This window comes from Papio anubis, unplaced genomic scaffold (genome assembly GCF_008728515.1).
Source record: "Papio anubis isolate 15944 unplaced genomic scaffold, Panubis1.0 scaffold264, whole genome shotgun sequence".
Lineage (NCBI taxonomy): Eukaryota > Metazoa > Chordata > Mammalia > Primates > Cercopithecidae > Papio > Papio anubis.
This window is the reverse complement of record NW_022162718.1, coordinates 21,818-92,863: the sequence shown is the minus strand read 5'-3', so window position 1 is coordinate 92,863 and position 71,046 is coordinate 21,818. Positions and strand designations below refer to the sequence as shown.

Sequence of the window (71,046 nt, the reverse complement as noted above, 5' to 3'; positions counted from 1 at the left end):
CGCATGAGGTCAGGAGTTCGAGACCCGCCTGCTGCTTGGGCCCGGCACCCAGGATGTGCTTGGCAAATGCTTCTGGAATGGATGGATGACACCCCGTCTCTATTAAAAATACAAGAATGAGGCATGGTGGCACGCACCTGCAATCCCAGCTACTCGGGAGGCTGAGGCAGAAGAAATGCTTGAACACGGGAGGCGGAGGTTGCAACGAGCCGAGATCGCGCCACTGCACTCCAGCCTGGGTGACAGAGCAAGACTCCGTCTCCATACACACACACACACACACAAGCCACCTCTACTTCTATATGAACCCACCACTTCTCTGAACCCCAGGGGGCTTTGTGGACGCAGATTCCATGACAGCACCCGCTGGTCAGGCAGCAGTGATCTCTGAAGCCACGCAGGGAATTTTATCAGACGCTGGCAGATAAGGGGTCCTCGTGGCCGAGTGCCTGGCAGGCGGATCGGGACTCACTCCTCTCTACTCAGTCCTTGGAGGGGGAGGGCGGTGAGAGACACAAGCTCTACTCCCACTACCCAGCAGCTGTTCTCTCCCTCACTTCCAATTCCCGGCTGTGAGGCTCACCTCACCCTCCTTTCCCAGGGAGGCCATGTCCCCGGGTTCCGGGGCAGGTGGCCCCAAAGGCCTCCCAGGTCATGCCCTAGTCAGGCATGGCGACTGTGTTGTTCCCTCCCAGATACGAGGGGCAAAGGAGCTAGCGTCCAGGGCTAAGTCCCACATGCAGTACTCTGCATTTGAAAATAGCCTCTACTTTTAGTAATCTTATTCATCCATCTATCTATCTCTTTCCATCTTAATCTTATCCTCATTCTATCCACTCATTCCATCCATCGAATATCATTCCATCCATTCATTCATCCATCCATCCATCCATCCTTCCATCCATCCATCATCCCATTCATCATCCATCCATTCATTCATCCATTCATCCATCCATCCATCATCTATCCATCCATCCATCCATCCATCCATCATCCATCCATCCATCATCCATCCATCATCCATCCATCCATTCATCCATCCATTCATCATCTATCCATCCATCTATCCATTCACCATCCGATTCATCCATTCATCCATCCATCCATCCATCTATCCATCCAATTCCATCATCTATCATTCATTCGATTTTATCTATCTATCGCATTATCATTCATTCCATTATCGACATTCCATCGACATCTTATTTCCATTCATCGATCGATTATCTATCTATCGATCGACGACGACATTCATCTATCTATTCTATCGACATCTATCGATATCCATTTGTCGAATTTGTTGAGTATATATCTATTTTATCGGCATTCTATTCCACGTAATGGTTTATATATCTTATCGACCATCTATCGATCGCATTATCGATCGATCGCATTATCTATCGATCATCGACATTTATCGATCGGTCGCATTATCGGTTTATCGACGATCGACGCATTATTTTATTCTATCTATCTATCGGTCGACGACCATTATCTATCTATCGACGACGCATTATTTATCTATCCATCCATTCATCATTCATCCATCCATCCATTCATCCATCCATCCATCCATTCATCCATCCATTCCATCCATCATCCATCCATCCATCCATCCATCCATCATCCATCCATCCCATTCCATCCATCATCCATCCATCATCCATCCATCATTCATCCATCCATCCATCCATCCATCATCCATCCAATTCATCCATCCATCCATCATCTATCCATCCACTCCATTCATCCATCCATCCATCCATCATCCATCCATCCATCCATCCATTCATCCATCCATTCATCCATCCATCCATTATCCATTCATTCCAGAATTTGCCGAGCACATCCATCTATCCATGCATCTATCCACCCACCCATTCATTATCCATCCATCCATCATCCATCCATTCCAGTATTGTCTAATTGCTAACGCATTCATCTTATTCCTTCTATCTTATCTATCATTCATCTATTCCAGCATTTGGCATAATCGAGAATTCAATCTATCCATTCATTCATATATCCACCTACCTACCCACTACCTATTCATTATCCAACCACCCATCCATCCATTCCAGAATCATTTGCCAAGCAAGCACATCCATCTATCCATCCATCCACCCACCCATTATCCATCCATCATCCATCCATTCCAGAAGCATTTGCCGATCAAGCAATCCATCCATCCACCCATCCATTCATTATCCATCCATCCATCCATCAGTGATCCACCATCCATTCACCATAATCCATCCATCCACCCACTCCACCCATTATTCATCTATACTATCCATTCAGAAGCATTTACAAGTAAGCACATCCATTCATCCATCCATCCACCCACCCACCCCTGATCCATCTATCCATCATCCATCCACTCATTCCAGAAGCATTTGCCAGCAATCCATCCACCCACCCACCCATTCATTATCCATCCATCCACCCACCCATTATCCATCCGTCCATCCATCCACTATCCATCCATTCATCCATCCATCATCCATCCATCCATTCCAGAAGCATTTGCCGATCAAGCAATCCATCCATCCACCCACCCATTCATTCCAGAATCATTTGCCAAGCAAGCACATTCATCTATCCATCCACCCACCCACCCTTTCGTATCCATCCATCCATCCATCATCCATCTATCCATCTATCCATCCATCATCTATCCATCCATCGATCCACCCATCTATTATCCATCCGTCCATTATCCTCATTATCTCCAGCTTATCGGGTCAGTGAGTACACTCCATTCATCCAATGTATCTATCCACCCACCCGTTCATTATCCATCCATTCCAGCATTTGCCGATGGAGCACTTCATCTGTCCATTCACCCACCGACCCATTCATTATCCATCCATCCATCCATCCATTCCAGAATCATTTGCCAAGCAAGCACATCCATCTATCCATCCATCCACCCACCCATTCCACATTCCATCTATCCGTCCATCATCAATCCATCCATCATCTATCCATCCATCCATCCACCCATCTATTATCCATCCGTCCATTATCCCTCATTCCAGAAGCATTTGCCGAGTGAGCACATCTATCTATCCACGTATCTATCCACCCACCCGTTCATTATCCATCCATCCATCCATCCATTATCCATCCATTCCAGCATTTGCCGATGGAGCAATTCATCTGTCCACTCACCCACCCATTCATTATCCATCCATCCTGATCCATTCCAGAAAATCATTTGCCAAGGAAGCACATCCATCTATCCATCCATCCACCCACCCATTCATTATCCATCTATCCGTCCATCATCAATCCATCCATCATCTATCCATCCATCCATCCACCCATCTGCATATCCATCCGTCCACATCCCCATTCCAGAAGCATTTTACGAAAGGAGGACCCATTCTTATCCAATGATTCATTCCACCTTACCCTGCTTCACATTCATCCATCCATCTATCCAGTCACTTATGCATCATCTTCCATTCTCCATTCCATCCATCTATCCATCATCCATCCATTCCAGCATTTATTTATCGAAAGCAATTCCATCCTACCCACTCACCCAACATCTCATCATCCATCCATCCATCCATCCATCCCAGAATCATTTGCCAAGCAAGCACATCCATCTATCCATCCATCCACCCACCCATTCACTATCCATCCATTTATTCATCCATCATTTATCCATCCATCCATCCATTCCAGCATTTGCCGATCGAGCAATCCATCCACCCACCCACCTATTCATTATCCATCCATCCATTCATTCCAGAATCATCTGCCAAGCAAGCACATCCATCTGTCCATCCATCCACTCTACTTCCACGTAATTTATTATTCATTCCATCTATTATTTTATTCCATTCATCATTGATCTATCATTATCTATCATCTATCATCTTCCATACGACACGACCTTATTCCATTCGCTATTCATTCATCTATCTCTGTTTACATTCATTTCCATATCTATCTATCTATTTCCATATCTATTATTCTATCTATCACTTCTATCTTATCATCTATCTATTCATCTTATTATCTATTCATTATCTGCTTCATATCTTATGTATCTATCTATTCATCTTACTATCTATCTATCTAATGGCTATCTTATCATCTATCTATTATCTATCTATCTTATTATTCTATCGGTCATCTATCATCTATCTAATGCATTATCATTCATCTTATCATCCATCCATCATCCATCATGTTCATTATCCATCCATCATCCATCCATCCATTATCCATCATGTATCCGTCCATCCATCACCCATCTATCCATTCATTATCCATCCTCCATCCATCCATTATCCATCCATCCACCTTATCATCCATCCACCCATCATCCATCCATCATCCATCATGTTCATTATCCATCCATCATCCATCCATCCATTATCCATCATGTATCCTCCATCCATCACCCATCTATCCATTCATTATCCATCTCCATCCATCCATTCATCTATCAATTTGATCCATCATCCATTCATTATCCATCCATCCATCACCCATCCATCACCCATCCATCATCCATCCATCCATCCATTATCCATCCACCCACTATCCATCCATCCACATCCACCATCCATCCATTATCCACCCATCCACCCATCATCCATCCACCCATCATCCATCCATCATCCATCCATCCATCCATTATCCATCATCTGGTTCATTATCCATCCATCATCCATCCATCCATTATCCATCATGTATCCGTCCATCCATCACCCATCTATCCATTCATTATCCATCCTCCATCCATCTACCCATCCATCCATCCATCCATTATCCACCCATCCATCCATTCCAGAAGCACTTGCCAAGCACATCCTGGGTGCCAGGCCCAAACAGGCAGGCATCCTCCTGGCTCGGAGAGGAGCCTGAGCAGAGCCCACAGACAGCACCACCCTGCTGGCGGGTCACCAAGCCACCAAGCCAGTGCAGGCTGAGGGCCGAGCACACAGAGCGCCATCTCAGTGTCTGGACATGGTTAGCCGTCCCCACCCGCATGGAAAGAACCTTCTTCTCTCCCTTAAGACAGGCTTTGCAGACTTGGAAAGGGAACGCCGTGTTCCAGGGCCCAGGGCCTGGAACCCCGGCCAGAGCAGATGTGAACCAGCCTCATCTGGAAATAGCAGCTCCGGTCCCGGCTCGCTGGCACTGAAAACCAGCACCAGGGCCCCGTCCTGCGTGACCTCGCTGAGGCTGGGAAACGAACACAGGCCTGTTGGGCGCAGCGCCCCAGCAAACTCCCCACCCCTGCCCAGCACCCACAGTGCTCCCGGCCTCCTGCAGGGAGCCTGGCTTGGTCCTGGGTCCTCAGAGGACACTGTCCACCACCGGTGCCCTAGCAGAACCTCAGGAATGTGCTTGGTCTCCACGCCCTCCCCACAGCAAGGGCCCAAGGTTAGACCTACCCATGCTTCAGTGACTTCTGAGCCACCCGTCCCGCCGCCCAGCTGCCGCTCCAGCCTCCAGAGCCGGCCCCAACCTCCAGCCCCAGCCTCAGCCGCTCTCCCTAGAGGTCAGAAAAAGCCTCAGGCAGGGCTCACAGCTGCACCCAGGAGTCACCCAGGGTGAGTCCGCTCTCCAGGGCAAGCGGGTCCCTCCTGTCCACCCACAGCCAGGGACTGTACCTCCTCACTACACAAGGGAGATAAAGGAAAAACAAGAGCGAGAAAGCACAGGGAGAGAAAAGGAAGGAAGGGAGAAGGAAACGGAAAGAAGAGGAAGGAAAAGAAGGGAGGAAAGGAAGGAAGGAGAGAGAGCGGGAGGAGAGGAAAAAAGAGGGAAAGAAAGGGAGCGATGGGGAAAGGCAGGAAATGAAGCGAGAGAGGGAAAGAAAAAAAAAGGAAGGAAAGACGGGAGGGACGGACAAGAGAAAGGGAGGAAAAGGGCAAAGGAGGAGGCGGGGAGACAGGAAAGAAGGAAACGGGGAGGGAGGAGAGAAGAAAAAGGAAAAAGAGGGAGGGAGGAGAGAAGAAAGAGGCAGGGAGGGAGGAAAGAAAAACAGGCAGGAGATAAAAAAGAAAGGGAGGCTGGGTGCGGTGGCTCACGACTGTAATCCAGCACTTTGGGAGGCCGAGGTGGGCGGATCATCTGAGGTCAGGAGTTCGAGACCAGCCTGGGCAACATGGAGAAACCTTGTCTCTCCTAAAAATAAAAATAAAATAGCCGGGGGTGGTGGCACCAGCCTGTAATCCCAGCTAGTTAGGAGGTGGAGGCAGAAGAATCTCTTGAACCTGGGAGGCGGGGGTTGCAGTGAGCTGAGATCACACCACTGCATGCCAGCCTGGGTGACAGAGCGAGGCTCCATCTCAAAAAAAAAAAAAAAAAAAAAGGAGAACAGGGAGAAAGGGAGAAAGAGACGGGAAAAAAAGAGCGAGACAGGAAAGAATAACAGAAAGGAAAAAGAAAAAGAGAGGGACAAAGGGAGAGAGGAAAGAAAAGAACGGAAAAGACACGACCAGGCACAGTGGCTCACCACGCACAATGGCTCACAGCTGTCATCCTAGCACTTTAGGAAGCCGATGTGGGCGGATCCCCTGAGGTCGGGAGTTCGAGACCAGCCTGGCCAACGTGGTGAAACTCCATCTCTACTAACATATAAATTAGCCAGGCGGGTGGCACGCGGCCTGCAATTCCAGCCACCGGGAGGCTGAGGCAGGATCCCTGGAACTGGAGGGAGGCTTGACCCAGCCTGACAACAAGATGGAAACTGAAGTCCAAAATAAATAAATAGGAGGAAATGAAACGAAAGAGGGGAGAAAGGAAGAGGGGACAGGAAAGAAAGAGGAAGGTGGAAAGGAAGGAAAGAAGGAAAGGAAGGAAGGAAAGGAAGGAAGGGAAAGGAAGGAAAGGATGGAAAGGAAGGAAAGAGGAAAAATAATAATGATGATAAAAAATGATGGAAGGGAATGAAAGATGAAGAGGATGAATGGAAGAGAAAAGCTGAGCATGGGAATGAAAGAAATGAATAATGGAATAAAGAAAATGAAAATAATGGGAATGAAAGAAAAAGGATAGCTGGGATGAATGGAAAGAATAGAAGGGAAAGAGAAAGGAATAGGATGAAAGAGGAGGAAGGAATGGAAGATGAAGGAAGGAAAGAGGAAAGGAAGGAAGGAAGGAAGGAGGAAGGAAGGAAGGAAGAGGAAGGAAGAAGGAAAGAAGAGGGGAAGGAAGAAAGGAAGGAGGGAGACAGACATGGAAGGAAACAGGCATGGAAAGGAAGGGAGAGGCGGAGTGGAAAAGGAGGAGGGAAAGAAACTGGAAAGGTGGTGGATGGAAGGGGCCGGGGTGGAGGAAGGAGGAAGGAGGGTGGATAAGGAAGGAATGGATGGATGGACAGGAAATGGGGACTTTGAAAGGGTGGCCATGGGGAATGGAAATGGAAGGAATATGGGGTCAGAGGTCGGAGGCCCAGGGACCTCCCCCACACCCAGCCTGAAGCTGAGGGCACCAAGGGTCAGGAGGTCGGAGGCCCAGGGACCCTCCCCACACCCAGCCCGAAGCAGAGAGCACCGCTGGGTCAGAGGTCGGAGGCCCAGGGACCACCCCACACCCAGCCCGGAGCGAGGGCACCAAGGGTCAGAGGTCGAGGCCCAGGGACCCCCTGGCCACACCCAGCCCGGAAGCTGAGGGCACCCCGGGTCAGGAGGTCGGAGCTCCAGGGACTCCCCACACTCCAGCCCGAAAGGCTGAGGGCGGGCGCTGGGTCAGGAGGTCGGAGGCCCAGGGACTCCTGGGCACCTCCAGCCCGGAGCCGAGGGTACCAAGGGGTCAGAGAGGTCGGAGGCCCAGGGACTCCTCCCCCCACACCCAGCCCGAGCTGAGGGCACCGCTGGCCAGAGGTCGGAGGCCCAGGACCACCCCTACACCCAGCCCGAGCGAGAGCACCAAGGGGTCAGAGGTCGGAGGCCCAGGGACTCCTCCCCCACACTCCCAGCCCGAGCTGAGGGCACCGCTGGGTCAGAGGTCGGAGGCCCAGGGACCCCTACCCCAGCCCGGAAGCTGCCGGGAGGGCACCGCCAAGGGTCAGAGGTCGGAGGGGCTCAGGACCCCCACACTCCAGCCCGAGCCGAGGGCACCAAGGGGTCAGAGGTCGGAGGCCCAGGGACCTCCCCTCACACTCCAGCCCGGAAGGAGGGCACCAAGGGCCGGGGAGGTCGGAGGGCCCAGGGACTCCCCTGGCCACCTCCAGCCCGAGCGCCGGGAGGGCGGGCGCTGGTCAGAGGTCGGAGGCCTCCAGGGACCTCCCCCCCCACACTCCAGCCTGAGCGCTGAGGGGTTCGGGCTGGGTCAGAGGTCGGAGGCCCAGGGACTCCTCCCCACACCCAGCCCGAGCCGGGAGGGCACCGCTGGGTCAGAGGTCGGAGGCCCAGGACCACCTCTACACTCCAGCCCGGGGAGCAGAGAGAGCATCATGTCAGAGGCCTGAGGTCTGTACCTCCCCCACACTCCAGCATTCTGAGCGCCGAGGCACCGCTGGGCCAGAGGTCGGAGGCCCAGGACCCCCACACTCCAGCCCGGAAGCGCCGAGGGCACCGCGGGTCAGAGGTCGGAGGCCCAGGGACTCCCCACACCTGTAGCCCGGGAAAGGCCGGGAGGGCAAGCCCTGCGGGTCAGGAGGGTCGGAGGCCCAGGGACTCCCCACACCCAGCCTGAGCGCGGTGGCACCCTGGGTCAGAGATCGTGGAGGCCCAGGGACCCCACACCCAGCCTGAGCTGAGGCAATCTCGGGTCAGAGGTCGAGGCCCAGGGACTTCATTGACTCCAGCCTGAGCGCCGGAGGGCACCCCGGGTCAGAGGTCGGAGGCCCAGGGACCCCCACACCCAGCCCGAGCGCCGAGGGCACCATGGGTCAGAGGTCGAGGCCCAGGGACTCCTCCCCCCACACTCCAGCCCGGAGCGCGGGAGGGCACCAAGTGGGGTCAGAGGTCGGAGGCCCAGGGACCCCCCACACCCAGCCCGAGCGGGAGAGCTGGCAAGGGCCGAGGTCGAGGGCCCAGGGACCCCCACACCCAGCCTGAGCGCGGAGGGCACCGCGGGGTCAGGAGGTCGAGGCCCAGGGACCCCCCCAACACCTGCCGGAGCGCGGAGGGCGGCGCGGGGTCAGGAGGCTGGAGGCCCAGGACCCCCAAGCACCCAGCCCGAGCGCAGCAGAGGGCACCGCGGGGCCGAGGTCAAGGAGGCTCCAGGACCTCCCCTACCCAGGATGGGCGCGAGGGCGGCGCGGGGTCCCCGGGTACACCTGGCAGGGGAGGGTCTCCCGAAGTGGGACCCGGGAGAGTGTGACGGGGTCGGAGCCCTGGAGGTCAAGGGTCAAGGGTCGTAAAATCGGGGCACCACGCGTTGCGCAATCCCGGGCCGAGCAGCCGCGGGCCTCCGGGAGAAAGCGGGCGGCGCCTCGAGCGACCTGGTACCAGGCGGGCCTGACCTGCAGCCGCCCGCCAGCCCGCCTTCCGGGTACTGGCAGCGGCGTGACTTCACAAGGTCAAGGCTGCCGCGGAACACTCCCCGCGCTGCCCTACGGCGCAGGGCGGAGCCTGGACTCCCGGCATACCTCGGGTGCGGGCGGGCGTCTCCGGGGAGCGCAGGCCAATGGGCGCGGTGCTGGAGAGCGGGCGGCGGCGGGTTCCCGGCAGCCCTCGGGGGCGCGGCACGCAGGCGGGGGCGGGTCGTGGCCGGGCGGCACAGCCAATGGGCGCGGCGCGAGGGGGCGTGGGGGCGGAGAGTGGGCGTGGCGTCGGCGCCTTGGCGGCTGCGCGGTGGCCGCTCTGTCCTTTCGGTCTCGGCGGCGGCAGGGCTGAGCCAGCGACGCCCTCCATTCACTCTCCGCGCCCGCTCTCCGGCTGTCCGCCCGTTCCGCTGCCCGCCCCGCCACCATGACGGAACAGGCCATCTCCTTCGCCAAGGACTTTTTGGCCGGAGGCATCGCCGCCGCCATCTCCAAGACGGCCGTGGCTCCGATCGAGCGGGTCAAGCTGCTGCTGCAGGTGGGGACGCGGGCGCGGCCGCTCCGGGGATGGGGGGACGGGAACCGAGTGGCCGGGCCGGGAGGGGACGCGGGCAGCGGAACCCTGCAGGCGGGCGCCGGAAGTGGAAGGCCGCGATGGCTTTGTCCATGCGCCGCCGGCTTCCGGGGCAAGCGTCACGTGACCGCTGCGGCAGGGCGTGGCGACGTCCACGCGTGCGCACTGGGCCCGGCCGGCGGCGGGGGATGCGGCACGTGCCTGAGGGCGCATGCGCGATGGAGCAGGGCCCAGGGATGCACCTTGCGGCGGGCGGGCGGGCCTTGACCTTGACCTCAATCCTGCGGGTCCTCCGGGCTGGGACCAACCTTTCCGGCGGTTGCCTGGCCGGTGTCTGCTCTTGCCCCGTCCACCGTGAAGGGCAATTCTAAGGCCCACGGGGCAGCGAGCCTGCCCGCAGGTGTCCTGGAATAACCAGGATATAGTTACTGGTGGTTCTCACCCCCCTCTTCATAGCTCATTTGTGTAATTCTGATCCAGAGCGATGCATTTTTTTGTCTTTGGGGAGAGGGTTATCGAAAGCAGCGTGATGCCTAGGAACACTGCTGCCAGGACGTCGTTGTTCACGTTGTACTCCCAGTGTCCAGCTCGGTGATGGGAATGAATGGGTTTGGCTGCAAGGACAGGTCACGCCCGCGATCCCAGCGCTTCTGAGAGGCCGGGGGAGGATCGCTTGACGCCAGGAGTTTGAGAGCAGCGGGGGGGGGCAGCAGAGCAAGACCCCACCTCAAAAAGAAATTATTTTAACTGAAGGAAGCAGGGCGTCCCAGTGCGTTGAGAGGCCCGGGGCGGATCGCTTGAGCTCAGGAGTGTGAGACCAGCCCTCTAAGATAATTATTTTAAACTTAGCAGGGTGGCGTGTTCCAGGAGTTTGAGACCAGCCAGGGCAACATAGCAAGACCCCATCTCTAAGAAAAATGTTTAAACTTACAGGGCTGGGTATCCCAGCACTTTGAGAGGCCCAGGGAGGATCACCTGAGCTCAGGAGTTCGAGACCAGCCAGGGCAACGTAGCAAGACCCCCACATCTTTAAAAATATTTCAGGCTGGAGTGCAGTGGCGCGATCTCAGCTCACTGCAAGCTCCGCCTCCCGGGTTCATGTCATTCTCCTGCTTCAGCTTCCCGAGTAGCTGGGACTACAGGCGCCTGCCACCTCGCCTGGCTAATGGTTTGTATTTTTAGTAGAGACGGGGATTTTACTGTGTTAGCGGTCTCAATCTCCTGACCTCGTGATCCACCCACCTCAGCCTCCCAAAATGCTGGGATTACAGGCATGAGCCACGGTGCCCGGCTTAATATTTTTTTTAGAACTTAGCAGGGTGGGGTGTCCCAGCGGCTCGAGAGGCCCAGGGAGGATCACCTGAGCTCAGGAGTTTGAGAGCAGTTTGGTCACCGTAGTAAGACTCCATCTCTCAAAGTAATTTTTAAAGTTAGTGGGGCTTGATGGTTGTGCACCTGTAGACCCGGATACTCGGGAGACTGAGGCGGGAGAATGGCCTAATCCACGAGTTGGAGGCTGCAGTGAGGTGAGATCGCACCACTACACTCCAACCTGGGTAACAGCATGAGACCGTATCCTTTTTTAAAAAAAGAAAGATGAGGACAACTTACCAGTAATGCCCACAAGCTAGTTTCCTAAACAGGATGATGCACTCTGGCCGGGTACAGTGGCTCATGCCACCTTTGGGAGGCCGAGGTGGGCGGATCACCTGCGGTCAGGAGTTCGAGAGCAACCCGGCCAACACGGTGAAACCCCGTCTCTACTAAAAATAAACAAAATGAGGCCGGGCGCGGTGGCTCAAGCTTGTAATCCCAGCACTTTGGGAGGCCAAGATGGGCGGATCACGAGGTCAGGAGATCGAGACCATCTTGGCTAACACGGTGAAACCCTGTCTCTACTAAAAAATACAAAAAAAAACCTAGCCAGGTGTGGTGGTGGGCACCTGTAGTCCCAGCTACTCGGGAGGCTGAGGCAGGAGAATGGCGTGAACCCGGCAGGTGGAGCTTGCAGTGAGCTGAGATCCGGCCACTGCACCCTAGCCTGGGTGACAGAGCGAGACTCCGTCTCAAAAAAAAAAAATAAACAAAATGAGGCAGGCATGGTGGCGGGCACCTGTAATCCGAGCAACTTGGGAGGCTGAGGCAGGAGAATCGCTTGAACGTGGGAGGCAGAGGTTGCAGTGAGCCGAGATCACCCCATTGCACTCCAGCTTGGGCAACAAGACTGATTTGCATCCAAAAACAAAAAAAAATCACTCTGTAGCTGGGATGTTTTGGGTGGTTGGCCCCGGGTCTGGTCTGAACACCCTCTGCGTCCCCCAGGTCCAGCACGCCAGCAAGCAGATCGCCGCCGACAAGCAGTACAAGGGCATCGTGGACTGCATCGTCCGTATCCCCAAGGAGCAGGGCGTGCTGTCGTTCTGGAGGGGCAACCTGGCCAACGTCATCCGCTACTTCCCCACTCAAGCCCTCAACTTCGCCTTCAAGGATAAGTACAAGCAGATCTTCCTGGGGGGCGTGGACAAGCACACGCAGTTCTGGAGGTACTTTGCGGGCAACCTGGCCTCCGGCGGCGCGGCCGGCGCCACCTCCCTCTGCTTCGTGTACCCCCTGGATTTCGCCAGAACCCGGCTGGCCGCGGACGTGGGAAAGTCAGGCACAGAGCGCGAGTTCCGGGGCCTGGGAGACTGCCTGGTGAAGATCACCAAGTCCGACGGCATCCGGGGCCTGTACCAGGGCTTCAGTGTCTCCGTGCAGGGCATCATCATCTACCGGGCCGCCTACTTCGGCGTGTACGATACGGCCAAGGGTACGTGTGGCGGCCGTCGCAAAGTCCCAGAGACGGGATCGATGCGCAGACATTCCCTCGGGGTCCTGTGGGCTGAAGGTCCGAGATACGGTGTGGGCAGGGCTGGTTCCTCCTGAGGCCTCTCTCCTGGGCTTGGAGACGCCGTCTTCTCCCTGTGTCCTCACAGGCTCGTCCCTCTGTGTGTGTCTGTGCCCTCATCTCCTCTTCTTATGGGATGTCTTAGTCCATCTCAGGCTGCTATCACAGAATACCATAGACTGGGTGGCTTATAAACAACAGACATTGATTCTCCCACAGTCCTGGAAGCTGGAGGTCTGAGATCCAGGTGTGGGCAGGGCTGGTTCCTCCTGAGGCCTCTCTTTTTGGCTCGTAGACGCCGTCTTCTCCCTGTGTCCTCACAGGATCGTCCCTCTGTGTGTGTCTGTGTCCTCATCTCCTTTTAGAAGGACACTAGGCTCATAGGATGGGGGCCCACCCTGCTGACCCCCTTTACTGTTACTCACCTCTTCAGAGACCTCACATGCAAGTACAGTTGCATTCTGAGGCCCTGATGCGGGGGGTGGGACGTCAGCATGTGGATTTTGAGGACCCAGTGTAACTCCCGTCGTAACTGTGACCCTTTACAAGGTCAGGGCCCTCGCTTTTCCCCCAACAGGCCTAACCCCGGCCTCTGGAACTGTGTTGCTGGGCTCCGGTAGGTGGCCGGCGGCCTCTTCCCCTCCTGGCCCTGCCCCGACCTTTTGTGCTGTAAACGTCAGCTGGCACCGAGCAGCCACGTGGAGGGGGCACGGGTGGTCTTGGAAGCGCTCGGCACCACCTCGGGTGGCCGTGAGCACACAGCGGAGGCTGAGCCTGGTCTCCGGTGGCCGTGCAGGCGCTGGAAGGTGACGTGCCGTTCCCCCGCAGGCATGCTGCCCGACCCCAAGAACACGCACATCGTGGTGAGCTGGATGATCGCGCAGACCGTGACGGCCGTGGCCGGCGTGGTCTCCTACCCCTTCGACACGGTCCGGCGGCGGATGATGATGCAGTCTGGGCGCAAAGGAGGTAGCCGCGCGGGCTCGGGAGGCGGGAGACCCTTGCTAGTGGGAAGGGGAACCAGGAGCTCCTTGGCCTGGGCCGGTGGGAGGCCAGGAACCGTCAGAGGAGGCACTTCCCCCCCAGCGTGGGAGGCAGCAGTGTGTCAAAGTAACCGGCTGTGTGGAAGGATTTTCCTGAATGATGTGGGCTTCTGATCTTGGGGTTTCGTGGTGCAGGCAGCAATTGCTACATCCCCACCTCCTAGAACCTCCGCCCGCATCCACACCCTCGATCCTGCCCTCTCTGCGTGGACGCCAGGGGTGGAGACGGGGGACGCCCAGGGCGGGGCCTGAAGTCCTGTGTCCAGCCCTCCTAGACACAGTGGCTTAGGAGGACGGCGTGAGCTCAGGGCACGGGGTCACCAGAGCCTCGGGTTTCCCTCCTGTAATCAGAACTGTGGCTCAGGCGTCCGGGGTGTTACTTCTGTAAAACGTCTTCAGGGCTGCAGGTGGCGTCCGTGTCTCGAGGAGCTCGGCGGCGAGGCCCTCACTGTGTCACCGTCTCCCTGTCGTTGTAGCTGACATCATGTACACGGGCACCGTCGACTGCTGGAGGAAGATCTTCAGAGACGAGGGGGGCAAGGCCTTCTTCAAGGGTGCCTGGTCCAACGTCCTTCGGGGCATGGGGGGCGCCTTCGTGCTGGTCCTGTACGACGAGCTCAAGAAGGTGATCTAAGGGCCGCGGCCTCCTCCCCACACACACCAAGGGAACCAAGAGAACCACGTAGAATCCTCAACCGTGCGGACCATCAACCTTCGAGAAATTCCATTTGTCTTTTTCCCAGCCGGACCCTGCCCGTAGGCGGCGGCCGGGGAAGGCTGTAGAGAAGGGGCGCGACGCGATCCATTCGTCAGCCCCCGATTCCATGTCTTGATCACGGGGTGGGAGGGAACCATGGCGTCCCCGCGGGCCCATGGGCGAGGCACTCCAACACTGAGACCTAGAGTCCAGACGCTTGTAGGACCCGAGTCGTGTTTTAAGTATTTATTTAAAACGAAAGAATCATGTTTCCCATTTGTACTTCAGCGCTAGCCCCTGTTTCTGCACAGCCGAGTACTAGCAAGTATGTTCTGTGTTGGGCATCCTGCTGCAAAACAATAAACCGAGGACACAGAGGGCCTCCTGCCTGACCGCACCTCTCCACGGGGCAGCCTGGGGGCTGGGCCCATGGGACGCAGGTGGGGCCACGCTCTGCCCCTGTGGCCGGCCCACGTTCCTGGCGTGCGGTGCCGCCGCCTCCCCAGCAGCCCCGGGACACAGAGGACAAGGTCACAGCTGGGAAGAGGAGGGGGGTAGAAACCAAGGCTGGCGGAAATGTAGCCGGGCTCCGTGGTGAATGCTGGAGGTCCCCAGGGCACCTGCACTTACTGTGCCTTCTCTGAGACCATTTGTGTGACCGTAACACCTTCGGTCGGTTGTAAATAAGACACGTGTCTCCTAGCTCTGAAGGCTGGAAGTCCCAGAAAACCAAGGCGTGGCAGGTTCGGTCTCCGGTGAGTACCTGGTTCCTGGCTTCCGGATGGCGCCTTCTCCCTGTGTGTCCTCACACGATGGAAGAGGCCAGGGAGCTCTCCGGAGTTCCTTTTACAAGGGCGGGGATCCCCTCCAGGAGGCCTCACCACCTCATCACTCCCGGAGACCCCCACTTCCCACACCGTCACTTTGGGGAGGGGTATTTTCAGGCTGAATCTTGGGGAGACCGAAACGGGCATGAGGGCCTGCGTTCCTGTCCACCTCCCGCAGCTCCCGAGGGCCACGCCAGCCCCCGTTCCAGCGTGAACAGTGGAGTCGGCTGGGGTCCCCAGAGTGGCCGCTGTGTGTCCGTGGGTTCACCCGTGAGGATCCCACCACAAAGGGTGCCCACCGCCGGGCACGCCAGCTTCCTTCGAGCTCCCTGCGCGCATTCATTGCGAGGCAAGAAACGCTGTGTTGACTCTACCAGGCTGAACGTTGGGCCTTGGTGGTGCCAGCACACGGCAGGGCCACAGGGACCGCAGCCCTGGGGATCCACAGCTGGCTCTCCTGGGCTCTCCACAAATCCCAGCCGTAGTTTAAAAAAAAAAAAAATCTGTTTTTTGAGTTGGAGTCTTGCTCTCGCCCAGGCTGGAGTGCGGTGGCGCCATCTCGGCTCACAGCAACCTCTGCCTCCCAGGTTCAAGCAATTCAGCTGCGCCTTCCAAGTAGCTGGGATTATAAGCGTGCACCATCACACCCGCCTGATTTTAGTGTTTTTAGTGGAGATGGGGTTTCACCATGTTTGCCAGGCTGGTCTCAAGTTCCTGGCCTCAAATGATGGACCGCCCGCCTCAGCCTCCCAAAACGGTGGGATGACAGGTGTGAGCCACCGTGCCTGGCCCGAAAGGCAGACTCTACATCTCTGCACTTTGCCAGGTAGAAACCCTCATTTGTGTCCCGATGACAAAATCAGAGACCAGCAAAGGCCAGTGAGTCCCGTCTTGGTCATGTGACTCGGCCCGGAGGCAAGTGGAGAAACAGGACCTTCTGCCATCAAGCCGGTGGATCCTGCACACCCTCCACAAAACAGCCGCGACCCACGCCATCAACTCAGTGGGTCCTGCACACCCTCCACAAAACAGCCACGACCCACGGGGACCGGTGGGTCCTGCACACCCTCCACAAAAACAGCCACAACCCATGCCATCAACTCTGTGGGTCCTGCACACCCTACACAAAACAGCCACGACCCACGGGGACCCGTGGGTCCTGCACACCCTACACAAAACAGCCATGACCCATGCCATCAACTCTGTGGGTCCTGCACACCCTACACAAAACAGCCACAACCCCCTGCATGCCGTCCACAAAACAGCCACGGTGGGTCCTGCACACCCTCCAGATAAGAGCCACGACCCACGGGGACCTGGGCTCCGAGTTCCTGCCTGGAGCCGTGGTAACTGCTTCATCCACTGTTGGACGTGTTTTCACTCCTGTGACTTCATAGATTTTAACATAGTAATCCGGGCATGGTTTCCTTAGCACTTCCAGTGAAATCCTACGTAGTATACTGGACTCTGGGGGATTCGGGGGATTCGGTGGTGGGGGGGGGAGGGTATCCAAAGTTACCGTTCAAAGACCAGCAAGTGCACTTCGCGTTACTTTCTTCTTTTTTTCTTTCTTTGAGATGGCGTCTCACTCTTGTCACCCCAACAGGAGTGCAATGGTGTGATCTCGGCTCAACGCAACCTCCGCCTCCCAGGTTCAAGCCATTCTGCTTCAGCCTCACACGTAGCTGGGATTACAGGCATACGCCACCACGCCCGGCTAATTTTGTGTTTTTAGTACAGACGGGGTTTCACCACGTCAGCCGGGCTGGTCTCAAACTCCCGACCTCAGGTAACGTGCCTACCTCGGCCTCCCAAAGTGCTGGCGTGACAGGCGTGATTTTACACACACAAGCCACTGTGCCTGGCCAGTCCTGTCCAATCTTGAAATGCTGAGGCTCTTAGCAAGCTGAGTTGGAGGTAACTTCACAGGAAATAATATGTGGTGTTCCTAAGAGAATCCTGCCTCGTGGGTACTACCAAAATCACAGTTCTGGTTGGGCTCCGTGGTTTACCTCTGTAATCTCAGCACTTTGGGATGGTGAGGGGTGGATCGCCTGAGGTCAGGAGTTTGAGACCAGCCTGACCAACATAGAGAAACCCCGTCTCTGGTAAAAACACAAGATCAGCCAGGTGTGGTGGCGCACGCCTGCAATCCCAGCTACTTCAGAGGCTGAGGCTGGAGAGTTGCTTAAACCCAGGAGGCAGAGATTGCTGTGTGCTGAGATGATTGTGCCACTACACTCCAGCCGGGGTGACAGAGCGAGACTTTGTCTCAAAAGAGGTTGGGGGGGCCGGACGCGGTGACTCAGGTCTGTAATCCCAACGCTTTGGGAGGCCGAGGTGGGCGGATCACATGAGGTCAAGAGTTCCAGACCAGCCTGGCCAACATGGTGAAACCCATTCTCTACTAAAAGCAAAGTTAGCCAGGCATGGTGGCAGGTGCCTGTAGTCCCAGGTACTGGAAAGGCTGAGGCAGGAGAATTGCTTGAACCCGGGAGGCAGAGGTTGCTGTGAGCTGAGATGGTGCCAGTGCACTGCAGCCTGGGTGACAGAGCAACAGTCTGTCGCAAAAAAACAAACAAAACAAGCCGGGCGCGGTGACTCACGCCTGAAATCCCAACACTTTGGGAGGCCGAGGCGGGCGGATCACCTGAGGTCGGGAGTTTGAGACCAGCCTGACCAACATGGAGAAATCCTGTCTCTACTAAAAATAAAAAATTATCCGGGCGTGGTGGCAGGCGCCTGTAATCCCAGCTACTAGGGAGGCTGAGGCAGGAGAATCACTTGAACCCGGGAGGCGGAGGTTGCAGTGAGCTGAGATCGCACCACTGCACTCCAGCCTGGGCCACAGAGTGAGACTCCATTTCAAAAAAAAAAATCACAGTTTCTTCGTGTGTATTTGCAGTGGGGCAGCTTCGACTCATCCTGGGCTCCCTGGGAGGGTTCCGTGTTCTAGGTGGAAAAGCCGCGGACATCGGGACCGTCCCCAGGGGCTGCAGGTGGGCTGACAGGCTCCCTCCTTGCCAGCGTCACTGCTGCCTGGATTCCTTCTCCCTGCTTTCCTCCCCCGCCACACACAGGCAATGCTCCTTTCACCAATTTTCCTGCAGCTCCAAGTACCCCTGTTTTCGGTTTGGCCCTCACACCCGGCAGAGGCCCGGTCGGGAAGACCCCAACGGGGAGACAGGGCCTGGGGGGAGGGGATCAGAAGTCAAGCCTGCATCCAGCTCTGGGGAATGAGGGCAGGGACGCAGAGGTCAGGCCGGGGTGGGGACGGAAGAGCCCAGGCTGGCCTCAGGGTGTGAGCGCAACTGAACCTGCCGGGGCAGATCCCAGAGCCCTCGCCGGATGTGGGCAGCTCCTCAGGTCTGTGGGTAAAAAGGTGCATGGACACAGCATGGTTACGGACATTAGAGTCTGCCTGGCTACACAAGCCCTGTAAGGTGGCTTAGAGACGTGCAGCCAGGCCGGGCGCAGTGGCTCACGCCTGTCATCCCAGCACTTTGGGAGGCCGAGGTGGGCCGATCACGAGGTCAGAAGATCGAGACCATCCTGGCCAACACGGTGAAACCCCGTCTCTACTAAACACACAAAAATTAGCCGGGCGAGGTGGCGGCGCCTGTAGTCCCAGCTACTCGGGAGGCTGAGGCAGGAGAATGGCGTGAACCCGGGAGGCGGAGGTTGCAGTGAGCCGAGATGGCTTCATTTCACTCCAGCCTGGGCGACAGAGCGAGACTCCTGTCACTAAAAAACAGCTGTGCAGCCAGGGTCACGTGTACAACCGGGGGCCGGAGAGGACACACAGGCCAGGCAGGACATCTGGCGCCCTCGGAAAGCAGCAAAGCTGATGTTTCTCAGAGGTCCTAGAGGAGCCAGTTACAAGATGCTGGAGGCCGGTCGCGGTGGCTCACGCCTGTCATCCCAGCCCTTTGAGAGGCCAAGGCAGGCGGATCACGAGGTCAGGAGTTCGAGACCAGCCTGGCCAACATGGTGAAACCCCATCTCTACTAAAAAATACAAACATTGGCCGGGTGTGGTGGCAGGTGCCTGTCATCCCAGCTACTCAGGAGGCTGAGGCAGGAGAGGTCTGAACCCGGAGGCAGAGGTTGCAGTGAGCCGAGATCACGTCACTGCACTCCAGCCTGGGCGGCAGACCGGGACTCCGTCTCAAAATAGAAAAAAGGCCAGGTGTGGTGTCTCAGGCCTGTAATCCTGGCACTTTGGGAGGCCGAGGTGGGCGGATCACAAGGTCAAGAGTTCGAGACCAACCTGGTCACTATGGTGAAGCCCCGTGTGTACTAAAAATACAAAAATTAGCCGAGGTTGGTGGCAGGTGCCTGTCATCCCAGCAACTCAGGAGGCTGAGGCAGGGGAATTGCTTGAACCGGGGAGGCAGAGGTTGCTGTGAGCTGAGATTGCATCACTGCACTCCAGCCTGGGCGACAGAGCGAGACTCCAAAAAAAAAAAGTGGAAACGTCTGTCTAGTAGTGTTGGAGGAATGGGGCTGAATCCAGAGACGGGGACCAGTGAGTGGGGCAAAAAAAAAAAAAAAAAAAAAAAAGCACTTTTATCATGAAGTAAACACACAAAAGTTCTGTTCTTTCCTTTTCCCGGCAGCTTTGGACTATACATTGCACAGGCGTCTCCCACGCCCACCCCCCGTTAGGAATGTCCATTCCTGCGCCGCGTCCAGCAGCCACAGGCTGTGCAGGTGCCTGGCCCGGCCAGGGAGACTGAGGCAGCCCCCCCGCAGGCCCTGAACCCCGGTCTCAAGTTTTCTCCACCACCTGCACTTCAGACACCAGACACTCCTCCAGGCCCGCTTTGCCCGCCTCCCAGACCACCTGCAGAGACAAGAGGAGGCAGGGTGAGTCGGCCACCCCCAGATAGCAGAGCCCAGGTCCTGATCCGCGGGGTCCTGTCCCATCTCAAATCGGCTCTGAGGGCCAGGTGCGGTGGCTCGCACCTGTAATCCCAGCACTTTGGGCCGGGCGTGGTGGCTCACGCCTGTCATCCCAGCACTTTGGGAGGCCAAGGCGACTGGATCAGCTTGAGGTAGGACTTATGACGCCCCGGCTAACACGGTGGAAACCCCGCCTCTACCAAAATACAAAATCAGCCGGCGTGGTGGCTCAAGCCTGTCATCCCAGCACTTTGGGAGGCCGAGGCAGGCGGATCACGAGGTCAGGAGATCGAGACCATCCTGGCTTCAACACAGTGAAACCCCTCGGGCCCCTACTAAAAAATACAAAACCTAGCCGTTTCCAAGTGTATGGCTTCTGTAGTCCAAGCACGGGAGGCTGAGGCCGAGGTCTGCAGTGGAACTCCGGGAGGCGAGCTTGCAGTGAGCTGAGATCCGCCACTGCACCGCTCATGGCTAGATTTAGACTCATTCTCAAAAATAAAATAAAAAATAAAAATACAAAATACAAAATACAAAATCAGCTGGTGTTGGCATCCCAGTCCTGCGCTATCGGGAGGCTGAGGCAGGAGAACCCGCCCGAACCCCTGAACCGGAAGGTGGAGGTTGTGAGCCGAGATCTGCGCACCACCGCCTCCAGCCTGCGCAGCGAGCAACCGCCTCAAAAGAAAAGAAAACAATCTGCTGTTCCCTGGTGTGGTGGGCTGGAGACAGCCCGTGATCACGGTGGGCGGGGAGCCCGGTGTCCCCCCCCCCCCCCCTTCATCCTGCAGATTTTGGCAGCCGCCCACCAGCGCCGGCAGACGGGTGTCCAGCCGCCTAGTCCAGGGCGTCTCACTCTGGTCGCCCAGGCTGGAGTGCGGTGGCTCGATCGTCGTTCACTGCAGCCTCCGCCTCCCGGGTTCAAGCGATCCTCCTCCCTCAGCCTCCCAAGTCGCTGGGATTACAGGTGCACACAGCACCACGCCCAGCTGATTTTGTATTTTCAGTAGGGACGGAGTTTCTGCATGTTGGCCAGGCTGGTCTCGAGTTCCTGGCCTCAAACTGTCCGCCCGCCTGGGCCTCCCACACCGGCCACCACGCCCGCCCAGACCCCTCCCGCGGCGGAAAAACGTAACATACCAGCTTGTCGTCTTGGAAGGTGTCACCGATGGGGTCTTTCATGTGTGGGATGCGGGGAAACAGTCTCTGCATCACCAGATACCTCGGAGGAAAGAGAAATGGTCCAGCTCTGAACCCAGCACCGACCAGCTCATCGTCCGGGACACGGCGTGTCCAGGACAGGCAGGGCCAGGACGGAGCAAAAGACTCCAGTCACCTACTCCAGGGGTCTCCCTTTTCCCGGCCCCCGAGGCCCTGACACGCCCCCGACAATCATCGTAGGCAGGCACTGCTGTCTAAGAGGGAGCAGGGTGCTGGGACCGGAGCCACCCGGGGTGCAGCTGCCAAGACACACCCTTGCTGCCTCAGGTCACGGAGTTTACGACCTGAGCCAAATGGGCGCGATCATCATCATCGCCAGTCATCCTCATCATCATCGTGCCATCATCATCATCGATATGTATCATCATCATCCTGTCATCATCATCATTGCATCACATCATCTTGTCATCATCATCGTGCATCATATCATCATCATCTCCTCATCATAATAAATGTCATCATCATCATCATATCATCACGGTCATCATATCATCATCGGCCATCATCATCATCATTATGTATCATCATCATCTGTATCATCATCATCTTGTCATCATCATCATTGCATCATAATGTCATCATCATCATCATCATAATAATTGTCATCATCATCATAATAAATGGATCATCATCATCCATCGTCGCCATCATCTCATCATCATAATGTCACATAATGTCATCTGTTTAATGCATCATCATAATGTCATCATCGTATCATCATCATAATAATCATCGTGGCAAATCATCATCATCATCGTCATAATCATCGGCCATCATCATCATCATCATCATCATCATCATCATCATCTGTTTCATCACGCATCATCATAATCATCATCATCATATCATCATCGGCGGCAAATGTCTGCATCATCATATCATCATCATCATCATCATCATATCATCATCATCACATCATCGTTCAAATGCGATATATCACATCATCATATCATCATCATTTCATCATCATCATCATCATCATCATCATCATCATCCTGTTCATCACATCATCATATCATCATCATCATATCATCATCATCATTTTCATCATCATCATCATATCATCATCGACCATCATCATCATCCTGTCATCATCATCACATCATCCTGTTCATCTGCGTCATATCATCATCATCATCATCATCATCGTATGTCATCACATCATCATCGCATCATCATCATCATTTTCATCATCATTCATCGGATGGGTTAACCGCCCATTTGACAGTTTGTGAAGCTCTGATGCCTGGCAAGGAGGAGACTGGGTCTGGCCGGGCATAGTGGCTCACGCCTGTCACCCCAGCACTTTGCAAGGCCGAGGCGGGCAGATCAACTGAGGTCAGGAGTTCGAGACCAGCCTGGTCCACATGGCAAAACCCCATCGCTACTAAAACTACTAAAATTAGCTGGGTGTGTTGCTTCCAGAGCCTCATCATCCCAGCTACTCGAGTATGAGGCAGGAGAATGGCTTGAACAGGGCTGAGGCTGCACTGACTGAGATGGCCGTTACTTACAGCCTGGGCATAAAGAAGCCCAGAGACTCAGTTATAAAAATACTCCTAATGATGCTCAGAACGGTTCTGAAAGCTTTCAGGAGGTGGCCCAGGCTCTAGAGGACCCCCGCGGAGGCCCTGGAGGGCTCACCTTCTGCAGATGAGGAGGACACAGAGCAAGGCCAGCAGCGTCCCAGTCGTCCTTGCTTGGCGATCCATGAGCTTGAGCTCACGCCCTCCTCCTGGTGGCACTCTGGGGGCGAGAGGGAGTCCTGGGCCGGGGCTGGTCTGGGGAGTGGCTGAGAGGAGTCACCCGGGCCGGGGCCTGTCAGGGAGGCAGGAGTCTCACGGCCGGGGCTCAGTCTCGGAAAGAGAAAGCGAAAGGAAAACAAAACCTAAATCAAAGAGAGAAAGAAAGCAAAGAAAAGAAATCCACAAAAAACGAAACCTCAATCAAAGAAGAAAAAGAGGAAATCGAACAAAACCTCAATCGAGAGAGAAAAGGAAATCGCAAACAGGAAACCTCAAATCGAGAGAAGAACTGACAAATCCAGAGGACCGAACAGAAACCTCGAAAAAATCGAGAAAAGCGAAGTCAGACGAAAACCTCAAAATCGAAAGAAAAGCAAAAGAATCCCCTGAACCAAGGAAACTGAAAGAGAAAAGGTAGCAACGGAAACCTCAATCAAAAGAAAAGAATCTGAACAAGGCTCGTCGAGAAAAGCGGAAGTCGGTCGAGAACCTCGAGTCGAGATCCTGAACAGGAAAACCTCGAATCTAAAGAGGAAGGTAGGCAAGGAGCCTCAGTCAAAGGGAGCGCTTGAAGTCGAGGTTCGAGGAGCCGAGTCAAGGGGAGAAAGCGAAGATCCTGGACAGGGCAGACGAAGGTCGGACGGGGAACCTGGTCGAGGCGAAGAGATCCGGGCAGGGCGGTCGAGGGCGGGAGCCGTCAAGAGGCGAGAGGTCGGACAGGGCAGATCGAAAGGGAAGAAAAAGATCGACAGAACAATCAGAAAAAGTCAAACAAAGGCAAATCAAAAGTCGACAAAAGAAAAGTCGAACAAGACAAAAAATCAAAGTCAACAATCAAAGAAAATCAAAACAAAGTCAGACCGGGCAAATCAAAAACAAGGCAAATCAAAGGCAAATCGGAAAGAAAGATCAGACAGAGGCCTCAATCGAGAAAAAGGAGACAGAACCTCAATCGCGAGAATTGAACTTCGAAAATCGCAAAAGTTTTCTAAAGTCATGGCGAAACCTCGAAATCAAAAGGAAGCGAAAGGTCAGGCAAGACGCAATCCTAAAGAGAAAGGTGAGCAGGAGCCAGTCGAGAAAAGTGAGCAGGAGCCTCGAAAGTCGAGAAGCGCAGAAGAAGTCGAGCGGGGAGTCAATCAAGAAATTATGAGCAGGAGCGGAGTCGAGGAAGCGAAGGCCAGGCAGGGCAGGGGCCATGAGCAGGGCCTCGAAGTCAAAGGAGTCCTGGGCGGGGCCTCAGTCCTAGGGGAGAGGAGTCCCAGACCGGCGCCTCAGTCTAGGGAGAGGCCGAAGGTCCTGGACGGGGCCTCGAGTCTGAGGAGGGTCCTGGGGCCGGGGCGGTCAGGGGGAAGGTCCACGGACGGGGCCTCGGGCAGGGGAGAAGGGTCCGCGGGCGGGGCCTCGGTCGAGGCGGGAGTCCACGGGCGGGGGCACTGGGTCGAGGGAGGCGAAGGTCCGCTGGTTGGGCTCGTCAGGGGAGTCCACGGGCGGGGGCAGTCAAAGGCGAAAGATCAGGCAGAACCTCAGATCAAAGGGAAAAGATGTGAGCAGGAGCCTCAGTCGAGAGAATTATGAGGACAGAACCCTCAGTCGAGGGGAAAGAACCTGGACAGGAGCCGAAATCGAGAGAAAGCAAAGTCGAGACGAAGCCTCGAAATCAAAGAGAAGAAGCGAGTCTGGACGGGGCAGTCGAGATCACAGGCAGGAAAGTCAAAGCGCGGGAATTGAGCAGAACTCAAAATCAAAGGTATGGGCTTGAAACCTCGAGAATCAAAGAAAAAGGTAAAAACGAGGAGCCAGTCGAAAGAGATTTCAAAAGGTATGAGCGGGAGCCGCCCTGGAGGTGTAGGGGCGGTGGGCTCTCCCCACAGCCTGGGAGGCTTGAACAGGTGGCTGCACATGGGAGGCGTCAGGAGGGACACCCAAAGTCCTGCCACCACTTACCCAGGAACGTGACCACCTCTTGGGGCCACCTGGAGTCACGGTGGGAGGGACATCCAGACCTTCCAGCCCCAGCCGGAACCCTGTGTCCTGGGACCCGGGCGACATCGGGCACTCCCCTGCCCTGGAACGGGGCGACATCGGGCCTCCCAGCCTGGGGCAGCTGGAGTCCTGGGACCCAGAGAGCATCCGGGCCTCAGCCCGGGAACCCTCCGTCCCAGGGCCAGGCGACATGGAGACCTCCCAGCCCGGAACCCTGTCCGGGACCCCGGAAACATCCGGGCACCCAGCCTGCTGGAACCCTGCGTCCCGGGAACTGGAAGCTGACGTAGGGGCCTCCCAGCCCCAGCCCGGAACCCTCCGTTCCAGGACCCGCGGGCAGCATCCGGGGACCTCCAGCCGGAACCCACCAATGTTCTCGGGACCCAAGGCGGCATCCGGGCCTCCCAGCCTGGGCAGCTGAGTCCTGGGTTGGTGACATCGGGCCTCTGGCCCAGCCAGACCCTCCGTCCCAGGACCCGGGCTGACATCCCGGACCTCAGCCCTGAACCCCTGCGTCCCAGGACAAGGAGGGACGTCCGAGCCCTGTCCTCCCAGCACCTGGAGCAGCTGAGTCCCTAGGACCAGGTGACATCTGGGCTCAGCCAGCCCGAAACCCTCTGTCCCAGGACCGGGCATCGGGGGCACCCAGCCTGGGAACCTCCTGTCCCAGAGACCGGGCGACATCCCCGGGACCTCCGGCCCGGAGGAACCCCCTGTACCAGGACCGACAGCCGGGTCTCCCACCCCGGCAGGTGCTTCGGGTGCGGTCAGCATGGAGGGGAAGCTGAGGCACCACCGGCGTGCGTGCTTGGAACTCGATTTTCTGGGTATCACGGAGTGTGTGTGTGTGGTGTATTTTGTGTGTATTAATTTTTTTTTTTTGAGAAGGAGTCATGCTCTGTTGCGTGTGTGTGTTGTGTACTTTGTGTGTATTAATTTTTCTTTTTTTTTTTTTTTTTTTTTGAGAGGGAGTCTGGCTCTGTGGCCAGGCTGCAGTGCAGTGCTGCAATCTGAGCTCAGCTCACTGCAATCTCCCTCTCCCGGGTTCACGCCATCCTCCTGCCTCTGCCTCCCCAATAGCTGGGACTACAGGCACCTGCCACCACGCCCGGCTAATTTTTCTATTTCTAATAGAGACGGGGTTTCATCATCTTGGCCAGGCTGCTTTCGAACTCCTGACCTCAGGTGATCCACCCGCCTCGGCCTCCCAAAGTGCTGCGATGACAGGCGTGAGCCACCGCGCCCGGCCTGTATTTTTTTTTTTTTTCTTTTTTTGAGCCAGAGTCTCGCTCTGGAGTGCTGTGGTGCGATCTCAGCTCACTGCAACCTCTGCCTCCTGGGTTCAAACGATTCTCCTGTCTCAGCCTCCCGAGAGGATTGCTTGAGCCCAGGAAGGTGAGGCTGCGGCGAGCCGTGATCGCACCACTGCCCTCCAGCCTGGGCACTAGAGACTCTCTCCAAAAAAAAAAAAAAAAATAGATACGTCTATGACCTCCTCCGAGAACCTATGACGATAACCTTATTTGGAACGAGGGTGGATCTGCTTGCTGGGACTGCCATAAAAACAGTCCAACAGCCTGGTGGCTTCAGAGAAAAGGAATTTGGCCGGGCGTGGTGGCTCACACCTGTCATCCCAGCACTTTGGGAGGCCGAGGCAGGTGGATCACCTGAGGATTCGGGGTTCAGACTCCAGCCACAGCCAATATGGTTAAACCTGGTCTCTACTAAAATGAAAATATTGGCGAGGCAGGTGGCTCAAGCCATAATCCCAGCACTTTGGGAGGCCCGAGACAGGTGGATCACGAGGTCAGAAGATTGAGACCATCCCTGCGCCGAACAGAGGTGAAACCCGATCTCTACTAAAAATAAAAAAACAGCAGGCGAGATGGGGCGCCTGTAGTCAGTTACTTGGGAGGCTAGAGGCAGGAGAATGAAGTAAACCGGGAGTGAGGAGCTTGCAGTGAGCTGAGATCGACCCTGCACTCAGCCTGTAGGCGATGGAAGCTGAACTCGTCTCACAAAAAAAAAAAAAATACAAATATTAGCCAGGCGTGGTGGGCGGGTGCCTGTAGCCAGCTACTCAGGAGGCTGAGGCAGGAAGAAGCTCGTGAACCTGGGAGGTGGAGGTTGCAATGAGCGAGATCATCCCACTGCACACTCCAGCCTGGGGCTGACAGACCGAGACTCCATCTCAGAAAAAAAAGAAAAAAGAAAAAAAAGAGTGGGCTGGACTCGGTGGCTCAAGCCTGTAATCCCAGCACTTTGGGAGGCCGAGACGGGCGGATCATGAGGTCAGGAGATCGAGACCATCCTGGTTAACACGGTGAAACCCCGTCTCTACTAAAAAATACAAAAAGTAGCCAGGCAAGGTGGCGGGCGCCTGTAGTCCCAGCTACTCAGGAGGCTGAGGCCAGAGAATGGTGGGAACCCGGGAGGCGGAGCTTGCAGTGAGCTGAGATCCGGCCACTGCACTCCAGCCCAGGTAAGAGAGCGAGACTCCATCTCAAAAAAAAAATAAAAAAAAAAAGGAATTGATTCTCCCACAGTCCCGGAGGCTGGAAGTCTGAGATCCAGGTGTGGGCAGGGCTGGTTCCTCCTGAGGCCTCTCTCCTGGGCTTGGAGACGCCGTCTTCTCCCTGTGTCCTCACAGGCCCGTCCCTCTGTGTGTCTGTGTCCTCATGTCTTCTTACAAGCACCCCGGTCCTCTTGGATTACAGCCCTCCCTAGTGACCTCATTTTACCTCGATCACCTCTTGATAGACCCCAACTCCAAACAAAGTCACATTCTGAGGTTCTGGGGGATCAAAGCTTCAACACGCGAATTTTGAGGGAACACAATTTACGCCATCACGCACGGAGTCTTTGCAGGTGCATTCAAGTAAAGATGAGGTCATCAGGGCCGGCCCTCATCCGACAGGAGTGATGTGTGCGAGAGGACAGGATTGGAACGCAGACACACACCATCCTGTGGATGGTCTTTGCAGATGTCCTTAAGGGTCTTGAGATGAGATCATCCTGCAGTAGGATGGGCCCTAAATCCAATGACAGGTGTCCGCTCAAGAGACAGAAGAAGACACAGAGACAGGAGGAGGCCACGTTGTGCTAGAGGCAGAGACTGCAGTGGTGGGGCCACAAGCCCAGGGATGCCTGGAGCCCCCAGGAGCTGGGAGAGGCAGGAAGGATCCTCCCCTAGAGCCTCCAGAGGGAGCTTGATACAACTGAAGTGGATTGAACTGTGGTCCCTTAAAAACATATGTCCATATTCTAACCCAATAACCTGTAAATGGACACGGAGACTGGAGTGATGCGGCCACAAGCCCGGGGACACCTGGAGCCCCAGAGGGCGGAGGCAGGAAAGGAGCCTCCTAAGAGCCTCCCAGAAGAGACGAATACAACTGCTTGATGCTGGGTTGAATGGTGACCCCAGACATATGTTTTAGTCACCCCACAGAACCAATGAATGAGGACTTTATATTTGGGAAATAGGGTCTCTTAAAAGTAAGAAGTTAAGGGTCTGAGATGAGATCATCCTATGAATTAGGATGAGCCGTAAATGCTGTGACAGGTGTCCTTTGAGAGACGAAGAAGGGAGAGACACAGAGGAGAAGGCCACATGGAGGCAGGCAGGGCCCCAGGTGATGCGGCCCACAACCAAAGGGACACCTGGGAGGCCCCAGGAGGAGGAGGAGGCAGGAAGGAGCCTCCCCTAGAGCCTCTAGAAGGAACTGGATACAACTGTGATGGGTTGAATGGTGACCCCAAGACATATGTTTCGTCCTACCCCACAGAACCCATGAATGGGACTTTATATTTGGAAATAGGGTCTCTGCATAGGTAAGAAAGTTAAGGATCTTGAGATGAGATCATCTGAATTGGGATGGGCACGTGAAATGCAATGACAGGTGTCCTTCTGAGAGACCGAAGAGGGAGACACAGAGGAAGAGCCACATGGAGGCGGAGGCAGAGACTGGAGTGATCGGCCACAAGCCGGGGACACCTGGAGCCCCAAGGAGCCTGGGGAGAGGCAGGAAGGAGCCTCCTAAGAGCCTGGAAGGAACTGGATACAACTGTGATGGGTTGAATGGTGACCCCCAAGACCTTATGTTCGTCCTACTGGAACCAATGAATGGGACTTTATGTTGAAATAGAGGTCTCTCTTCACCATAGGTAAGAAAGTTAAGGATCTTGAGATGAGATCATCCTGAATTGGATGAGCCAATAGAAATACCTGAAATAATGAGTGTCACAGCCCTTCCCAGAGAGACCAGAAAAGAGGAGACACAGAGGAGAGGCCACATGGGGCCAACAATACATGTGAAAAACACGAAGAAAGTTGGCGATCTGGAGATGAGATCATCCTGAATTGGATGCACAGAAATGCAATGACAGGTGTCCTTCTTGAGAGACCAAGAGGAGACAGAGGAGAAGGCCAAGCATGGAGACGGAGGCAGAGACTGAGTGATGCGCCACAAGCGATAAGTGAGCCTGGAGGCCCCAGGAGCCCGAGAGGTGAAGGAGCCTCTCTAGAGCCTCTAGAAGGAACTGAGAACTGTGATACACATCAGTGAATTCTCAAGACATATGTTTCTTTGCCCTATCTCACAGAACCTAAGCCATGAAAGAAGGACTTTATTTGGAAATAGGTCTCTGTAATAGGTAAGAAAGTTAAGGATCTTGAGACAGATCACACTAATTGGGATGGCCAAGAATTCAATGACAGGTGTCCTTCTGAGAGACCGGGAGGAGATTTAGACACAGAGGAGGAGGCCACGTGTGAGACGAGGAAGATACTGAGGATTCTGCTGCAAAAGCTTCCAGGGGATGTCTGGGAGGCCCAGGGGCTGGGAGAGGCAGGAAGGAGCCTCTGCGCCTGTGCAGCGGGAACGGAGCCCTGGCTCCAGCAGCACGGATCTCAGACTCCAGGGTTCCCAGGACTAAAAGAGAAATAAACGTTCCTGTTTTTCTTTTTGACGGAGTTCACTCTGTTGCCCAGGCTGAGTCCAGTGGCATGCCATCTGCCTACTGCAGACTCTGCCTCCCGGGTTCACGCCCCATTCTTCCCGCCTCAGCCTCCTGAGCAGCTGGGACTACAGGCTCGCCACTGTGTCTGGCTAATTTTTGTATTTTTAGTAGAGACGGGGTTTCACCGTGTTGGCCAGGATGGTCTTGAGCTCCTGACCTCGTGATCCGCCCGCCTCCGCCTCGGCCTCCCAAAGTGCTGGGATGACAGGCGTGAGCCACCGCGCCCGGCCAATTCCTGTTCTTTAATCCACACACATTTGTGGCCAGTCTGTCTTTCTGTCTCTCTCTCAGACAGAGTCTCCCTCTGTCAGCCTAGGCCGGAGGGCCACGGTGCAATCACAGCTCACTGCAGCCTCAACCTCCTGGACTCAAGCCATCCCTGTCGTCCCAGCTACTTGGGAGGTTGAGATGGAAGGATCCTCCTGAGCCCTGGGGGAGGTGAGCTGTGATTAGCCCCGGGACACACCTAAGCTAAAGCCTCTCGGCGGAGACCTGGGGCCTGGGAGATTCGGTCTCCAGCTGTGCTGTTTCCAGAATGGGAACGTTCTCTGAATCGCAGGAGAGGGGATCTGCTTTTAGATCGGCTCAGGAAGCAACGGCAGTTTTTTTTTGTTGTTGTTGTTGTTTTAGGCTGAGTGTCACTCTGTCCCCCAGGCTGGAGGGCAGTGGCACGATCTGGGCTCACCGCAACCTCTGCCTCCCGGGTTCAAGCGATTCTCTGTAGCAGCTGAGATGACAGGCATAAGCCACAGCACCCGGCCTAATTTTTGTATTTTTAGTAGAGACGGGGTTTCACCATGTTGGCCAGGATGGTCTCGAACTCCTGACCTCAGGGGATCCACCCACCTCGGCCTCCCAAAGTGCTGGGATGAGAGGCCTGAGCCATGGTGCCTGGCCAGAAGCTTTTACTCTCAAGCAATCCTTTTCTGAATCCGGCTGCAGAGTCCATAGGCACAGCCACTCTGGATGGAAGAGAGCAACCCCTGGCCTGCAGACATTTTTTTTTTTTTTTTTTTGACAGAGGCTGGCCCTGTCCCCCTGCCTGGAGTGCAGTGGCCGGATCTCAGCTCACTGCAAGCTCCACCTCCCGGGTTCCCGCCATTTTCCTGCCTCAGCCTCCCGAGTAGCTGGAACTACAGGCACCTGCCACCACGCCCGGCTAATTTTTGCATTTTTAGTAGAGACGGGGTTTCACCGTGTTAGCCAGGATGGTCCCGATCTGCCCGCCTCGGTGTTATTCCAAGGCCCAGGGGGTGTCTGTCAGTGGGATGACCTTGTTTCCCCTCCACGTCTCATCTCGTGAATAAGATTAAGGTGTGAGGTCACCATCAGGTTCAGGCTCCTTTTGGAGGTCACAAACTGGGGGAGTGAATCTCCTCTCCTTTGCAGGCAGAACACCAAGAAACAATGAAGAACTGGTGACCCGTAGAGGCAGGCGGGCGGGGGGTGGCCTGTGTTTCCGTGACCCAGAATGGCGCGCCTGGCTTCCACTCACCCGTGAGGGAGACAGGAGGGGCACGCCCCGCTCACCCCACTCTCCCCACTCACCGAAGCGCTGGGGGGTGCTCCAGGCACTCAAGAATTCATACACTGTTTCCCGGGCTCTTATTTGCACTGTGTACGTTCCAGGATTGGGTAGCTGGAAGGAGGTTGTGTCTCTGACCTGTGGTTTAAAAGAAAATAAAGAAGGAAAGAGGGGCTTGGTGAAGGGTGAAACCATGCCTCTCACCTCCGCTGGGAGGCCGAGGGAGGTGGATCACCTGAGGTCAGGAGTTGAGACCAGCCTGGCCAGCGTGGTGAAACCTTGTCTCTACTAAAATACAAAACAATTAACTGGGCGTGGTGGTGGGTGCCTGTAATCCCAGCTACTCCGGGGAGGCTGAGGCAAGGAGAATGGTGTGTGAAGACCCGAGGGGGCAGGCTTGCAGTGAGCTGAGATGGCCACTGCACTCCAACCTGGGTGACAAACAAGACTCGTCTCAAAAAAAAAAACAAAAACAGGCGGTAGCGGTGGCTCCGCGCCTGTAATCCTACACTTTGGAGGCTGGTAGTGGATCCGAGGTCCAGGAGATGAGACCATCACACCAGCTGGCACGGTGAAACCCCGTCTCTACTAAAACACAAAAAAGTGCTTGGTGTGATGGTGGAGGCATCACATAGTCAGCCTTCTTGGGAGGCTGAGGCAGGAGAATGAGACCGGGAGGCGGGCACTACAGTGAGCGAGATCCAGACCACTGCACTCCAGCCCTAGGCGACAGAGTGAACTCCGTCTCAAAAAAAAAAAAAAAAAAAAAAAAAAAAACAAACAAAAAACAGCTGGGCATGAGGTGGCGAGTGCCTGTAATCCCAGCTACTTGTGAGCTGAGGGAGTAGATTTGGCACTGCAGCTTGGGAGGCAGCAGAGGTTGCAGCCCGAGCCGTGGGAAAATCATGCCACCGCCTCAGCCTGGGCAGCAAGGAGCAAAACTCCGTTTCAAAAGGAAGATGAAGAGGGAGGGAGAAGGCATCAAAATTTTCGTCCAGATCAGATCAGAGAAATCCAAGTTCATCAGTTCGTCGAGATCCGCTGCGTCCAGGTCGCGCGTCGAAAAATCATTCAGTTCAAATCCATTCGATCGGATTTCGTCAGGCATCAGATCATTCCATTCGTCAAAACTTTTGCGATCATGCGATCGCGCCTGGGCGGGCAGGTCAAAAGATTTCATTCGAGACATCTGCGCTGGCTGGTGAACAAAGGATTCAGGCGTTAAGATCCGGTTTTCCAGCATCGCGATCAGATTCGGTCGTTCGAGATCAGGGCGTTTGCGCGGGGAGGGGAGACAGAGTTTAGAGAGAGACAAAGAGAGGGAGAAAGGGAGAGAGATCCAGAGACACGGAGAGAGAGACAGGGAAACAGATGGACAGAGAGGGAGCCGCTGACAATGCAGGTATCCCGGCTGTTTGTTCCTCCAGATCCCAGGCAGGGGCTGGTGGAGGGTGACGTCTGTGTGGGAGATGCTCGTCTGAGGCCTGGGCCGCCTGTCTGTGAATGCTTGTCTCTGCTGGGTAGAGCTATGGTTTGGTAGCTCCCGCCTGCTGGACTGGGGCTGCCTGGCCCAGGGTAAGGCATGTGGGGCACATGGGGGGACCTCGTTTGGACGGCGCCTGGCCAGCCACAGCGTCTGGCTCTCACACCTCGCGAGGGGTCATCCCTGACTCTGCCCTTTCCCGTCCCTCAATTTGGGGATGGGCTATATCCCAATTTTGCAAGATCGTAGTAAGGGTGACACCCAGAGCCTGTCAAATGAAAGCCACTGAACCGTGACTAATAATATTATAATAATAATGTTATATAATTATATATTATTATATATTATTCATTTACATATATACAATTTTATATGAGTATATATTATAATTATGTATAATATGTTAAACAATTATATATTATAAAATATATATTATAAAAATACATATAATATATAAATTATAAAATATATAATTATAATGACATAATATATAACATTATATAATTGTATCTACAATTATATATAACATATACATAATTGTATATATAATATATAATATATAACATAAATATATATAAAATATAAATATATATAATATAAATATGTAATATATAAATGTATGTATATACAGTGACAGCAAGACTGCATCTCAAAAATAAATATATAATATATAATGTAATATATAATTATATATAATGTATTTGTATGTAATTATATATATTATAATATGCCATTACATATTATATTATTATATATCATAATATATCATATATATCACATTATATATAAATAACATATCACATATAATATATAACATAATATATATTACAATATATAATATACAGCATCTCACATATATATAACATATATATGTAATATATAGCATATATTATATATATGTTGTGTGTTATCTAATACATCATATGTAATATATAATTATATATTGTAATAAATGGTATATTATAATAAAAGTATTAATATAATAATTAATAGTATTATTAATACTATTAATAATAAAACTCAACCTTTGCAATGTCAAGTACAGCGTCTGGGGCTAGGGAACACTCACCTGCTCTGTCCTTACAGGCTGCATTCTCTGCAAGACAAAAGCAAACAAACTTTTGAGTGTCTGGAGGCTTCCCTGACAGCCTCCTCCTTCCAAACTCAAATTTCTTTCTCCAGGAAAACCAGCAAAACAGTGGGGGCTCTGGGAAGGCCTTGGGGCAGCAGTGGGGGCAAAAGCAGTAGGGGTACATAGCACCTGACCAAAAGGTTGGTTGGTTGATTTATTTATTTATGAGATGGAGTCTCGCTCTGTCACCCAGGCTGGAGTGCAGTGGCGTGATTTTGGCTCACTGCAAGCTCCGCCTCCCGGGTTCACGCCATTCTCTTGCCTCAGCCTCCCGAGTAGCTGGGACTACAGGCGCCTGCCACCACACCCAGCTAATTTTTTGTAGTTTTAGTGGAAAGTTGGCCAGGATGGTCTTGATCTCTTGACCTCATGATCTGCCTGCCTCGGCCTCCCAAAGTTCTGGGATGACAGGCGTGAGCCACCGCGCCCGGCCGAAAAGCTTTCTTATGGTGTACAAGCCCTTGTGGCAAGACCTTGGTGGGAGGGGGCTTCGTGAGGCCTGTGGACAAACAAGACCCACTGTCCTCTCAGACTGCTTCCGGATGCACCTAGGGGTAGCCACAGACAGCCTATGCCAGGCCAACGAACTGGGGGGGTGTGCAGCACCAGACTAGCTAGGACTCTGCCTCTCGCTGCAGCTATGCCTGCTCCCTCATCAGTGAAAGAAAGAAAGAAGTCTGTGCTGTATTTATTTTCTTAAAAAAAGGCAAACACATTGGCTCAGAACTACTTGGTAATATAAAAGAAATTCATAGACCTAATGTTTTTGAGCAGATATAGACTTACAGAAAAACTGCATATGAAATAATCAGTATTTGAGCATAAATAATAAATATATGGCCAGGCACGGTGCCTCGCACCTGTAATCCCAGGCCTTTGGGAGGCTGAGGCGGGTGGATCACGAGGTTAGGAGTTCGAGGCCAGCCAGGCCAAGATGGTGAAACCCCGTCTCTACTAAAAAATACAAAAAAATTTAGCCAGGCGCGGTGGCAGGCACCTGTAATCCCAGCTACTCAGGAGACTGAAGCCGAGAATCGCTTGAACCCGGGAGGCGGAGGTTACAGTGAGCTGAGATCGTGCCACTGCACCCCAGCCTGGGTGACAAGAGTAAGAGTCTATCTCAAAAATAAATAAATAAATAAATAAAAATAAAAAACTAAATATAGTACATAGGCTGGGCCCGGAGGCTCACACCTGTAATCCCAGCACTTTGGGCGACAGAGCGAGACTCTGGCAATGCAATGCAATGCACTACACTACACTACAATACGATACAATACAATACAATACATAAAACAAATTTTTTAAATTAAAAAAATATATATATATATTTTTTTGAGACGGAGTCTGGCTCTGTTGCCCAGGCTGGAGTGCAGTGGCCCGATCTCAGCTCACTGCGAGCTCCACCTCCTGGGTTCAGGCCATTCTCCTGCCTCAGCCTCCCGAGTAGCTGGGACTACAGGCGCCCGCCACCTCGCCCGGCTAATTTTTTGTATTTTTTAGTAGAGATGGGGTTTCACCATGTTAGCCAGGGTGGTCTCGATCTCCTGACCTCGTGATCCACCCGTCTCTGCCTCCCAAAGTGCTGGGATTACAGGCTTGAGTCACCGCGCCCGGCCAAAAATTAAAAAACATAAAAAAAATAAATAAATGAAATGAAATAATAAAATAAAATAAAATAAAATACTAAATATAACACATAGGCTGGGCCCGGAGGCTCACACCTGTAATCCCAGCACTTTGGGCGACAGAGCAAGACTCCATCAATGGAACGGAATGGAATGGAGAATGGCATGGAGAATGGAATGGAATGGAGAACGGAATGGAATGGAGAACGGAATGGAATGAAAAGAAAAATGAAATGAAATGAGAAATGAAATGAAAAAATAAAATAAAAATAAAATAAAATAAAATACTAAATATAACACAAAGACTGGGCCCAGAGGCTCATACCTGTAATCCCAGCACTTTGGGAAGCTGAGGCAGGCGGATCACCTGAGGTCAGGAATTGGAGACCAGCCTGGCCAACATGGTGAAACCCCGTCTCTACTAAAAATACAAAATTAGCCAGATGTGGTGGCACATGCCTGTAGTCCCAGCTACTCGGGAGGCTGAGGCAGGAGAATCACTTGAACCCGGGAGGCAGAGGTTGCAGTGAGCCAAGATCATGCCACTGCACTCCAGCCTGGGCTACAGAGCCAGACTCTGTCTCAATAAATGAATAAATAAATAAATATTTATGTTCAACTGGGCCCCTGTATCCACAAGCATTACACGTGCGATCCAACGACCCGTGGATCAAAAATATTTGAGAAACTTGCATTGGATCTGTAGATCACTAAAAAAGAAAACAGAAAGTTCAAGAAAAAAATAAAAATAACCACACAACAATAAAAATAATAGAAATAAAACACAATAGACCGCATAAGGTCTAAAATTTTTGTTCTTTTTTTTTTTTGAGATGGAGTCTCGCGCTGTCGCCCAGGCTGGAGTGCAGTGGTGCGATCTCAGCTCACTGCAATAGCCGCCTCCTGGATTCAAGCCATTCTCCTGCCTCAGCCTCCTGAGTAGCTGGGATTACAGAAGCCTGCAACCACATCTGGCTAATTTTTCTTTTCTTTTTCTTTTCTTTTTTGAGATGGAGTTCCCGGCTCTGTAAGCCCAGGCTGGAGTGCAGTGGCACTATCTCGGCTCACTGCAACCTCCACCGCGAGTTCAAGAGATCCTGCCTCAGCCTCGAGTAGCTGGGACTGAAGCCCGCCACCTCGCCCGGCTAGTTTTTGTATTTTTAGTAGAGAGGCGGGGGTTTCAGCATGTTGGTCAGGCTGGTCTCGAACTCCCGACAGCAGCGGTCGCCCGCCTTGGCCTCCCAAAGAGTGCAGGTGACAGGTCACGAGCCACCGAGCGTGGCCTTTTTTCTTTCTTTCTTTCTTTTTTTAATGATCCCTGCGTTCTGTGGCGTTATCAGAGATTTTTGCCCGTCCCAAGGCCCCAGAGTGCAACTTCCCAAAATCAGGGATGTCCACGGTGGGGGTGGTTGGAGGGACGGGTGCACGTTCCACCTTTGGATCCGAAGCTCATAGCGGAATTTGCGATTGAAATGACTTCTCATTTCCCAGTGCATGAAGGAATGTGTCTCGTTACACTCTCCAGTCATGTTGGGTGGAGTTAATCTCTCCTGATGACAGAGAGAAACAGCAGTAAAATCAATTTTTTTTTTTTTTTTTTTTCTAGAGATACTTCCCACAGGACTGAGCCGTGCTGGGGGCGCTGGGGGAAGTGACCCTCCTTAGGATTTGCATCCTGGGAACCCCACTGTCCTGGGAGCAGCCTTGAGAACCACCCTTTTGGTCACTTCAGTACCAGCTTTTCTGAGAGTTGGCAGGTGCATCATTGTCCCTGCCCCTCCATCTCTGGGCTCAGCCCGCTTCGTCAGCCTGGCCCACTCCCCACACCCCTGCCCAGCGCCAGCCCCCTCCCCATGCCCCCTCTGCCCGCCTACAGCCCACTGCAGCCTTGAGGGCCCTCTCCCGCCCAACTGGGATGGGCCCTCCTCCCCTTCTTCCATCCTTCATTCCTTCCTCTCCTCCCCCTCCATTCCACTCCCAGCCTTCATCCTCCCATTCCATTCTCCATGTCCATTTCCTCCCCATTTCATCCTTCCCTTCCTCCACTCCTGCCTTCTATTCTCCCTTCCCTCCCTCCTCTTCCTCTCCTTTCCTTCTCTCCATTCTCCTTGTCCACCCTCCCTCTTCCCTCTTTCCTCCTCCTCCTCCATTCTCCTCCTCCTTCTCCCTCTTTTTCTTCCTCCTGTTCCATCTTCCTTCTGCCCCTCCTCCTCCTTTTCCTCCCCCTCTTTCCTCCCTCCTCCATCCTCTCCTCATTGTCATCATCATCATGTTGCTATCACATCATCACATCGACCGTATCATCATCATCCTGTTGCGTTCTTCATCATCATCATCATCGTGCCAGCATCATCGTCCATCACATCATGTCACATTCATCGCTTTATCTCATCATTTGTCATCATCATCTGCTGTCATCATCACTTGCTTATCATCGCATCGACAATGCATCGCATCGGCGCATCATCATCATCATCATCATCGCATCATCATCATATTTGCGTTCTCTGCATCATCATTTATCATCATCATTGTTTAAAATCATGAACAAAGTCGACCATTTCTTGGCCATCATCATCGCTTAAATCTGCATCGCCATCATCATCACGGATCATCATCGTATCATCATCATCTTTTATGTTATCATCATCATCATCATGGCGGTTCATCATCATCATCATCATCATCATTCTTGTACATCATGGTCATCATCATCGTATCATTTATCCGCGCTCCATCATCATCATCATGTTACATCATCGCCGCCATCATCATCGGCAAACCCCTCTCTTCCTCCTGTCCCTTTCTCCTCCTCCCCCTCAGCTCCACCACCCCTTCCTTCCCCTCCCCTCCCTCCATTCTCCTCCCTCTCTTCTCCCTCCTCTTCCTCCTCCACCCTCTCCTCCTCCTCCTTCTTTCTGCCTCTTGTTCTTTCTTCTCCTCCTCCTCCTTCCCTCCCCATCTCCACCTCCCCCTCCTTTCCCTCCGTCTTCTTCTCTTCCTCCTCCTCCTCCTTTTCCTCTGTTTCCTCTTTTCCTCCTTCTCCTCCTCTTCCCCCAGCTCATGTTCTTCGTCTCCTCCCTTCTCTTCTCCTTGTCCTTCTCCTCCTCTTCCTCATTTTCCCCTCCTCTTCCAAATTGACTTCTCCCGTGGGGTCGGAACCGTCGGCTCTGACATTGACATTCTCACGCCTGGGGTTCCCAGACTTGGATGTTGTGGACTGAAAGTGTGTGTCCTCCTGTCCCAAATTCCTGTGTTGAAGCCCTGACCCCTGGTTGGACGGTGTTAGAAGGTAGGGCCTTTGGGAGGTGACTGGGGTGGGCTGAAGTTATGAGGGTGGATGCATGCATTGAGGTACCGCAGGCCCGTGGAACCCATGATGAGGGATTCCATGACTCATGATGGAACCTATGATGGGGGCTCCCATGACCCATGACCCACAATGGAGGCTCCCATGACCTGGGTTCTTGAAGTCCCATGACTCATGATAGGACCGCAAGGGATCTACCAGGCGTGGAACCCTGATAGGGGATCCTATGACCCATGATGGAACCCATGATGAGGGATCCTGTGACCCATGATGGAACCCGTGATGAGGGATCCTGTGACCCATGATGGAACCCATGATGAGGGATCCTGTGACCCATGATGGAACCCATGATGAGGGATCCTGTGACCCATGATGGAACCCATGATGAGGGATCCTGTGACCCATGATGGAACCCGTGATGGGGATGCCAGGCCATGATGGAACCCATGATGAGGGATCCTGTGACCCATGATGGAACCCATGATGAGGGATCCTGTGACCCATGATGGAACCCATAATAGGTCCCTATGACCCGAGGTGAGGACCATGACAGGGATCCTATGTCCTATGATGGGGGATTCTATGACTCATGATGGAACCCATGATGGGGGCTCTCCTGACCCATGATGGGGGGGTCCCATGGCTCATGATAGGACCCATGATGGGGGATCCTATGACCCAGGGTGGGGGGTCCCATGACCCATGATGGGACCATGATGAGGGATCCCATGACTCATGGTGGAACCCATGATAGGGGGACCCAATGGTGCATGATGGGACGTATGATTGGGGATCCTATGACCCATGATGGGGGTGTTGCATGACCCATGATGGGACCCATGATAAGGGATCAGGGGTCTCATAACTCATGGTAGGACCCATGAGAGGGGATCCCTACTTGTTGGGATCCTATGACCTGGCTTAGGACCCATGATGGGGGATCCTATGACCCCTGATGGAACCCATGAGAGGGGATCCTATGACCAATGATGGAACCCATAATGAGGGATTCTATGACCCATGCTGGGAGGGGTCCTATGACCCATGATGGAACCCATGATAAGGGATCACATAACTCAGGGTGGAACCCATGATCAGGGTCCCCTAACTCTTGGTGGGACCCCATGACAGAGACTCCTATGACTGGTAGGGACATGAGAGCTCCTGGCTCTTGGTGGGGCCGTGGCCAGGGGGATCCTATGACCCGTGACAGGACACGTGATGGTGTCAGTGCCCTTCTAACAAGAGACCCCAGAACTTCATCTCTCTCTCTCTCTACCATATGAAGACGTGAGGAAAGTGACCTCTCAGCAGGAGGGCTCCCTAGGAGCAGTCGTGGCACCTGACCTCCAACGTGCAGCCTCTGGAAATGCGAGGCCCGGCCATGTGAGGCGCCGGTCCGGTAGGATGTAGCCTGAGGCTGGGCTCCGTGGCCTACGCGGAAATCAGGGTGGGGCCGAATGTAGAAGTGGGCTACTCACCAATCTGTGAAAAGGAGACAAACTTATCTGTGCAGGGGATGCTGACGGCTGTGCTCCTGCCCCTCCTGGAGATGTAGGAACTTTGAGATCCCTTGGGAGAGTGGCAGAGTGTCATCAGACCGACACCCGTCCGTGTTCCCGGCATCCGTTTTGTAGTGAAGACACCTGTGCTGTTCGTGGCTGCTGCGGTAGCTGAGTAAAAGGTTGCCAGGGCGACCGTGCCCGAGCCCCCTACACCCGAGGACAGCCCGGCCCCAAGGGCAGCACACCTACTTGGGATTGTTCAAGTACAGGTCGTACTGGGCCGTCAGCAGCCAGAGCCCCGCCCGAGACCCCTACCACCCAGCTGCAGCTCATGAAATCCACGTCATGAACCCAGCAGGTCAAGATTCTCATGCGCCGGCCAGCTCCACCTGGGTTCACAAACATAAAAAAGAAAAAGTCAAAATCCCGGGGACCAGGTGTGAGGCTCACCTGTCACCCAGCACTGGGAGGCAGGCGGGTGGATCACCTGAGGTCAGGAGTTCGAGACCAGCCTGGGCAACATGGAGAAACCCCGTCTCTACTAAAAATGCAAATATTAGCCGGGCGCGGTGGCTCACACCTGTCATCCCAGCACTTTAAGAGGCCAAGGCGGGCAGATCACCTGAGGTCAGGAGTTCGAGGCCAGCCTGGCCGACATGGTGAAACCCCGTCTCTAATAAAAATATTAAAAAATTAGCCAGGTGTGATGTTGGGCCCCTGTGATCCCAGCTACTAGGGAGGCTGAGGCAGGAGAATTTCTTAAACCTGGGAAGCAGAGATCGCAGTGAGCCAAGATCGCACCACTGCACTCCAGGCTATGTGACAGAGGGAGACTCTGTCTCAAAAAAATAAATAAATAAAATTCGAATCGCTTTTTAGAGTGCCTTTTGTATTTTGAGACCATGGAGGATACACAAGCAGTTGTAAAAAAAATAATAATAATACAGAGAGATCCTAGATATTCTTTTATTTATTCATTTTTACACAGAGTCTCGCTCTGTCGACCAGGCTGGAGTGCAGTGGCGCGATCTCGGCTCACTGCAACCTCTGCCTCCCGGGTTCAAGCGATTCTCCTGCCTCAGCCTCCCGAGTAGCTGGGATGACAGGCATCTGCCACCACACCCGGCTAATTTTGTATTTTTAGTAGAGACGGGGTTTCCCCATGTTGGCCAGGCTGGTCTCGAACTCCCGACCTCAGGTGATCCACCTGCCTCGGCCTCCCACAGTGGAGTTTTATAGTGGGTTTTACAGCCAAACCCACCTGTCTGCAGCTCTCGCTCCTGCTTATATCCCTGCAAACCAGGAGACTGTTTTCTATTTATAAAATTTTGCCATTTCAAGACAGTTGTATAAATGAAATCACTCTGTGTGTCACGCTCTGGCGTGCTCTTTTTTTCCAACTCAGCATAACTACTTGGAAATCTATTAAACTTAAAAATAATTAACTCAAGGCCAGGCACAGTTGTTCGCGCCTATAATCCCAGCACTTTGGGAGGCCGAGGCGGGCGGATCACCTAAGGTCGGGAGTTCGAGACCAGCCTGGCCAACATGGTGAAACCCCATCTCTACTAAAAATGCAAAACTTAGCCGGGTGTGGTGGCGGGCGCCTGTCATCCCAGCTACTCGGGAGGCTGAGGTGGGAGGATCACTTGAGCCTAGGAGTTTGAGACCAGCTTAGGTAACATAGCAACACCCCATCTCTATTTAAGGTGGGGCACGGTGGCTCACCCCTGTACTCCCAGCACTTTGGGAGGGTGAGGCGGGCAGATCACGAGGTCAGGAGTTTGAGACCAGCCTGACCAACAAGGTGAAACCCTGTCTCGACTGAAAATACAAAATTAGCCGGGTATAGTGGCAGGCGCCTGTCATCCCAGCTACTCAGGAGGCTGAGGCAGGAGAATCGCTTGAACCCAGGACGCGGAGAAAGAGAAAGAGAAAGACAGAGGGAAAAAGAAAGAACAACAGAGAGAAGGAAGGGAGGGAGGAAGGGAGGGAGGAAGGGAAGAAAAGAAAAGAGAAAATAAAGGAAGGAGAGAAAGAAGGGAGTAAGGCAGGGAAGGAAAAAAAGAGAAAGAGAAGGAAGGAAGAAGGAAAGGAAAGGAAGGAAGGAAAGGAAGGAAGAAGGAAGGAAAGAAAGAAAAGCAAAGAGAAAAAAGAAAGGAAGGAAGGAAGGAGAGAAGAGAAGGAAAGAAGGGAGTGAGGCAGGGAGGGAAACAAAGAAGGAAGGAAGGAAGGAAGAAGGAAAGAAAGGATGGAACGGAAGGAAGAAGGAAGGAAGGAAAGAAAAAGAAAAGAGAAAAAGGAAGGAAGGAAGGAGAGAAGAAGATAGGGAAAGAAGGGAGTGAGGCAGGGAGGGAAAGAAAGAGAAAGAGAAGGAAGGAAGGAAGACAGACAAGACAGACACAGGGAGGGAGAGAGGGAGGGAACAGACGGAAAGAACAGACACACAATGAACATTTTTCTCACTGTTCTCAGGGAAGAGGATCCACGTGGAGAACGGGGGACTGGCCACTCGGACGGTGTAGTTGGTCACTTCACATAAGGAAATGGCTCCGAACTGGCAATAGCTGTTGTTCATTGCCTGAGAGAGACACGGGAATGTGATGGCTGTGGGGAGACCATGCTGAATTTGATGCTAAGGATGTTCGGGTGTTTTCTGAGATCAAATTTCGCTCTTGTCGCCCAGGCTGGAGTGCAATGGTGCGATCTCGGCCCACCGCAGCCTCTCCCTCCCGGGTTCAAGAAATTCTCCTGCTTCAACCACCCGAGTACCTGGAATTACAGGTGCCCGCCACCACCCAGCTAATTTTTAAAGTATATTTTTGGGTAGACAACAGGGTTTCACCACGTTGGTCAGGCTGGTCTCGAACTCCTGACCTCAGGTGATCCGCCCGCCTCGGCCTCCCAAAGTGCTGGGATGACAGGTGCGAGCCACTGCACCCGGACAAAATTTCCTTAGTTTTTTTTTTTCCCCCCCAACATTTGTGGTTCTAGATAAACTTGAGAGTCAGTTTGCCACGGTATATGGTAAAATCGCTTTGGGGTTCTAAACTGTTTAATCTCCACTCTCCAAAAATCACATATCGAAGCCCTAATGTTCAATTGTGACTGTATTTGGAGCTGGACTCTTTAAAGAGGCGATTCGGGTAAAAGGAGGTCATTAAGGAGAGTCCTGATCCAATAGGACTGGTGTCGTTATAAGAAGAGGAGATGGGGACACAGACGCACACAGAGGGACGACCCTGTGAGGACACAGGGAGAAGACGGCGTCTCCAAGCCCAGGAGAGAGGCCTCAGGAGGAACCAGCCCTGCCCACACCTGGATCTCAGACTTCCAGCCTCCAGGACTATGGGAGAATCAATGTCTGTTGTTCAGGCGTCCTGGGCTGTGGGACTTTGCAATGGTGGCCCGAGCAGACACATAAAGGCCTGTGATTTGAATTCTATTGAACAAACATAGCACTTGGAAGGGACGAAACGGGTTCTCAAGGAAACGTATTCCTTTACCACAAGACACTGACTTGGAAATCGCTCACATTCTCACCTGGGCCGCCCCGTGAGGTCTGGCCCTGTTCTCCAACCCTGAGAACGCAGGTGATGACAAGCTGGGGGATTTGGAAGGATTTCGGGATGAGGACCATGTTTCCTGAGCATACACTTTTGTTTTTTGTTTTGTTTTGTTTTGAGACGGATGTTTGCTCTCGTCGCCCAGGCTGGAGTGTAGTGTCACGATCTCAGCTCACTGCAACCTCCGCCTCCCAGGTTCAAGCAATTCTCTTGCCTCAGCCTCCTGAATAGCTGGGATGACAGGCGCCCGCCACCACGTCTGGCTGATTTTTATTTTTATTTTTATTTTTCAAGACAAAGTCTCGCTCTGTCCCCCAGGCTGGAGTGCAGTGGCGCAATCTCGGCTCACTGCAACCTCCGCCTCCCGGGTTCAAGCGATTCTCCTGCCTCAGCCTCCCGAGTAGCTGGGATTACAGGCACCTGCCACCACGCCTGGCTAATTTTTATATTTTTAGTAGATGGGCTTTCGCCACGTTGGCCAGACTGGTCTCAAACTCCTGGCCTCAGGTGATCCACCCACCTCAGCCTCCCAAAGTGCTGGGATGACAGGTGTGAGCCATCGCGCCCGGCTAATTTTTGTATTTTTAGTGGAGACGTGGTTTTGCCATGTTGGCCAGGCTGGTTTCGAACTCCTGACCTCAAATGATCCACCTGCCTTGGCCTCCCAAAGTGCTGGGATTACAGGCGCCCGCCACCACACCTAATTTTTTTTGTATTTTCAGTAGAGACGGGGTTTCACCATGTTGGCCAGGCTGGTCTTGAACTCCTGACCTCAGGTGATCCACCCGCCTCAGCTTCCCAAAGTGCTGGGATGACAGGCGTGAGCCACCGCACCCGGCGTGGGGTTTGGTTTTCCAGCAGTCCTAGCTTAGCCTCGTTTCATTTTCACGTCCACCCTGTCCAGTGTGTGCCACCTTGGATATCCCGCAGATGGGGAACCAGACCCTCCAAACTCACTTGAAATCCCACAGCTGGCTTCGGGGCAGAACCCAGGTACTTATGACAACAGTGACGGGAGCAGTACTGGTTCTCAGATTGCTGCGGGAGACGGAAACGTCTCGTTTGTCAACCGTAGAGAATAGGATTTACCGGCATAGAATAGTCGGTGCCTTTGATACACTCCACGTCGGTCACGTTTCTGTTCAGGTCCCAGATCAACTGCTGAGCCTTTTCTTTAATCCTTAGGTTCCTGATTGGTGCATTTGGATCTAAAATGGTGACAGGTTGCAGTTAGAAGAGATACACACAAATCTTTTTTTTATTTTTTTTGGAGACAGAGTCTCGCTCGGTCACCCAGGCTGGAGTGCAGTGGCGCGATCTCGGCTCACGGCAACCTCCACCTCCTGGGTTGGGGCGATTCTCCTGCCTCAGCCCCCCGAGTAGCTGGGATGACAGGTGCCCGCCACCACGCCCGGCTAATTTCTTGTATTTTTAGTAGAGACGGGGTTTCACCATGATGGCCAGGCTGGTTTTGAACTCCTGACCTCAAGTGATCCGCCCGCCTCGGCCTCCCAAAGTGCTGGGATGACAGGTGTGAGCCACCGCGCCCGGCCGGTAAAAGGCAATATTCTATCACATTTTGCTGGTCACCCGAGGCGAGAAACATACATCAGATATTTCTCTAGGGGTTTATCTCTGATCGGCCACTTAGAAAACTTGAGGAAATGAGTCTGTAAACTGTAAGGATCTTGAGTGGTTATCAAGGTTAACAACCTGGGTCTGATAAGCAAGACCAAAACAGAAGAACATTTAGACTTCTGGCATTATTTTCCCCCTAACTTTGAAGCATAATTTATTCCTTCAAACAAACGCACTGAGAAAAAAATTCTTATAAGACTATTATTTATTTACTAATTTATTTACTTATTTACTTACTTATTTATTTATTTATTTATTTAGAGATAGAGTCTCGCTCTGTCTCCCAGGCTGAAGTGCAATGGCACGATCTCAGCTCACCGCAACCTCCACCTCCTGGGTTCAATGGATCTTCCCAAGTAGTTGGGACGAGAGGTGCACGCCACCATGCTCAGACTTTTTTTTTTTTTTTTTTGAGACGGAGTCTCGCTCTGTCGCCAGGCTGGAGGGCAGTGGTGCGATCTCGGCTCACTGCAAGCTCCGTCTCCCGGGTTCAAGAGATTCTCCTGCCTCAGTCTCCTGAGTGGCTGGGACTACAGGTGCCCACAACCACGCCCGGCTAATTTTTGTATTTTCAGTAGAGACGGGGTTTCACCGTGTTGGCCAGGCTGGTCTGGAACTCCTGACTTCGTGATCTGCCCCCCTCGGCCTCCCAACGTGCTCTGTCGCCCAGGCTGGAGTGCAGTGGTGTGATCTCGGCTCACTGCAACTTCCGCCTCCTGGGTTCAAGCGATTCTCCTGCCTCAGCCTCCCGAGTAGCTGGGAGTACAGGGTCCTGCCACCATGCCCGGCTAATTTTTGTATTTTTAGTAGAGACAGGGTTTTACCATGTTAGCCAGGCTGGTCACGATCTCCTGACCTCATGATCATCCACCTGCCTTGGCCTCCCGAAGTGCTGGGATTACATACTTGGGTGCGGTGGCTCACGCTGGCAATCCCAGCACTTTGGGAGGCCGAGGCGGGTGGATGATCATGAGGTCAGGAGATCGTGACCAGCCTGGCTGGCCGGGCACAGTGGCTCGCACCTGTAATCCCAGCACTTTGGGCAGCCGAATCACTTGTGGTCAGGAGTTCAAGACCAGCCTGACCAACATGGCAAAATCCTGTCTCTATAAAAAAAAAATAGAGAAATTAGCCGGGCGTGGTGGCGGGCACCTGTCATCCCAGTACTTTGGGAGGTCGAGGCAGGCGGATCACTTGTGGTCAGGAGTTCAAGACCAGCCTGACCAACATAGCGAAATCCCGTCTCTATAAAAAGAATACAGAAATTAGCCGGGCGTGGTGGCGGGCACCTGTCATCCCAGCGACTCGGGAGGCTGAGGCAGGAGAATCGCTTGAATCCAGGAGGCGGAGCTTGCAGGGAACTGAGATCGCGCCCCTGCACCCCAGCCTGGGTGACAGAGCGAGACTCTGTCTCAAAACAAAACAAAAAAGAAAAAAGAAAGAAAATGAAAACAGAAGATAAACCACGCAGGAAACTGACAATGGTAAACTGGCACTCCAGATCCCAGCGTGCGACTTTCATCCAAAGACCTCACAAGGCGTCTGTGTCACCACCAGGTGCCTGCCTGTGACATCGTATTGCAGTTGTGCCAGACGCTGTGTTACAGGGAACTTGGCGACGGGTACAAGGAGGTCTCTGAGTCATTCCTGACCCCGCCGCACGAGACTCTGCCATGCGTTCAACATGGAAAGTCTCCCCGAAGAACAGAAGGTGACATTGTGCGTTTGTCCCCCGCCCCCCCACCCTCCACGGTCGATTTTTTTCTCCAACTCTTACCCTCCTTGGTTTGCAGGAGACAGGGCGTGGCGACCAGGAGCAGCGTCAGCCAAAGGAGGGTCATCGGGAAGGACGGAGGTGCCTGCTGGAGGAGAACGGAGAGTCAGGCAGCGGGGACTGGCTGTGAAACTGGGTTGCAGGTAACGCAGGAGCTGCTTCTGGAGGGAAAACTACTGAGTGTGCATATGTGTATGTGTGTGTGTGTGTGAGTGCGCACAGGCACCTTTGCACACGCATGTAGGTTGCAGTGTGCTTGTACATGTGTGCATTGTGTGCACGAATATCCGTGTGTGTGTGTGTACGTGGGTGTATATGTGTGCATGCCTGTGCGTAGCCATGTCTGTTTGCACGTTTGCACATGACCGCGTGCATGCCTGTGCACACGTGTCTATAAGCATACATGGCTCTGTGCCTGCCCATCTGTGTACATTTGTGTGCCCACGTGTATCTGGGTGCACACATACGTGTTTGTGTGTTTTCTTTTCTGTGTGTGACAGAGTCTCGCTCTGTCATCCAGGCTGGAGTGCAGTGGTGTGATCTCGGCTCATTGCAACCTCCGCCTCCCGGGTTCAAGCGATTCTCCTGCCTCAGCCTCCTGAGTAGCTGGGATGACAAGCACCTGCCACCACGCCCAGCTAATTTTTGTTTTTGTTTTTTGAGACAGAGTCTCGCTCTTGTTGCCCAGGCTGGAGTGCAGTGACGCGATCTCGGCTCACTGCAACCTCTGCCTCCTTGATTCAAGCGATTCTCCTGTCTCAGCCTCCCAACTAGTTGGGATTACAGGCAGGCACCACCACGCCTGGCTAATTTTGTATTTTTAGTAGACATGGGGTTTCACCATGTTGGCCAGGCTGGTCTCAAACTCCTGACCTCAGGTGATCCGCCCGTCTCGGCCTCCCAAAGTGCTGGGATTACAGGTGTGAGTCACTGCACCCAGCCTACATTTTGTATTTTTTAGTAGAGACAGGGTTTCGCCATGTGGGCCAGGCTGGTCTCGAACTCGTGACCTCAGGTGATCTGCCTGCCTTGGCCTCCCAAAGTGCTGGAATTACAGGTGTGAGCCACTATGCCCGGCTGTGTTTGTGTGTTTTCATGCATGCAGATACACTCAGTGCTTGTGTGTTTTCATGCGTATGTATCTGTGCGTGCGTTCCATGCATACACACATGTGCATACACCAATATACACGCATGAGGGTCTGCCCGTGTGCGTGCCTGCATGTGCCTGAAAGTGCATATTTATGTGCATGCATGTGTGAATGTATGTGTACAAAGGTGTTTGCATGAGTGTGTATGTGAGCATGTATGTGCATTTCTGTGTGTGTACGCATCTGTGTGTGTGTCAGCCTTTTCATTTTGAAAGAACCTCTACCGGCCGGGCGCGGTGGCTCACGCCTGTCATCCCGGCACTTTGGGAGGCCGAGGCAGGTGGATCGCCTGAGGTCAGGAGTTCAAGACCAGCCTGGCCAACATGGTGAAACCCCATCTCTACTAAAAATACAAAAATTAGCCGGGCGTGGTGGCAGGTGCCTGTCATCCCAGCTACTCGGGAGGCTGAGGTGGGAGAATCGCTTGAACCCGAGAGGCAGAGGTTGCAGTGAACCGAGATCACACCACTGCACTCCAGCCTGGACAACAGAGAGAGACTCCACCTCAAAAAAATAAAAATAAAAAAAGAAAGCAGATGAGGTCACATGTATGTTAATTATCTTGATTTAGCCATTCCACAAGGCATATACATATTTCAAAACAGGGTTAGACACCACAAATATATACAATTTTGTCAATTAAAACAATAATTTTTCACACGCCTGTAATCCCAGCTACTCAGGAGGCTGAGGCAGGAGAATCGCTTGAACCTGAAAGGCAGAGGTTGCGGTGAACCGAGATCGCACCACTGCACTCCAGCCTGGGTGACAGAGTGAGACTCCGTCTCAAAAAAAAAAAAAAAAAAAAAAAAAGGATAGTCTGTTCTTGGCTCCGGCTGTATCCACAAACCAGGAAAACTCATCCCCTGTGGCACAGCGGGAAACTCAGATGACAAAGCAATGGAAGGAAGTTTAATTAGAATTATGAGTCAACACAGACAGAAATTCTTAAGTGGCTGCAGTTACCGTAACAAAGGGGTGCAGGGCCTCAGCCTCCTGGGCTGGAACTGTTTCCCATGTCCCAGACAGGGTGGTTCTCCTACACCGTGCTGTGGGGTGATACTTTTCTTTCTTTTTTTTTTCTTTCCTTTTTTTTATTTTTGAGATGGAGTCTCGCCTGTCGCCCAGGCCGGAGTGCAGGGGTGCGATCTCGGCTCACTGCAACCTCCACCTCCCGAGTTCAAGAGATGCTCCTGCCTCAGCCTCCCGAGTAGCTGGGATGACAGGCGCCCGCCACCACCATGCCCAGCTAATTTTTGTATTTTTAGTACAGACGGGGTTTCAGCATGTTGGCCAGGCTGGGCAACAAGAGTGAGACTTCATCTCAAAAAAAAAAAAAAAAAAAAAAAGGAAGTGCTTCTAATTGAATGAGGGATAGAGGACGGGCCTGCATCGCTTATCGGCTGAAGGCATTTACTTGAGTGAAGTCTCAAAATCATACAGGGCTTCGGGTGTGGCGGGGAGGTACTCAGACGCATTTTTTTGTTCTTCTATTTCTAGAGATGGGATCTTGCTCTGTTGCTCAGGCTGGAGTGCAAAGGTTCAATCATAGCTCACTGGAACCTCGAACTCCCGGGTACAAATGATCCTCTCAGCTCAGCCTCCTGAGTAGCTGGGACTATAGGCGTGCACCACCATGCCCAGCTAATTTTTTAATTCTTTTTTTTTTTGTTGGGACTGAAGCATGTTAGCCAGGATGGTCTCGATCTCCTGACCTCGTGATCCGCCCACCTCGGCCTTCCAGAGTGCTGGGATGACAGGCATGAGCCTCCGCGCCCGGCCATTTTTTAATTATTTTGTAGAGACAAGGTCTCACTATGTGGCCCAGGCTGGTCTCAAACTCCCAAAGTGCTGGGATGATAAACATGAGTCTCAGTGCCTGGTCCTCAAATGCCAATTTTAATGGGCTGTCCTCAAACCCATCACCACCATAAATAATGTGTTTTTTGTGTGTTTTGTCTTGAGACGGAGTCTCACTCTGTCGCCCAGGCTGGAGTGCAATGGTGCGATCTTGGTTCACTGCAACCTCCGCCTCCCCGGTTCAAGCAATTCTCCTGCCTCAGCCTCCTGAGTAGCTGGGATGACAGGCACCTGCCACCACACTCAGCTAATTTTTGTATTTTTAGTAGAGACGGGGTTTCACCATGTTGGCCAGGCTGGCCTCGAACCCCTGACCTTAGGCGAACCTCCCTTCTTTGCCTCCTAAAGTGCTGGGATGACAGGTGTGAGCCACCGCGCCCAGCCTACCATCTTTTAAAGAACCAAATGGCTTTAGCATCAGTAGGCCTTGCAAGGCAACAGGCAGTATCTAGAGTCTCCATTCGGACAGAGTCTGTGTTCAGCTCAGCCAAGAGACCAGGGGGTGAGTGCCCATAGTGGCCACACGGTCCAAAGTGTGCTGGGCACACCACGCACAGTCACACTTGCCTGTAGGGGCCGTGGTCCAGGAAGACACCGGAGAACGTTGGGACATCTGTGCTCTTAACATTTATTGATTAATATTTTCGCTGGCGAAGCGCGGTGGCTCACGCCTGTCATCCCAGCACTTTGGGAGGCGGAGGGGGGGGGTGGACTGCCCGAGGTCAGGAGTTCGAGACCAGCCTGACCAACATACGAAACATACTAAACATACAAAATCTCTACTACTCTACTAAACATACAAAATTGCTACTAAACATACAAAAATTAGCCGGGCATAGTGGTGGGTGCCTGTAATCCCAGCTACTCAGGAGGCTGAGGCAGGAGAATGGCTTGAACCCGGGAGGCAGAGCTTGCAGTGAGCCGAGATCGCGCCATTGCACTCTAGGCTGGGCGACAGAGTGAGTCTGTGTCTCAAAAAAAAAAAAAAAAACAACAACAAAAAGGAAAAAAACCCCACCACTTCTATCTTCTAGAACATTGTCGTCACTCCAAAAGGAGACCCCAGGTCCATTAAAGACCCGTGCTTCCCCCACCCAGCCCCGGCAACCAGTCATCCACTTTCTGTCTCTGTGGATTCGCCTGTATCTGGACATAGGGAATAAATGCAATTGTCTGGACACTATGTATCTTTTTGTATCTGGCTTCTGTCAGGAAGCATGATGTCCTCAGTGTTCACCCACATTGCCACCTGTGGCAAAGCCCTGTTCCTTTTCATGGCTGCATAATATTCCACTGTGTGGATGGGCCACATTATATTTCTCCATTCATCTATAGAGGGGTATGAGGGCTGTCTCCACCTCTTGGCTACCGTAAATAAAGCTGCTTGTTCCTTTTCATGGCTGCATAATATTCCACTGTGTGGATGGGCCACATTATATTTCTCCATTCATCTATAGATGGGGGTATAAGGGCTGTCTCCACCTCTTGGCTACCGTGAATAAAGCTGCTTGTTCCTTTTTCATGGCTGCGTAATACTCCACTGTGTGGATGGACCACATTATATTTCTCCAGTCATCTATAGAGGGGTATGAGGGCTCACGCCACCTCTTGGCCACTGTGAATAAAGCTGCGAGGAGGGACCTGAGGTTTCACCAGCCGTCTGGGACATTCTGAGTCCCACCAGCCTTTGAAAACCACTGAGAACGGCATGAAAAGACTGGGGTCCCAGCACCAAAAGCGGCTACCCGGCTGGCAGTCAGCCCACCCTGGGCGTGAGCTCTTTCACTAGCTTTCTAATAAACAGAGAACCCTAGGCATGTGTGGGTGTTTACATTTTTCTAGCAAGCACGCCGAAAAACCGGAAAACACAGTAACATGACTTCTAACGCTATCACCTTTCTCAACCCAAGGCGTCTAAGATGACATGACGGCTTCCAGCACGCGAGCCACATACCAACGATGAATGAGATCGCAAGCATCCCTCTTTGGTACCGGGCCGTTCAACGTGCCGTGTGGTACCCACGGACGGCAGGTCTCAGCGGAAACCGGTTCGGTGCCAATGAATGCCCCGTGTCTTCCAGGACGGATTTAGGAACCCACCGTCCACCGCCTCCCGTGCTTGCCGTACCTTAAATGCAGATCCAAGTCCTGTGTGGAAGAAACAGCATGAAAGGTGTCTCTGGAGTGTCCCAGTCTCTAGGATGTTTCTGATATTTTCCCTGTGTGTGCTAGAAGCAGCTTCCCCGAAGACAAACCGAAGGTTATCCTCCCAGATTGAGCTGTTTTATAAGCTCCAGCCGGGGCCCCACCCCGGAAAGTCAGACCCAATGGGGGTCAGAGACCCCCTTTCTCTCCCACGGGCTGGGATCCCGGGGGTCAGCAGGTTCGTAACCCGCGGCAGACTTTCCTTGAAAGATTCTTTCTTTGAAACTTGTCATGTTCCCCGTTCTCATTTTTTTTTTTTTTCTGCCAGTGTTTCTGTTTGCTATAATTAGAATTCAGGCTATAGCTATTCAAGCAGGATTGGGCAACTTCCTGACAGAGTAAATTCAGCCCTGGAGGGGTGAATGCTGGTATCCAGGGGCTCCTGCCTGTGTCTCCTCCCTGTGCCCAGACAGGGGAGGTGGCTCCCGGTCTCAGATGACGGATCTTATTAAAGATACGTTAGTGGCCAGGTGCAGTGGCTCACGCCTGTCATCCCAGCACTCTGGGAGGCCGAGGTGGGTGGATCATTTGAGGTCAAGAGATTAGGGGCCATCCCTGACCAACATGGTAGAGCTACATCTCTATTAAAAATAAAAAATTAGCCAGTCATGGTGGCGGGTGCCTGTAATCCCAGCTTCTCCAGAGGCTGAAGCAGGATAATAGTTTGAACCTGGGGCGGAGGTTACAGTGAGCCAGGATGCTTCCACTGCACTCCAGCCTGGGTAATAAGCAAGACTCTGTCTCAGAAAAAAAAAAAAAAGATATCGTAGTGGTCAGGCATGGTGAAACCACACCTGTCATCCCAAGCTCTGGGAGGCCGAGGCAGGTGGATCACCTGAGGTCAGCAGTCGCCGAGACCATCCTAGCCAACATGGCCGAAACCCCGTCTCTAGTAAAAAATAAAAAAAATTAGCCAGGCATGGTGGCAGGTGCCTGTAATCCCTTCTTCTCGGAGGCTGAGGCAGGAGAATAGTTTGAACCTGGGAGGCAGAGGTTACAGTGAGCCAGGATGCAGGCTGCACTCCCAGCCTGGAGTGATACAAGACTCTGTCTCAGAAAAAAAAAAAAAAAGATATCAGTGATCAGGTGTGGTGGCTCACGCCTGTCATCCCAGCTCTGGGAGGCGAGGCAAGGTGGATCACCTGAGGTCAGGAGTTGAGACCAGCCTGGCCAACATGGTGAACCCTCGTCTCTAGTAAAAATACAAAATTTAGCCAGGCATGGTGGCAGGTGCCTGTAATCTCAGCTTCTCCCATGGCTGAGGCAAGAGAATTGCTTAAACCCGGGAGGCGGAGGTTACGGTGAGCCGGGATGACGCCACTGCACTCCAGCCTGGAGTGACAGAGTAAAAACTCCCGTCTCGAAAAGAAAAAAAAAAAAAAAAAAAAAAGCCCTTTGTAAAGTCCAGCCCCGAATGGGGCACCCACCGACGTGTCCCCGGCTTCCCTTTCCAACGCTGAAGTCTGTTATTTCTGTTTGCTCAGCGCACACAATCCCAGACACCCTTTCCCCTCCCTCTGAATTTATCAACTGTGTCGTTCTTGGCACCCTTTTCAATTCCAGCCCAACCTCAGCCGGTCCCTGGAGCCCCCACCTTGCAGCCCGGTTCCTCTTTTTTTTCCCCAGGCTGGAGTGCGTGGTGCGATCTCCGCTCACTGCAAACTCTGCCCCAGGTTCAAGCGATTCTCCTGCCTCAGCCTCCCAAGTAGCTGGGATGACAGGCGTCTGCCCACCACGCCCGGCTAATTTTTTGTATTTTAGTAGGATGGGGTTTCTCCCACATCGATGGCCAGGCGCCAGTGAACTCCCTGACCTCAAGTGATCTGCCAGCCTCGGCCTCAAAGAATGCTAAGGATGACAGGCGTGTTCACTAGAAACCGAGCCCTGCCCCAGCTTCTTCTCTCTCCACTGCTGTTCTAGGGTGAGTTACCTCTCTCCCCACCGCCCCCTAAATTGACGTCCACCTGGAGTCTCAGAACCTGACCTTACTTGGGAAGAGCGTTGTTGCTGATATAATTAATTCCAATGAGATTTTCTGGGAACACGTGGACTCTAAAGAGGCAGTGACAGGTGTCCTTCACAAGGAGATAGAGGCGCCCAGACCCAGAGGGAGGAGGCCCGCGTGGAGGCGGAGGCAGGAGCTGGGTAATCGTATACAAGCTGGGCCTGGAGCCCCAGGAGCTGGGAGAGGCGGAAGGAGCCTCCCCTACCATAGAGCCTCCGGGAGGGAACTAGATACACCTGCAGTGAATTAAACTATAGCATCCCAAGAAAGATCTGTCCGTGTCCTAATGCCCAGACCTGGAATAAGGCCTTATTCAGCAATAGGGGAGCTGCAGATGCTGGAAATCAAGTGAAGGAGTGAGGAGATCCTCCTGGATGAGGGTCTTAAAGACAGCAATAGTGTCCTTCTGAAGAGACAGAAAGAGGAGGCCTTGAGCCACAAGAGGGAGGCCGAGGGAGGCGGAGGCAGAGACTGGAGTGAGTGTGGCCCTGAAGCCCAGGGGCCTGGGAGCCCCAGGGGCTGGGAGGGCGGGAAGGGCCTCCTGGGAGCCTCCGGGAGGAACTGGGTCACCTGCGGTGGGTGAAGCTACTGGCAGAAAGATCTGTCCGTGTCCTAATGCCCAGACCTGGAATAAGGCCTTATTCAGCAATAGGGTCTTTGCAGATGCTATTAAGTGAAGGAGTGTGAGAGGAGATCCTCCTGGATGAGGGGGGGTCTTAAATCCAATGACAGGTGTCCTAAGAGACAGAAGAGGAGACACAGACCCAGAGGAGGAGGCCACGTGGAGACGGAGGCAGAGACTGGAGTGATGCGGCCACAAGCCCAGGGACGCCTGGAGCCCCCAGGAGCTGGGAGAGGCAGGAAGGATCCTCCCCTAGAGCCTCTGGAGGGACTGTGACCCTGAGAAAGCTGAATCTCAGACTTCTGGTCTCCAGGACTGCAAGAGAATAAATGTCTGTTGTTTTAAGCCGTCCAGTTTGTGCTCATTTGTTTTGGTCAGCCGAGGCACCCACAGCACCCAGTCCCTGGGTGGTAAAAGTCCTGCCTCCCCCAGGGATGGAGTCCTCTCCTACTTCCTCCTACAGGTTCAGAATTCACATCTTGTTTTTGGAGACGGAGTCTCGCTCTGTCGCCCGGGCTGGAGTGCAATGGCGCAATCTCAGTTCACTGCAACCTCTGCCTCCCGGGTTCCCGCCATTCTCCTGCCTCAGCCTCCTGAGTAGCTGAGATTGCAGGTGCCAACCACCGCTGGCTAAGTTTTGCATTTTTAGTAGAGACGGGGTTTCACCGTGATGACCAGGCTGGTCTCAACTCATGACCTCATGTGATCCACCTGCCTCGGCCTCCCAAAGTGCTGGGATGACAGACGTGAGCCACGGCGCCCGGCCCAGAAGTCACATGTTGTAGAGAATTCAGGCATTTCTGAAATGAGCGGCGTTGGACGTGCAATGCCCATTCCCAGCACAGACGGCTCGGTCTCGGGTCCCCCTGGGTCTGGGACCCTGCTGTAGGCAGACACGGGTGACAGGTGAACTCACAGAAGAAGAAAGCACATCAAAGTCCTACGGTGAGACCCTGAGAGCCTGCAGCTGAGGACACAGCTGGGCCCGTGTGCGGAGGCACCCGTGTTCGACGCCGCCATGCCCTTGGCGTTCTGGGCAGAGGCTGACTCTGATGCACCAACCTGGGTGGGGCATCGCCCACCAGCTCTGGGGAAACAAGGGCCTGGGAAGGAGAGGGTGGAGACGGGCACAGGCGGGAACACAGGGGGACTTGAAATGCAGGAGGAGGTGCCAGGCAGGTCCTGGGCAGAAGCGTGGAGATGACAAGGGGATGACGAGGCAAAACTACCCCACGCTTTTACCTCAGAACAGCTCAGTGCAGCACACAGGAAAAGCCGTGGGAGGAAGGAAGAGAGAGTACTCCAAAAGTGTGATTTGGGAACTAATGACTTTCAGTTTCCACTGTATTTCTCAGAAAAAAAAAAAAAGAGAGAAGGGACAGGAGGAAGACCAGGCACGGTGAAACACTCATCATCCCAGCACTTTGGGAGGCCGGTGGGTGGATCACCTACAAGGTCAGGAGTTCAGGGCAACTGGCAACATGAATGAAACCGTCTCTACTAAAAGCAAAAAAGGTAGCCAGAAGTGGTGGTGTGCACCTGTAATCCCACACTACTCCAAGAGGCAGAAGAATCCTTTCAGCTTGGGGAGGCGGAGGTTGCAGTGAGCGAGATCTCGCCACTGCACTCAGCCTGAAGTCACAACAGACTCCATCTCAAAATCGGCAAAACTCCTGATTCTTGTCTCCAGCAGAGTAGAGCCATAGTTTGCACCTGCGTGATTTTTATTTATTATTTATCATTATTTACTTAATTTTCATTTATTTGGTGGTCACTCTGTCGCCAGGCTGGGTGCAGCAGCGGATACCCTGTCACTGCAAGCTCCGCCTCCCAGGTTCACGCCATTCTCCTGCCTCAGCCTCCAGCTGGGGCCGACAGGTGCATGTGCCACCACGCCTGGCTAACTTTGTGTATTTTAAGTAGAGGCGGGGTTTTCACCGTGTGGGTCAGCCTGGTCTTGGACTCCTGACCTCAGGTGATTAAGCCCGCCTCGGCTAAAGAGATGCTGGGATTACAGGCTGTGAGACAAACAACTAACCACCTAATTTTTTTTTTTTTTTTTCCAGAGACAGTCTCATTCTGTCTCTGGGCTGGAGTGCTATGAAGTGAGATGGAGTGCCAAGCTCCTGCAGCCCAGCCAAACTCACTAGACTCCAAGTAGTCCCTCTCTCAGCCTCCCAGTAGTTTGTGGAGATAGTGTTCATTTCTTTTTTTTTTTTTCTTTTTTTTTTTTTTTTTTTTTAGGCGGAGTCACAAACTCTGTCGCGCCCGAGCTGGAGTGCAGTGGCGGATCTCAGCTCACCAAGCTCTGCCTCCGGGTTTTACGCCCATTCTCCTGCCCCGCAGCTCGAGTAGCTGGGACTGCAGGCTCCCGCCACTCGCCCGACTAATGTTTTTTGTATTTTTTTAGTGAGGCGGGGTTTCACCATGTTAGCCAGGATGGTCTCGATCTACGAGCCTGCAGTGATCCGCCACGCCTCGGCCCTCCCAAAGTGCTGGGATTACAGGCAGAAGAGCCACCCGGCGGCAGCATCCGGCTAATTCTTAATTATTTTATAGAAATGGGGACGCAGGCTGAGTGCTGGCGGCTCACGCCTGTCATCTCAGCACTTTGGGAGACTGAGGCTGGATGGGTCAGGAGTTTTGAGACCAGCCTGGCCAGCATGCGTGAAACCCATCTCTACTAAAAATACAAAAATTAGGCGTGGTGAGCGGGCGCCTGTAATCCCGCTCAGGAGGAATCAAAGATCAAGTCGATCGATCGATCATCGATCAGGTTCGGCAACGCCAAAACGCAAAGATCAGGCTTGCCAAGCGGGCGGCGGGCAGATCAGGGCAGCTCGAACGATGCGTGCCAGATCTGGGTCAGGCGCAGGTCGATCCGTTGGTGCGTGGCGATCCGTTGGTCAGTTTGGGCGATCCATTTTCCGGTCCATTTTAAAGTGCCCGTCCATTGGGTATTCCGTTCGATCCGTTGCGTTGGAATCAAGGGAGGAGGAGGAACAGAGAGGGAGGGAGGAGGAAGGGAGACAGGGAAGGGGAGGAAAGAAGGAGAGGAAGAAGGAAAGAGACAGGAAGAGAGGAGGGAGGGACAAGAAGCGAACAAATCTCAAGCAGACGTGAACCAGGTCGTGGGTGCTGCTGGAGTCAGGGCCATTTTATCGTGAGGCCTCAGATGGCAGGGAAGACAAGGCTTTGGGGCCTCAGGGTGCGTGGTCGAGGCGGGGATGCGGTGAGAGAACAGGGAGGTGAGGTCCGCTTCGGTGGTGGGGCCATCCAGCTGGTGCTGGTGACGGTCAGAGGAGCTGGCCTCAGGGACGAATTGGCTTTGGACGTGCCTGTGTGCCCCTGGATCGAATTGGGGAGAATACTGCAATATGTTAATGTGACCGTTTCCTCAGAAAAAAAAAAGGCCGGAGGTGGGCCACCTCCTCCCTAAGTGCTGAGGGCAGCAGAAGCATAGCACACTGGACAGGCGCATTACACCCCACCCCTGGGCTGCCCACCGCTCCCCAGCATCCTTCCTCCACTCTGACCTACCATGAATCTGGGGTCAAGGAGTCCCCCGGGGCCAGTGACTTTTCAGCAACCAGAGCTTACAGCAGATACCTCTCAGATCTCCTCTGTAATGAAACCCTGACTCATTAGGACGCCTGGGCTTCCAGCCAACCGGGCATATTGTACCTCTCTTTTTTTTCTTTTCTTTTCTTGCTTTCTTTTTGCTTCCTACCAACCGCGCCAGAGTCTGCTTGGGGGCCCAGGTGTCTCCTGCCAGCGCTGTCTACAGACACACTGAAACGTTCACTGCAGCCCAGGAGGCTAGAAGTTGCACCCAGAGCCACAAAGTCTCCCACGGGTTTTCTTTGTGCTTTTCAGATGGACTTTCGCTCTTGTCGCCCAGGCTGGAGTGCAGTGGGGGGATCTCGGCTCTCTGCAGCCTCCGCCTCCTAGGTTCAAGCGATTCTCCTGCCTCAGCCCCGAGTAGCTGGGATGACAGGTGCCTGCCACCACGCCCGAGGGGCTGAAGTGACGGGGTTGTCTTGATGTCACCTCACGGCTAACCGCTTCCTTATTTTTAAATTGGATATATTTAACCTACAAACAAGATGTGTTGATGCAGACACTCCTCAACAATGTGGGGTTACAGACCTGCCATGTCCTGCAGTTAAAAATCCAAGTATAGAGGGTTGGGCGGCGGTGGCTCACGCCTGTCATCCCAGCACTTTGGGAGGCTGGCGGGTGGATCACGAGGTCAGGAGATCGAGACCTGCTTGAACACAGTGAAACCTATTATCTGTACTAAAAATACCAAAATTAGCCAGGCACGTGGTGGCAGGCTCCTGTCATCCCAGCCTGGGGAGGCTGAAGTGGGAGAATGCATGAATCAGGAGGTGGAGGTTGCGTGAGCTGAAATCCGCCATTGCATTCCAGCCTGGGCGTGGGCGGGGCTCAGATCTAAAAAAAAGAGCCGGGACGCAGTGAGGCTCAAGCCTGTAATCCCAGCACTTTGGGGAGGCCGAGGCAGGCGGGATCCGCGAGGTCAACAGGTCGAGACCATCTAGAGTGAAACCCTGTCTCTACTAGAAAATAAAAAGCTACCCGGGCAAGGTGGCGGGCGCCTGTGGTCCCAGCTACTCGGGAGGCTGAGAGCAGAGGAGGCGGGGAACCCGGGAGGGCTTGCAGTGAGCTGAGATCTGGCCACTGCCTCAGCCTGGGCTGACAGAAGCTGAGAGACTCGATCTCAAAAAAAAAAAAAAAAGAAAAATCCAAGTGTAACTTTTTTTTTTTAGCAGAGATGGAGTCTCGCTCTGTCGCCCAGAGCTGGAGTCACGGTGGCGTGATCGACTCATTGCAACCTCCGCCTCGGGTTCACACCATTCTCCTGCCTCAGCAGAGTAGCTGGGACCACAGGCGGCCACCACCTCCTGCTAGTTTTTGTATTTTTTAGTAGAGATGGGGTTTCACGTGTGGGATGATTCATGCCTGACCTGTGGTCACCATCTCAGCCTCAAAGTGCTGGGATGACAGGCCCTGAGCCACAGCCCGGCCCCAAGTGTAACAACTCCTCAAACCTTAGTAATAGACAGCCTGCTGTTAACCAAGAAGCCTACTGATAACATAAACAGTTAATTCATACATATTTGTTATGCTCTATGTAAGCTATACTGCATTCTTGCAATTAAAGGCGACTAGAGAAAGAATGGTATTAAGAAAATCATGGCAACAGCCGGTAGCGGTGGCTCCGCGCCTGTCATCCCAGCAGCACTTTGGGAGGCTGGCCGGGCAGATCACAAAGGTCAGGGTTAAGCCTGACCAACACGGTGAAACCCATTTCTACTAAAAATACAAAAATTAGCCAGGCGTGGTGGTGTGCCTGCCTGTAGTCCCAGCTACCTGGGAGACTGGGCCAGGAGAATCACCTTGAACCGGGGCTGGAGGAGGTTGCAGTGAGCTGAGATGTGCCACTGCACTCCAGCCTGGGCGACGACAAGACTCCATCTGAATAAAAAAAAAAATTAAACACAAACACACTGGCACAGTTGGGTCAGCTTTTTTCCCAGGGTAACATCTTACAAATGGGGGTGACAATGTTGCAAACCAGAGATTGATGATCTTACTTAGGTCTTCCCAGTATTACTAAGCATTCAGTTCTAAGTAATTTGTCACATGTAAGAAAATAACCCTTTAGATGGTCAGTCATTCTACTATAAAGACACATGCATGTATGTTTATTGCAGCACTGTTCACAATAGCCAAGACTTGGGACCAACCCAAATGCCCATCAATGATAGACTACAGAAAGAAAAATGTGGCACATAGACACCATGGAATACCTACATGACCATGAAAAGGATGAGATCATGTCCTTTGCAGGGACATGGATGAAGCTGGAAACCATCATTTCTCAGCAAACTCACACAGGACAGAAAACCAAACACATGTGTTCTCACTCATCAGTGGGGAGTTGAACAATGAGAACACATGGACACGGGGAGGGAACACAGCATCACACACGGGGACCTGTCAGGGAGTGGGGGCTAGGAGGAAAGCATTAGGAGAAACACCACCTAATGTGCATGTGGGGCTTAAAACCTGGGCTTCGAGGAACCAGCAAGCCTCCATCCAGTGATATTGAGCTAAGGTGAAAGAAAATGTTGCACATAGACACCATGGAATACTATGCAGCCATGAAAAAGGATGAGTTCCTGTCTGCGGGGGCGTGGGTGAAACTGGAAACCATGCATTCTCAGCAAACTCACAGACACAGAAAACCAAAGCACCACATGTTCTCACTCATCAGTGGGAGTTGAACAGTGAGAACCTTGAGGACACAGGGGAGGGAGCATCACACACTGGGGCCTGTAGAGGTGGGGGTTAGGGGAAGGTAAGACATACCTAATGCATGTGGGGCTTAAAACCTAGACTTAGAACCAACCCCAAATGTCCATCAATGAGACTGGATGAAGAAAATATTGCACATAGACACCATGGAATACTATGCAGCCATGAAAAAGGATGAGTTCTTGTCCTTTGGGGACATGGGTGAAGCTAAAACCATTCTCAGCAAACTCACACAGGAACGAAAACCAAACACCACATGTTCTCACTCATCAGTGGGAGTGAACAATGAGCACCACATGGACACAGAGAGGGAACATCACACACACCAGAGCCTGTCGAGGGAGGTGGGGGCTTTGGGAGGAAGGCATCGGAACAAATACCTAATGCATGCAGGGTTTAAAACCCTAGATGACAAGTTGATGGATGCAGCAAACGCCATGGCATGTGTACCCACATAACAAACCTGCATGCTTTCTGCACATGGATCCCCACCAAGTAAACTAAAATAGAAATGAAATAAAAACAACCCTTTAAAACCAACACCGGCGACGGCTCACACCACCCTGTCATCCCAGCACTTTGGGAGGCCCGAGGCAGGATCCGAGGTCAGAGATGGGAACCATCCTGGCGAACAGTTGACCCGTCTCTACTAAAAATACAAAAACTAGCCGGGCAGGGGTGGCAGAAGCCTGTAGTCCCAGCTACACTTGGGAAGCTGAGGCGGAGAATGCGTGAACCCAAGGGAGGCCAGAGCACGCAGTGAGCTGAGATCTGGCCACTGCACTCCAGCCTGGGCCACAGGCTGAGACTCCGTCTCAAAAAAAAAAAAATTTAAAAAAGCATAATTACCTCCCTCCACCTTCAGTCTGGGGATGGGATCATTTTCTTTATTTTTATTTTTATTTTTTTTAGATGGAGTCTCTCTGTCATGAGCAGAGGTCAGTGGTCACCGATCTCGGCTCACGGCAACCTCCCGGGTTCCGCCCGCTCAGCCTCCCAGAGCAACAGGATGACAGGCAGCCCGACCACCAGGCCGATATTGTGCCCCAGTAGGGAACAGGGTTCTACCATCAGGCTGGTCTCAGACATCAGTGCTGAGACACATTCATGCATGAAGCCCACATTACTAGTGAGTTTCCATTGTTATTTATTTATTTGCTTATTTTTTGAGGGCAGGTCTTGCTCTGTCACCCAGGCTGCAGTGCAGTGGTAGCGATCTCGGCTCACTGCAACCTCTGCTTCCCGAGTTCAAGTGATTCCTGCCCGGTCTCCGAGTAGCTGGGATTACAGAACACCTGCCATGTGTCCAGCTAATTTTTTTTTTTTTTAAAAGGCTTGAGGTCTGGCTCTGTCACCCAGGCTGGCGATGGCGAGATCTCCTTCACCGCAACCTCCCACCTCCCAGGCTCAGCGATTTTTCCCGCCTCAGCCTCCCAAGTAGCTGGAACTGTGCCATACGCATCTGACTAATGTTTGTATTTTTTCAGTAGAGGCGGGGACACCATGTTAGCCAGGCGGTCTCGAACTCCTGACCTCAGGTGATCCGCCGCTCGGCCTCCCAAAGTGCTGGGATGACAGGCGTGAGCCACCAGCATGACAGGGAGTCATTCCTGGCTCCTTGGGCTGGTGGCAGAGGAGGGAAGCAGTTGGGAACAGCTTCAGAAACTGGTGTTAGGGGGTGGTGGCCTTGGCAGGTCTGCACAAGGCGGGACGAACAGAAACAAGGAAATGAGAAGGGATGGTGGAGTGAGCCTGGGAGATAACGCAGATGGGAACTGCGAAATAGAGCCTCCCTCACACAACAAGGCGTGCACCTGTGTGCGAAGACCCCTGTGTGTGTGCCACACACGCCAGGAGCACAGCCGACTTTTTGTTTGTTTTTTTTGAGACCAAGTGTCACTCTGTGGCCCAGGCTGGAGTGCAGTGGCGCGATCTCGGCTCACTGCAACCTCGCCTCCAGGTTCAAAGATTCTCCTGCCTCCAGCCTCGAGTAGCTGGGATGACAGGTCTTGGCACGCCACCATGCGGCTAATTTTCTTTCTTTTTTCTTTTTCTTTTTTTTTTTTTTTTGAGATGGTCTGGCTCTGTCACCCAGACTGGACTGCAGTGGTGTGATCGCGGCTCACTGCAAGCTCAGCCTCCCTGGGTTCAAGATTAAGCCTGCCTCAGCCTCCCATGTAGCTGGGATTACAGGCACCTGCTATCATGTCCAGTTAATTTTTTTTTTTTTTTTTTTTTTTGAGATGGAGTCTTGCTCTGTCACCCAGGCTGGAGTGCAGTGGCCAGATCACCGGTTCACTGCAACCTCAGCTTCCCAGCTACTGGGAGGCTGAGGCAACCGTCGCTTGAACCCGAGGCGGGCTTGCAGTGAGCTGAAGAGATCGTGCCACTGTACTCCAGCCTGGGTGACACAGCAAGACTCTGCCTCAAACGGAAAAAGAAAAAATGAGCTGGACGTAATGGCAGGTGCCTGTAATCCCAGCTACTCGGGAGGCTGAGGCATCCCGTGTGAGGATGTTGAGGGGTGCACAGTGGCCAGGTAAGTGGGGTGGGACCTGGCTTCGGTTAACCCTCCTCTGGGGTTCTGTCCACTGCTCTCCCCCAGCCTGGGTGATGAGTGGAGACCTCGGGTCTCCCTCCGGTGTCGCAGCCATCCTGGCCGTCCTGTTTGGCTGCTGGAGCAGACTCAGGCCTTGCCAATCTCCATGCCAGAGGCTGCACCTTGATCACAACGTGTTGTCCCTGTCCTGGAGGTCAGAAATCTGAGATCAAGATATCTCAGGGTCAGGCCGGGCGCGGTGGCTCACTCCTGTAATCCCAGCACTTTGGGAGGCTGAGGCGGACGGATCACGAGATCAAGAGTTCAAGACCAGCCTGGTCAACACGGTGAAGTCTCGTGCCTCCTAAAAAAATACAAAAATTAGCCGGGCGTGGTGACAGGTGCCTGTCATCCCAGCTACTGTGGAGGCCGAGGTAGGAGAATGGCTTGAACCCAGGAGGCGGAGGTTGCGGTGAGCCGAGATCATGCCACTGCCCTCCAGGCTGGGCGACAGAGCAAGACTCCATCTCAAAAAAAAAAAAAAAAAAAAAGAAAAGAAGTCTCAGCGATTCCGCCCCGTTTCCCCAGGGAGCCTGGGAATGAGGGGACTGCAGAGGCTGTGACCGGATGCGATTTCACTGGGAAAGTTGGCCAGGAAAGCCCCTGATCTCGGGGGAATTCCACAGGCAATAGTGGGGTCACGGAACCCCGGCCTGCCTGGAGCCAGGGACTAGCCCCAGAGGTCCCTGCAAGACCCCGGCAGGGATGGTTTAGCTGAGACGTTCCATGACCAGTGGGTCTCTGAGACTGCGTGCTGACTCCTTGCTCTTGCCCTGGGCTCTTGGAGGGCGGAAATGCTGGTCTGTCCAGGAGAAATGCAGGACCTACTAAACCCCCACAGCCTCCCCGCCATGAGGCTGACTCCGGGGTCCCGCGTCCTGAAATGCCGCTGACTCTGCTACTGCTCAGACCCACTTCTGTCTGGACTTGACATGCCACCCACTGGGGCGCTGCTAAAACGGGTCTTGGGCATGAGGGGCCCCAACTGCAGTTTCAGTTTCTGATGTATTCTCTTTTTTTTTTTGAGGCGGAGTTTCCCACTCTTCTTGTTGCCCAGGCTGGAGTGCTATGGCGTGATCTCGAGGCTCACCGAACCTCCTCCCGGTTCAAAGTACCCTCCTGCCTAGCCTCCTAGTAGCTGGGATGATGACAGGCACCCAAGCATTACACCCGCTAATTTTGTATTTCTTTAGGTAGAGATGTAGGTTTCTACCCATGTTGACCAGGCTGGTCTCGAACTCCCTGACCTCAGAGATCCTCACTGGCCTCCCAAAGTGCTGGGATGATAGGAGCATGAGCCACAGCTCCGGCCTTATTTATTCATTTTGAGATGGAGCCCTCTACTTCTTAGCTGAGTGTGCAGGGCGCTGACCCTGCCTCCACTGCAAGCCTCCTGCCTCCCTGGTTCCGCTGCCCATTCTCCTCCCTACTTCTCACCTCCTGTGTAGCTGTTAGTACTGCCTCACCACCACGGGCCCCTGCCTAATTTTTATATTTTTAGTGGAGACAGGGTTTCTCCATGTTGGCTGTGGCTGGTCTCAAACTCCCACTTTGATCCGGATTTCTGGCCTGCCTCCTAACTCAGGCATGACAGGCGGATGCACGCCGTGCTGTACCGTGATCCCCTTGAATTTATCTATCCTGCAAAACCGCCTCCCAGGTTCAAACGATTCTCCTGCCTCAGCCTCCTGAGTAGCCGGGATTACACGCCGGGCTAATTTGTGGATTTTTGGTACAGACGGGGTTTCACCGTGTTGGCCAGGCTGGTCTCGAACTCCTGACCTGAGGTGATCCACCTGCCTCGGCCTCCCAAAGCGCTGGGATGACAGGCGTAAGCCACCGCGCCCGGCCTGATGTCTTTATTTTTTATTTTTTTATTATTTTATTTTACTTATTTATTTGAGATGGAGTTTTGCTCTTGTCACCCAGGCTGGAGTGCAGTGGCCATACGTAGGCTCACCTCAACCTCCACCTCCCGGGTTCACGCCATTCTCCTGCCTCAGCCTCCCGAGTAGCTGGGACTACAGGTGCTGCCACCACACCCGGCTAATTTTTGTATTTTTAGTAGAGATGGGATTTCACCACATTGGCCAGGCTGTTCTCAAACTCCTGACCTCGGGTGATCCGCCCGCCTCGGCCTCCCAAAGGGCTGGGATGACAGGTGTGAGCCACTGCGCCCGGCCTGATATCTTATTTTAATTTTTTGTATTATTGTATGTTATTGGACATCGATTACGGAGATAGAGTTTTGCTCTCACGCCCAGGCTGAAATGTGGTGGCTCTACATCAGCTCACTCAACCTCCACCTCTGGTTCAAGTGATTCTCCTGCCTCAGCCTCCTAGTAGCTGGGATACAGGCTCACTACCACGCCACTCTTGTATTTTTAGTAGAGACGGGATTCTGAATGTTGGCCAGGCTGGTCTCGAACTCCTGACCTCAAGTGATCCGCCTACTGCCTCCCAAAGTGCTGGGATGACAGGCCTGAGCCACCGCCACCGCTAATTTTTTGTATTTTTATTAGAGACGGGGTTTCACTCATGCTGGCCAGGCTGGTTCAAACTCCTGACTCCCAGGTGATCCACCTGCCTCGGCCTCCCACAGTGCTGGGATGACAGGCGCCAGTCACCACTGGCTAATTTTTACAAGCCTTGGTAGACGAGGTTTCACTCCATGTTGGCCAGGCTGGCTGAACTCCCTGACCTCGGCGATCCACCTGCCTCGCCTCCTACAGTGCTGATGATTATGTGAGCCACCATGGCCGGGCTAATTTTTGTATTATTAGTAGAGACTGGTTTCACCGTGTTGGCCAGGCTGGTCTCAAACTTCCTCGACTCAGGTGACTCCACCTGTCTCGGCCTCCCCTACAGTGCTGGGATGACAGGCGGAGCCACCAAGATGGCCTGATATTTCTATGTAATCATCCTACTAACTCCTGGACGTGTCTCCAAGACTGAGGTCATCCATAGAGCCACAGCCAGAGTGTCCCAGAGAAACCTTCTGTTTTGTGTTCAAAGGTTCTGAAAACCAAAGCTCCAATCCCCTGACAGTCATGGGCACCACAATCCTCTGGGCTATCGTGAGACGGCACCTTGACTCTACGGGCTGGTGACACGGGCCTATCGTGGTCACCGGGTCCTGGGGAGCAGCTGGTCACAGAGAGATAGCAAATCATCTGTTTCCTGGGCCAGTGTCAACTCCTGTTTAACACAAAGGAAGTCTTTGGAAAGAGGCTGTGAACCCTTCCTTATCGCTGCCCCTGCCTGAACCCAGAGACGTGGGGGACGTTGTGAAATTAAAATCGCTCTGATCAGGAGCCACAGGCCTCTGAGGAAACGGGTGATTTCTTTCTTCCTCATGGTTTTCACCCAGGGCTGCCGGGTCAGGGCTGCTCCGGATCCCCGTGGGAGTCTCTCCCACGGCTGGGCCCGTCCTGAGCACCCACCTCGTCGGCTGCCGGATTTGTTGATTTGCCGCCTGATCCGATTTGACGCGCCGATGCATGAATGCCGGATTAGCCGCCGGATGCGCCGAGTCGATGCATTGCGCGAAAAGAGGAACATTGATCCAACGTGATCCGGACGCAACGATCCGCACCGATCTGTCCGCTGGTCGCACCTGATCTGGATCTGATCTGCACGTCTGATCCGCACTGGCCCACCTGCAATTTCGAAATCTCTTCCTATCCTTCCCTTCCGACCTCTCCCTCTTCTGTTCCTCCTTTCCCCTCACCCGCATCAGCCCGCAACACGACCCCCATCCCTACACCAAAATTACGTTCGTGGTCCTTCAGCCACCGAGGCTGAGATCGGTCTGAGCTGGATTGCGCACCACAGGGCGCTAAGCGGCCGGTTGGCGGTATCGGCGCTTTATTTAGTGGTCTCTGTAGGTACCATTAGCTTAAGGAGGTCACACAGGTGTCCTTCAAGAGACAGAAGAGAGACACACAGACACAGAGAAGGCCACGTGGGAAACGGGAGGCAGAGAGACTGAGAGAGAGGAAGGAAAGAAAGAGAGAGAAAGAAGTCTCACATTCTTTCCTTTCCTTCCTTCCTTCCTGTCTATGTGCATCCGCTAACAGATCTTAACAACAAAACAAAAAATCTTTTGGGTTACCATCCCAACCCATTGCAAACTGTTTGGTTCCTTCTGGAGGAGGCTCTAAGGGAGGTTAAACATGTAGCCCCCAGTCCTGTCTTCCCACCATAAATCCAGCAAGCATGGGAAACGTGCAGTGATGCGGCCACAAGCCCAGGGACACCTGGGTAGCCCCAGGGAGCTGGGAGAGAGGCAGGAAGGATCCTCTTTCTTCCTTTCTCTCTCCTTTCTTGCCGCCTGAAAAAGCCGCTGAGTGCAGCGTTGCCGCCGCCGCCGCTGCCGCCGCGCGTGCTTGATTTCGCAAAAGAAAACGATCAATTTTGGATCCCCGATCTTTGATCCGGTTTTGATTTGAGATCGATGATCCACTTTGACGCAAGCCCTTTTAAAGGCAGAATTACACTCTGTCGCTCCAGACTGGAGTGCAGCAGCGTGATCTTAGCTACTGCAACCTCCAGCTCCCAGACTCCGCTTATCCTGCCACCACAGCCTCCCCCAGCTGGGGGCACGGAACACAGGCACACGCTACCACGTCCAGCTAATTTTTTTTTTTTTTGACTATGTGTCTATCTATCTATCCATCTATCTGTCTATCTAGTCTATCATCTACCTATCTGTCTAGTCTATCTATCTATCTATCATCTATCTATCTTCCATCTATCATCTATCTATCAATCATCCATTTATCTATCATCTATCTATCATCGATCTACTGTCTGTCTATCTATCTATCTAGTCTATCTATCTATTAGTCTATCTATCTATCGATGTATCTATCTGTCTATCTATCATCTATCTATTATCCATCTATCATCTATCTTCCATCTATCATCTATCAGTCATCTATCTATCCATCATCTATCTATGATCGATCTATTGTCTATCTATCTACCTATCATCTATCTATCCATTCATTCACCTATCTATCCATCTATTTATCCATTCATCTATCTGTCTATCTATGTATCCATCATCTGTTTGTCTATCTTATCTATTATCTATCTATCTATCTATCTATCTATCTATCTATCTATCTATGTCTATCATCTATCTAAAATTCATTCATCATGGCTGGGTGAGGTGGCTCATGACTGTAATCCCAGCATCAAGAATCCGGGCAGATCACTTGAGCTCAGGAGTTCGAGACCAGCCTGGCCAACATGGTGAAACCCCATCTTTATGAAAAATATAAAAAAATTGGCTGGGTGTGGTGGCACACACCTGTAATGTCAGCTACTCAAGAGACCGAGGCAGGAGAATCACTTGAACCTGGGAGGCAGGGGTTGCAGTGAGCTGAGATCGCGCCACTGCACTCCAGCCTGGGTGACAGAATAAGACTCTGTCTCTTAAAATAAAATAAAATAAAATAAAATTCATCCATCATTTATGTATCAAAAAGCTATCAATCATCTATCTAGCTATCATTGTTACCTATACATCTATCATCTATTCATCTATCATATGTATGTTTCATCTGTCATCTACCAATCTATCATATGTGTTTTTCATCTATCATCTGTCAATCATCTATCTGTCATCTATACATATATATCATCTATTTTTAAAGTTTCTTTTGAGACCCATTTTCACTGCACCCGGCCTCATGATCGAATCTTTCTCGTCTCCCTCTCTTTTCTCCACCTGCACAACCCTGATCTCACACAGGGGAGCCATGACCCCTGCAGTGTGAATCTCTCCTGAATGCATCTTATAAACAGTCTTCTCCAGTTTAGGCATGCAAAGGATTAAATGTCTGCATTGCCCTTCCTTTGGTGCAGTGCGGTTGGGCAGGTGCAGTGCGGTTTGGCAGGTGCAGTGGGGTTGGGCAGGTGCAGTGGGTTTGGGCAGGTGCAGTGCAGTTGGGTAGGTGCAGTGGGGTTCGGCAGGGGCAGTGCTGCGTGGTGCAGGGCTCCTAGGCAGTACGGCTGGGCAGAGGCCCCTCCTCAGCACAGCCTCTGCCCACGCATCCCTTGGAGAGGGTCCTCAGGTGCCAGAGAACACAGGGGAGGGGCTGATCTCCCCACAGCCTTCAGGGGCCTCAGTCATCCCAGACCGTATCTCTGCTTGCTCTTTTTAATTAATTAATTATTTACGGCTTAGAGACAGGCCGGAGTGCAATCGCATGATCTCGCTCACTACAACCCCACTCTCCCACCATGATTCTCTGCCTCAGCCTCCTGAGTACAGCACTGCAATTACAGGGTGACTGGCCACTCAGCTTAAGATGTTAGCCTTTA

General features: G+C 53.0%; 2 protein-coding genes across 2 annotated transcripts; one reads left to right on the top strand and one right to left on the bottom strand.

Annotated features, from left to right (window-relative positions):
• The first annotated feature begins 9,658 nt into the window (after positions 1-9,658).
• On the top strand, positions 9,659-15,045 carry SLC25A6 (solute carrier family 25 member 6). The gene is made up of 4 exons (XM_031661842.1): positions 9,659-10,001; positions 12,360-12,846; positions 13,753-13,893; positions 14,444-15,045. The coding sequence occupies exons 1-4, from the start codon at positions 9,891-9,893 to the stop codon at positions 14,599-14,601; spliced, it is 897 nt and encodes a 298-aa protein (XP_031517702.1). The 5' UTR covers positions 9,659-9,890; the 3' UTR covers positions 14,602-15,045.
• Positions 15,046-20,040: 4,995 nt separating this feature from the next.
• Positions 20,041-53,351, bottom strand: LOC101000289 (interleukin-3 receptor subunit alpha-like). The gene is given in 15 exon segments (XM_031661841.1): positions 20,041-20,336; positions 21,536-21,617; positions 23,261-23,312; positions 23,315-23,362; positions 31,918-32,032; positions 34,447-34,473; positions 37,565-37,682; positions 40,925-41,022; positions 41,024-41,111; positions 41,202-41,245; positions 41,247-41,341; positions 43,419-43,533; positions 45,608-45,726; positions 47,934-48,018; positions 53,069-53,351. Coding segments are annotated over 14 exon segments (1,140 nt in total). The 5' UTR covers positions 47,998-48,018; positions 53,069-53,351; the 3' UTR covers positions 20,041-20,261.
• Positions 53,352-71,046: the final 17,695 nt, after the last annotated feature.

Bases quoted from the DNA above. Each gene is read 5' to 3' on its own strand.
- SLC25A6 (XM_031661842.1), top strand. From the start codon at position 9,891: ATGACGGAACAGGCCATCTCCTTCGCCAAGGACTTTTTGGCCGGAGGC. The intron at 10,002-12,359 runs GTGGGGACGCGG...TGCGTCCCCCAG, and splicing joins GGGTCAAGCTGCTGCTGCAG to GTCCAGCACGCCAGCAAGCA. The intron at 13,894-14,443 runs GTAGCCGCGCGG...CTGTCGTTGTAG, and splicing joins GCAGTCTGGGCGCAAAGGAG to CTGACATCATGTACACGGGC.